Source organism: Gouania willdenowi, chromosome 16 (assembly GCF_900634775.1).
Source record: "Gouania willdenowi chromosome 16, fGouWil2.1, whole genome shotgun sequence".
Taxonomy (NCBI): Eukaryota; Metazoa; Chordata; class Actinopteri; order Blenniiformes; family Gobiesocidae; genus Gouania; species Gouania willdenowi.
Genome location: NC_041059.1, coordinates 26,003,357 through 26,056,448, shown reverse-complemented (window position 1 = coordinate 26,056,448; position 53,092 = coordinate 26,003,357). Strand labels below are relative to the sequence as shown.

General features: G+C 38.7%; 1 protein-coding gene and 2 long non-coding RNA genes across 5 annotated transcripts; 1 reads left to right on the top strand and 2 right to left on the bottom strand.

Moving 5' to 3' along the window:
• Positions 1-1,402: 1,402 nt before the first annotated feature.
• LOC114477510 (activating transcription factor 7-interacting protein 1-like) lies at positions 1,403-21,843 on the bottom strand. Of its 3 annotated transcripts, XM_028469845.1 has the most exons (6): positions 21,598-21,843; positions 19,516-21,094; positions 19,273-19,429; positions 1,871-2,027; positions 1,628-1,784; positions 1,403-1,464 (listed from the first exon to the last, which is right to left on the bottom strand). In XM_028469845.1, the coding sequence occupies exons 1-2, from the start codon at positions 21,617-21,619 to the stop codon at positions 20,508-20,510; spliced, it is 609 nt and encodes a 202-aa protein (XP_028325646.1). In that variant the 5' UTR covers positions 21,620-21,843; the 3' UTR covers positions 1,403-1,464; positions 1,628-1,784; positions 1,871-2,027; positions 19,273-19,429; positions 19,516-20,507. The 3 variants fall into 3 exon arrangements, with proteins under 3 accessions (XP_028325646.1, XP_028325648.1, XP_028325647.1); XM_028469847.1 differs by lacking the exons at positions 1,403-1,464; positions 1,628-1,784; positions 1,871-2,027 and adding an exon at positions 18,600-18,713; XM_028469846.1 differs by lacking the exons at positions 1,403-1,464; positions 1,628-1,784; positions 1,871-2,027 and adding an exon at positions 19,075-19,136.
• LOC114477512 (uncharacterized) lies at positions 7,071-11,779 on the top strand. Its single transcript, XR_003675719.1, has 4 exons — positions 7,071-7,212; positions 7,589-7,681; positions 10,946-11,116; positions 11,508-11,779. It is a non-coding gene; the product is annotated as an uncharacterized LOC114477512 (long non-coding RNA).
• Positions 21,844-38,369: 16,526 nt separating the features above from the next.
• Positions 38,370-40,831, bottom strand: LOC114477511 (uncharacterized). The gene is made up of 5 exons (XR_003675718.1): positions 40,604-40,831; positions 39,213-39,694; positions 38,838-38,922; positions 38,593-38,749; positions 38,370-38,431 (listed from the first exon to the last, which is right to left on the bottom strand). It is a non-coding gene; the product is annotated as an uncharacterized LOC114477511 (long non-coding RNA).
• Between the last annotated feature and the right edge of the window lie 12,261 nt (positions 40,832-53,092).

The window sequence follows — 53,092 nt, the reverse complement described above, 5'->3', positions numbered from 1 at the left end:
CCCTCTACTGGGGACAACTGAACATTCAACATAGAATACAGCATGAAATACTAAAGTTCCTAAAAAATAAAAACTGCCATCATTTCAGTGGTTTTTACAATGTGTTCAGGATACCTGCTCTCTCTCTCTCTCTCTCATTTCAATTAAAAACAGCTTTATTTGTATGACAAACATGTTTACATCGCCAACAATGTGTTATAGAACAATGTGTACATTTGTTTTTGGAGTCAGTTTGTGTATTTGTGTTTTTGTTTCATATATAGTATAATCTTCTCTCATTTTGTGTGTTTTTCTGTTTGTGTATTTTTGTAGTCATCTGTCATTTTAGCTGTTTTTGGAGCCTTTTTGTGTGTTTACTTTGATGGAACCTGGTTTAGTCACGTTGTCCTTTTCCATTTCATCAAATATTATGCGCAGAAACTTATTTTCATGATCTATGTCAATATTTACACCATCTATCAATAACTGTGCAGGAGCATTGTTTTTGCAAATACCAAACAAAATTAATTTAGTTTTTAGTAAGACCTACTTAAATTCAGTGATAATTTGTTCCTATTAAACCACTTGGTGTAAAAAAAAAAAAAAAAAAAAAAAATTGGCTCAATTTAAGCAAAACATAAATGAATTAATATTTTTATTTTTTTTTTTTAATCTGCATTCAGACATCAACACTCTCCAAAAAAACAGATTTGGAATGTATGCATTATAATGTTAGATCACTCTGTTTTCATTATTAAAACCTTAGATTAAGCTAATCTTTCTGTGTCAAAAAAATTATTCTAAATGTCATATTACATAAATAATGTCTATGTGTGAGCTAACTCAGTCTGTAAGAAGAACTGATGAAGAAACATCCTGTGATGAAGATGAGCTCAGGTTCTAATGGAAAGTTAGTTTATTAACCACACAAAGCATTTCACCAAGTTCAAGTTTTTATGATTTTATTTAATATAGTTTAAATCAAAGCAGTCCATGTAGACTAGACTACTGCTGTCTCATTCTCTGCTGTGGTGACAAACATCTGGGACCGTCTGATCTCTGCAATCACACAAGACATTTTACACATGTGTACAAAATAACCTCTATTTTTATATTTGGCATTTTGATATTAAACATTCAACTTCAATTCAATTCAACTTTATTTATACAGAGCAAAATATAACAAAGTCATCTCAAAACGCTAAACAAAATATAAAAGCGATAGTAAAAAAAGAAGAAAGAACCCAACAAGATCCACATGAACAAGCATTTAGCGACAGTGGGAAGAAAAAACTCCCTCTTTTTTATAGGAAGAAATCTCCAGCGGAACCAGGTTCAGAGGTGGCAGCCATCCGCTTCAACTGGTTGGGGTTAGTGAACAGAGGGACAAACAGAATAGGATAGAAGAATAGTCCATCCATGTGTCCTAGACTAGTTGAGCTGTGAGCCATCGATCAGGAACCGCCATCTCCAGCATCAAGACACCTGAAACAGAAAAGAGAGTGGAGGGTGAGGAGAAGGCACAGACTGCAGGAAAAAAAATAATTTATATATATATATATATATATATATATATGCTAACAAGAGGATTTTTAAAAAAAATCCATGTGTTTATTGTCTTTCTGTGTAAATGGGAGGTTTTGCTTACATTGTTTTAGTGAATAGAAGTCTTTCTGTCCTCTGATGTCTCCTCCTGAGGCTGAGTGTGGGACACTTCAGTGGGCTGTTGTGGATGCTGGTGCTCCCATCCTCCATCGTTCTTCTTCTACACCTCCATCAGTAGATGCTGGCACTCCTGTCTGACACTTTACAGGCATTATTTTAAAATAACGTCCATTTTTACAATAAACGTGTTCAGTGTCTTTCTGTGTAAATGGGAGGTTTTGCTTACATTGTTTTAGTGAATAGAAGTCTTTCTGTCCTCTGATGTCTCCTCCTGAGGCTGAGTGTGGGACACTTCAGTGGGCTGTTGTGGATGCTGGTGCTCCCATCCTCCATCGTTCTTCTTCTACACCTCCATCAGTAGATGCTGGCACTCCTGTCTGACACTTTACAGGCATTAATTTACAGTAACGTCCATTTTTACAATAAACATGTTCAGTGTCTTTCTGTGTAAATGGGAGGCTTTGCTTACATTGAAGTCTTTCTTCATCTCCGTCTTCTGTTGATGTCTCCTCCTGTCCTCCATCTTTTCTTCCCTCGTTCATCTCACATGCTGGGAATAAAAAGTTTATCTCTAACTCTTAACAACCTAACTTAACCTAACATACTCATAACCTTAACCCAACTCCTCAGCGTTCCACGTCCAAGTGCAGATCCACACCTTCACTGTCAGGGTCACTGTAAACAAAGAACTCAGAAATATTACAAGCAAACATGTCAAACTCAGCTGCCTCTATTAGGACAGGAAGTTAGGCCCACTCTGGGTCCGAACCAGGGGGTTCGGTCCACACTGGGTCCCAAGTCAGGGGGTCGGCCCAGTCTGGGTTGGCCTACTCTGAGTCTAAACCCAGAAGGTCGGCCAACTCTGAGTCTAAACCCAGAAGGTCGGCCAACTCTGAGTCTAAACCCAGAAGGTCGGCCAACTCTGAGTCTAAACCCAGAAGGTCGGCCCACTCTGAGTCTAAACCCAGAAGGTCGGCCCACTCTGAGTCTAAACCCAGAAGGTCGGCCTACTCTGAGTCAGAACCCGAGGGGTCGGTCCACACTGGGTCCAAACTCAGGGGGTCGGCCCACTCTGGGTCTAAACCCAGAGGGTCGGCCCACTCTGGGTCCAAACCCAGGGGGTCGGCCCACTCTGGGTCCGAACCCGGGGGGTCGGTCCACACTGGGTCCAAACTCAGGGGGTCGGCCAACTCTGAGTCTAAACCCAGAAGGTCGGCCAACTCTGAGTCTGAACCCAGGGGGTCGGCCCACTCTGGGTCCGAACCCGGGGGGTCGGTCCACACTGGGTCCAAACTCAGGGGGTCGGCCAACTCTGAGTCTAAACCCAGAAGGTCGGCCAACTCTGAGTCTAAACCAAGAAGGTCGGCCCACTCTGAGTCTAAACCCAGAAGGTCGGCCAACTCTGAGTCTAAACCCAGAAGGTCGGCCTACTCTGAGTCAGAACCCGAGGGGTCGGTCCACACTGGGTCCAAACTCAGGGGGTCGGCCCACTCTGGGTCTAAACCCAGAGGGTCAGCCCACTCTGGGTCCAAACCCAGGGGATCGGCCCACTCTGGGTCCGAACCCGGGGGGTCGGTCCACACTGGGTTCAAACTCAGGGGGTCGGCCAACTCTGAGTCTAAACCCAGGGGGTCGGCCCACTCTGGGTCCGAACCCGGGGGGTCGGTCCACACTGGGTCCAAACTCAGGGGGTCGGCCAACTCTGAGTCTAAACCCAGAAGGTCGGCCAACTCTGAGTCTAAACCCAGGGGGTCGGCCCACTCTGGGTCCGAACCCGGGGGGTCGGTCCACACTGGGTCCAAACTCAGGGGGTCGGCCAACTCTGAGTCTAAACCCAGAAGGTCGGCCCACTCTGGGTCCGAACCCGGGGGGTCGGTCCACACTGGGTCCAAACTCAGGGGGTCGACCAACTCTGAGTCTAAACCCAGAAGGTCGGCCCACTCTGGGTCCGAACCCGGGGGGTCGGTCCACACTGGGTCCAAACTCAGGGGGTCGACCAACTCTGAGTCTAAACCCAGAAGGTCGGCCCACTCTGGGTCCGAACCCGGGGGGTCGGTCCACACTGGGTCCAAACTCAGGGGTTCGGCCCAGTCCAGGGCCGAAGCCGAAGCCTCGACCCAGGCTGGAACCGAACCCCCAGGTGAGGACCACTCATGGACTAAATCTGAAATAAAGAAAAGAGAAAAAATTGGTTAATAAACAGTGATATTTCAAGATTTGTGATTGGGGGCCACCTGCCTGGCTGGTCTCACGGGTACGGGGCTGCACTATGGTTCACAATAGTAAGAAAAATAATTATTGGATGTTTTGATTTTTGCTAGAAAATGTTAAAAATGGACCGAAAATAATGCAGGAAATAAAATACACATTTCCATCAAAACTACCTCAGAACAGGACTTAAGTAAATAGTAAATAAAACTCTGTAAAACAGTCTCAGCAGCCCAAACGCTCACTACAAGTATCACATCAGAGTCAAATTATCACAAAAACAAACGTTAAACACATGAAAAATGAAAACTATCAACCATTTTCTGTAGGTCTTTAATATAAATATAAACGCCTTAAACCTGATTCAGACCTAGAATAATGACTATTTTAAATCATAACACGTTTGATGCTTAAATAATTAAAGTATGAATATCAGATAATAATAAAAACATGTCTTACCTTGGGCCATGCGCGGGGCCATGGTCACCTACTGGTCTAACGTCTTCTTCTGGTCCTGGTATAAAGTCTTCTTCTGGTCCTGGTATAAAGTCTTCTTCTGGTCCTGGTCTCAAGTCTTCCTCTGGTCTGGTACAAGTCTCGTAAAGACTTTCTGTGTGTTTTGTAAATGTTTCTCAGCTCAAAGTTGCTCACAGCTCTCCTCTCTCGTCTCGCTGCTCACAGTGAACGTTGGACGTTAACAGGTGACTTTAAAAGTCGCAACCTCCTCGTTGCCATGGCTCTGACGTCAGTTCACGGACACGCGTACAAAACTGAACATGTTACACGGCCTATTTTTTTATTTTTATTTGTGAGCATTATTGTGGGATATTTAAACATTTTATGACCTCTAAAAATAAAATATTTACACGGGGTGAGTATACGTTTGTTTTACCAGCTCATTACCACTTATAAAGTCCTGTCCGGTGCGTAATATTCTAGGTATGTCCTGGTGTCCCACGGACCCTGAACGTAGCACCGAAATCACATTAGGCTGCTTTAAACTGTCATAACTCCGCCAATAATTGATCTATTGAATAAATTCTAACATTGTCTGAAAGCTAATAAATTGATCTTTACAGCCAATGTGTCATGACTTGACACCTGATTTTTAATGACACGTGTGACGAAGTCTATTAAAGAGGCCAATGATCAGAGGGGCAGATAGAGAGAGAGCAAGTAGGATGAAAAGCACCAAATAACTCCTGATTTTAATTAAATAATGTCAGCAAAAAGACCCTGTTGTACAATAAATTCTCCATTGATGTTCATTGTTTACTGAGGGATTTGAGAATAAAGGAGCCATGTAGTGCAATCTCTTATTGACAACAATGCATGTTTTGTTATTGCAATTAAATAAATGATATTATTTTATTGCATAATTGTGACCATCACCAGCCCTCCCTAAGGAAGGGTAAGAAACACTTTATTAAAGGGAGAATATAAAAAGAGAGGGCAGTGTTACACCTATCTGAGGGGGAAGGGAACAGGGAAGAGGGAGTCAGGGTAGGAACATGGAAGGGGTGGTGAAGAGTCGATTGTTTTAAGGTGAGAGTGAAATGTGATGTTATAGTTGTGCATATTGTGCTTATGTTGTGTAATCAGTTAAGCCAGTCTGGTGACAAGTGTGGAGAAATTGAAGCAGGTGATTTATAGGAAGTTAATGTAAGATGAGTTCAATGTCTGATGAATAAATGTCTTTCAGCAGCTCATTTTTACTTTGTGTACATTATTAATGTGTACTGTAAAGTATGCTTGTAGTGTGTGGTCAGAGTTTTAGAACAGTGTGTAAAGTTTGTTAGTTTAAAGTGTGTGTGTGTGTGTGTGTGTGTGTGTGTGTGTGTGTGTGTGTGTGTGTGTGTGTGTGTGTGTGTGTGTGTGTGTGTGTGTGTGTGTGTGTGTGTGTGTGTGTGTGTGTATGGCTAAGTGCATTAAGGCTATTGAGGCATGGTACATCAGAGTGATAAGCGTTAAAGCGTAAGTAGGAATTTTTCAAAACCAACCACGGAAATAAAATACAAATCTTTTTACGCTGTCATTATCTGTCATTAACATAAATAAAGTGTCATGAAGGCTGTTATTGAGTATGTTTGCTAAATTATGACAATTTGCTAAATGATGACATCTTTGGAGCTATGTTGTCATTTTTTGGGTTAAGTGGAGGATCTAATGTGGTTTAGTAGAGTTATGGGTAACAAACAAAACCTAATGACAGCCTTCATAACACCTCATTCATAATGACAGGTCTCATGTTATAATAATTACAGCATAAAATGTCAGCGTTATGTTTAAAACTTCAAGTAAAGTGTTAACCATTATTATTTATTTGTTGCACAGGCCGGTGGCTGCACTGTAAAAAAAAGTCCGTAAAATATACAGCAAAAGACTGTCAAATTCCAACAGTAAAGTAGCGTAAAACCCAAAACGTCCTTTTACTGTAATAAATACATCGAATAACAGTTAATTGTGAAACTGGACAAAACTTCAACTTTTACTGTAATAAATTGAAATGATAAAGACTTTCTGTAGAAACAAATAAATATACATACATTTTAAAAGTAAATATCGTAATGAAAAAAAATGTTTGAAAACCTTAGATTTTACGGCATTATTCGGCCAAAACTACATCTTATGGGGTTGTGCACATTAGAATTTACAATATAAATCTGTTGATTGCTAAGCAAACAAAAACCTTCATTTTTACAGAAGCAAAATGTTAAAAATAGGGTCCACTGTAAAAATACAACCAGTAAATACTATTAAAAAAGGCAAATATCAGCAGCAAAAGACAATAAAATTTTATCTTTTTTTATTTATTTATTTTTTAATTCAGATACTGATATGCACATTAATAGTTTGGTCTGCAGTATAACATTGTTAACCTTTTCATAAAAAAAAAATCAACAGCAAAAACATATGTATAAAATAAAGTTTAAGGTTGCTGAATAAAATTGATTTAAATAATCTTTTTTAATTATATATTTAAAAACAACTTTATGTTCTGTTATGTCTCACGCCATATTATCAGACCACCTTAAGTGTTTTAATTTATTTAATTTAAAGTTAAAAGGGTCCTCTCAGTTAAAGGTACTCTCCAATACAGTAGGTGGCGGTAGTGCACCTGCAACACCAGGTGTCAGTCGCCAAAAAACAAAACGAAGAAGAAGAAGAACACGTCATCTGAGAAAGACCAATAGCGTGGCTCGCTGCTGAGACGTGTACAGACCGCTCTTTTTACCTGGACACCTGGTGACCTCGTTAATGGACGCAGTTTTGAATTCGTACCAGCGCCATTTTAGGTGCTTGGACCACAGCATCTTTGGACTTTTTAGACATCCTGGCAGCTTTAAATGAACTCGTGAGGTGAGTACATGTGACTTCAAGTTATATCTGTCATAAAAACCCACCAGCACAGCTATGATAGATGTGTTTATTAAGTTAGCATTACTGTGGTGAGGAAAGCATTGCCCGTGATTAATTTCTGTGTTTGATATGCTTAATTTGTTAGGGATGAATTACCAAAGTACCTGAAGACATGTTAACCTGTAATTTATGTGGTAAAGTAGTTTAGTCATCATTGTAATTGTTCATTGTAAACTGCATCGGAATGAACCACATTTATTTAGGTGTAATGAAGCCGACTGCTAGCAGACATGTACCAAGTATGGCACGTTTAAGGCAAATTTTCTAATTATTTTTTCCTTTCTTTTTACAATATTACTGTTTTGTTTTTGTGAAGAGCATCAGAAGAGAGTGACAGGTGAAACAGTGTCAAGACAACAGCGAGAAAAACATGCTGAAGATATAATAAAACCTTGGTTGGAAATATTTGGTATGTACAGTATTTTACCATTTTGACTACTTGGATGGTCTAACTCTTAATGTTACTGACTGTGTATTTAGTCATTTGATTGTAATATGTAGTCTGTGCATTTTAGGCTCTGTGGTTATGTCTTAAAGGGGACATATCATGCTAAATCCACTTTTTTAGCCCTTAAATGCATTTTGATGTATATTTAGATTGTTTAGAAGTACAGAAAAGTTCAAATTAGTCTCTTCAGGTGCTCCGTTGATATCTTTTTATTCTGTTTTGGTCATATTTTTCAATCTGTTTCGATTTTTTCGATTAGCTATTACGTTTTTTGAACAATAATGTCAGCGGAACTGCCAAATTAGGACATCGACTCCAGGCCCAACACTTCGAGCAATCCGCCATTTTTATTTCTCGCTTTTATTTTGTAGTCCAAGCTCCAGGATGCGGAAGTTATGAGAGGAAAAATCAAAATGTTTGGTTGTTGGATGTAGTAACCCACACGCTTCATTACACTGTCTCCCAGCATCAGAACCTTTTCAAAGTGCCTGGTTGAGTTTTATTTTTCACGGAAATGTACCCACATCTGTGGGTAAGGTCATTTTTGTGCGCGCGCAGCACTTCAAGGATGACTGCTTCTGCAACCTCCGCCAGTATAAAGAAGGATTTGCCGAAAGACTTTGTCTGATTGAGGGTTCAATTCCTTCTATCTTTGGAGACGACGAACAGAGCACTTCGGTAAGCTGTAAATAACGCTAAAAAGTGTTATAAGACGTCCCTGTCATTGTTTTGTTAGCGCTGTGTGCTCGTTTTAGATCCTTGATGATATGGCCTACGTGGTTTAATTTAAGTCTGAAGTTTTCATTAGTCATTTCATTTTGCCGTTTTTCTCTCCGAAAAGACTATTAAAATGCATTTTGTGACGTTAGCTTGGCGCTAGCGTTAGCTCGGTGCTTGTGTTAGCTCACTTGTTAGGGTTCTGCAGGTTCCTTATCTTCATTTTCATCTCGCTCCGCCGGGTCAGACTCTGGCTCAAACATGTAAGGCTGGATGGACAAGTATTCCGTTGTTGACATTGTGTAAATAACGTGTGAATAAACTTTTTCTGAGCCGCTACATGGCCATATCTCTTCTATCAAACTACAAAAATGGTCGAGCAGGGTGGAGTTAAACCTGGAGAGGGGGCGGGGTATGAAGTGTCTCATTTGCATTTAAAGAGACCGCACCAAAATGAGTTGCTCTTAGAAGCACATCAGAAAAGGGGTCTGGGGAGCTATAATAATGAGGAATTCAGACCCAAGCAGTGCAGTTCCGCTTTATATCGACCACAACTGTATGATTTATATCTAAAAAGGAAGGATTTAAAACCATGATATGTCCCCTTTAAACTGCTGTATTTTTCAATAGATTCACAGGCTGCAAGGATTTTTGCTCATTTATCTAAAATCCAAATTAAGTATACATTAGAAATCTTCACCATTTTCTAGCTTGGTTGTGTGCCCCCAAAAATCTAGAATTGGGTCACTGCCAAAGTAAAGTTGAGAAAAAAAATTCAACTATTCATTTCATACATACAAGGTTCGAGGTTACTTTATTTGTAGCATTAGGTAGATTTTTAGTTTTACCCTTTTGACACTTGCCTAACTGTTACACCGTAGTTTAAATCAAATTGTTGAAAAACATTCAGCTAAAATTACCACAACCAACTAATGTATCTTTGGTTCAATGTTTTATTATAATACATTTAAGCACATTTTTTAAATTAACTTATACCAGGAAGTAAAAAAAACAAAAACATTTAAGTAGTTTGGATAAACCTCAGCCCAAAGCAAACAACTACTTATGTCATTGTATAAAACTTAACGTCTAAATAATGATACTTGAGAAGTAATTTAGCCTATTACTGAACCGATACATCGGCCGATTTTTGCGTTTTTTACGTGTATCGACATTGGCCGATGTTGGCTGCTGCGTTCGCCGATCCGTATTATTTACAGAGAGCAGAAATTATTTTTACTTCTTGTTCTACATCGTCTGTTTTTATTATTTGTTAAATATTTTTTACTTGGTGTCGTTCTAACTCACCTTTGTTAATGTTATGGCAATTTTTATATTCATCATCATATCGTCAAATGTATGTTCATGTGTACAATTTGTCAGGTTTTAATACATGATGACTCCATTACTCTTTGCACTTTTGAACAGCTGAATCATGTTAGATTAAACAGTACAGATCGTATTGTACTCAGTGCAACACAGAGTCTCTGCTGAAGGCCAAAACTCAAACTCACATGCAGATATACACGAACACACACACTATCAGGGATAGAGAAGAGTGGCGCCCAATCTTCCTCATAATATACACATCTTCATCATCCTCAAATGTTTCCACTGTTGGGAATCTGACTCCCCCTTCTCCTTACCTCAGGGTGGAACTTCTTATGTTATCTGTATAAAAGCTTAAGCTGTGAAACTGTTTGACAGAGCGGGTCTCTGTCTTCGGATCGCCTGGCCGGGCGGTCACCAATTTTTGTCCATCTTTGTACTCTTTTTTACTTAGTTTTATAATAAACCTTTTTTATAAAATCATCAATGCCTCGCCTGGACTCCATCACTCAACCAGAGCAATAAATCATGTCTCCAAATGAGGTCAACCGTAAATTTGCCGTGACATTAATTTCAATAAATTTTCTTTTTTTTAATTGAGACTCATACCATTTGTTATCATCGTTGTGTAGTTTTTATGATGTAAATTGAGGGAGCAAAAGTAGTATCGGCTTCAAATATCGGCTCAAGAAAATCAGCCGTCTGTATCGGTCATCGGCTAAGGCTGATGGAAAAAAAATCTGTATCGGCCCTAAAAACCGATATCGGTCTATCCCTAGTATGGAATAGGGATTTACATCATGAAAATTACACAATGATGATCACAAATGGTACGAGTCTCAATTTTAAAAGAACAAACGTTTATTGAAATTAATAAAGGTCAGGTAGAACGACAAGTAAAAAATATTTAACAAATATTAAAAACAGGTGACGTAGAACAAGATGAAGTAAAAAATATTTCTGCTCTTTGTATATAATGCGGATCGGCGAACGCACCAGCCCACATCGGCCAATAATATCAGCTGGCCGATGTATTGGTCATCACTCATATGGAAAGCAGCACAAACTTGCACAGTGTCAATATTGGGAAACTTGTTTTGCACTTATTTTATTTTAATTTCTTGTCATTGTTATTATTTATGGTGTATGCCCTTTTTGTTGTTTTCTTTCTGAATGCAGAAGGGATCTAACCAGTCCACAATCAAAGCTTCATTGCCAACGTTGCTGTGAGTCTTCTGGCAGAAATGATGACACCTGTATGAATTCTTTGGTTTCCCTAAACATCACAGCCTGTCTGTACGAGGCTCTCACCATCTTCAATTAAGTCTGCACCTAAAGATTCAATAAGAGGTACGCAAGGGTATTGATCAATTTAACTAAAGAAAGATGGACAGAAAACACAAATCTTAATCAGTCTAGGTCAGGTTCATTGTCCAGGTGAGTAGTTTCATACAATGAAGGAAACTGACACTATAAAATAAGTCACCGTCACATTGAGTCATTAACTTCAAGTTCTATAATAAATCAATGGGAAACTTAAATACACTGTAACACAAATAATGATTATAATTAGGGCTGTGCTGTGTATCACTTTTACATAAATAGATTTAAGAACTGCAAACTTACTACTTAAATAATTTATCATTGGACCTGTTTTTGACAACAGGTTTTGTTCATTACTGTACATTTTGCTCAAGCACTGATCAAACTTTTGAAACTTTGTGTCCATGTTTTTCTACAGAGGAGATCCTGCCAGTCCATAGTGAACTCCTGATGGACATCTCAGTACTCCAGCAGAGCTTCTATCTTCAACATCATGTGCATTAGAAACTCCACTACACGTTTGAGTGTTTTCCTTAACCAAGGCAGGACCCAGTGACTCATTACTCTTGATCGGTCAGGGGCAAGTGACTTTTTGTTTTATGCTTATTCATTCCTTCATGGATTACCAGCCATATAAATATGGACACATGCTGTATACTCAAGATCTATGCTGCTTTGCGAGTATAGAAACACAACACATGACCTGTTCAGTCTGTTTTATAGATGAAATGTCAATTTTCTTATTGTTTATTAGTAATATTCACTACCTTGGTTATATATGAGAATCTTTAGATTGTTCTAGATTTAGTGGTTGCTATTGTAAAATGTACGCTAAATCCATTTATGTTCCTCATGTATTATACTGTATTTTTTAACGGTAAAATACTGGCAACCACAGCTGCCAGTATTTTACCGTAAATTTGACAATTTTTTTCTCTCAGTGTGGGGATCACTGATCTAAGAACTTGTAAACACCAAGGACCTTTTGTTTTATGAAATGACATGTTTTCTTCAAGTACATGGACAATGTACAAGTCCATCCACAAGACTGGAACACATTCAGTTCATTAGAAAACTATGAAATGACTGAATAACTTGTATATTATATTCATTCATTACATACAGACTAATATATTTCAAATGTTTATTTCTTTTAATTTTGATGATTATAATTGACAACTAACAAAAATCCCAAATTCAGATTCTCAGAAAATTAGAATATCACTTAAGACCGATACTGAAAAGTATGAACATGAATAGTAGTGGCCTTCAGCTCTTCTGCATTGTTGGTCTGACGTCTCACATCTTCCTCTTCACAATCCCCCATAGATTTTCTATTGGGTAAAATTCAGGTGAGTTTGCTGACCAATCAAAAACAGGAATACCATGGTCCTTAAACCAGGTACTGGTAGCTTTGGCACTGTGTGCAGGTGCCAAGTCCAGTTGGAAAATGAAATCTGCATCTCCATAAAGTTGGTCAGCAGCAGGAAGCATGAAGTGCTCTAAATCTTCCTGGTAAACAGCTGCGTTGACCTTGGACCTAAGGAAACACAGTGGAACAACACCAGCACATGGCATGTCACCCCAAACCATCACTGACTGTGGAAACCTTACACTCGACCTCCAGCAACATGGATTCTGTGCCTCTCCTCTCTTCCTCCAGACTCTGGGACCTTGATTTCCAAAGGACATGCAAAATGCAGTCCAGACCTTTTTGTCTTTAGCCCAGGTGAGACGCTTCTGACGCTGTCTCTTGTTCAAGAGTGGTTTGACACATGGAATGTAACAGCTGAAACTCATGTCTTGCATACGTCTGTGTGTGGTGGTTCTTGAAGCACTGACTCCAGCTGCAGTCCACTCTTAGTGAATCTCCCCCACATTTGTGATGGGTTTTGTTTCACAATCCTCTCCAGGGCCTGGTTATCTCTATTGTTTGTACACTTTTTTCTACCACATCTTTTCCTTCCCTTGGCCTCTCTATTAATGTGCTTGGACACAGAGCTCTGTGAACAGACAGCCTCTTTAGCCATGACCTTTTGTGTCTTGCCCTCCTTGAACAAGGTGTCAATGGTGGTCTTTTGGACAAACTGTCAGGTCAGCAGTCTTCTCCATGATTGTGTAGCCCAGAGTCGTATAGAGAGAGAGTTGCGACAACAAAGTCCAAAATGCTTGACTGTCACGTGATTCATGTAAGACTGAATTTGTTCCCGGAAGTTAGTGGTGGGCCATTCAAATCCATTGATTCCTTGTGACATAACTTGGATTTTTGGTAATTTGTCATCAATAACTGCATTGATTGACGATCATTATACAGTACGTAGTCATATGTATGTGTATATACAATATGTTTAGGTAGTTTCACAATTTTTTTTTCCAAACATAAATTTGTATTAATAATAGTGTAAACAGCTTATCTGCTTTTTTTGACGGAGTTAAGGCCAACATTAATTTGGTTAAAAAATGTGTTAATATGTTTTGTATACAGGATGTATTGCTATCACATCCAGACAGGACACATTGAAAACATATTTATTGTGTTCATACATATATAAAAATAGACATTTGATTTTTACTATGCGCTTATGTACCAAGATAAATTCATTAAATAAATGCCTGACAAAGTCAGAAACATTAATAACTCATACAGTTTGCTGTGCTGTATGATGATGCTCCACTTGTTCCGAAAAAGGAGTGAAAATGTTTGGCTTCCCAACCGAACCAGAGAGGAGAAAAATAGTTATGCAGAGTCAGCAAGAGCAAATTAAAAGAAAAAAAGTATTATAATAAAAAATCTGTAAGCGATCATATTTAAACACTTAGCTTATTAAGCTTATTTGATAAAAAGATATGTAGCCTATGTGGGTATAAAACTGTGCTAAGTAAATGCTGTGTATCTGCTAATGATCTCTTAATTTTCTAATCTCTTGATTTTTTTTTTTTAACATGAAAACAACAGCAGTGTATCTCACAATTTAAAAAAGTGATAATAATAGTAATAAAAAATGAAAATACAAAAAAAATAAAAATGTAGTAGTTTAGCAGGAGATAATCCACTAACATGCTTTAATGCAGGGGTTCTCAACTGGTCTCATCCTGGGACCCACATATTACCACGCTCATTAAATTGTGACCCAGTTTTTTTTAGAATTCAACCAAAAATTAATTTTTTTTCAACTAGGCTGTTGAAAACACACGTATATAATCTTTTTTAAAACATAAATCTCTGTATTTTCCTGTGTAACATGCATTTCACAGCATGCCTGTCAAAAGTAAAGTTTATTTCAAAATAAAAGACAAGTCCAACATGTGAGATATTAAGTATGAATTTATTTTTGACCAGCTGTCTGTGACCCAACCAGTACAGGTCTGTGACCCACTTTTGGGTCCCGACCCACCAGTTGAGAATCACTGCTTTAATTCACACATTAATGTGTTTAGAAATGCTGATAATATAACATCTTCCTGTTCAAAAGTGCATCACAAACCGTCTAATCAGCTCTATCTCCATTGGCTACAATAATAAACTGATCACTTCCAGGAACTATTGTGAGGCTCCATGAGCCTCCATTGCTGGAAAAAACCGAACCATTGGCGTGAACGGAGTTGTCACAACTCTCTCTCTATACGGCTCTGGTGTAGCTTACAGAACTAGACTGGAGACCATTTAAAGGCCTTTGCAGGTGTTTTTAGTTCATTAGCTGATTAGAGTGGGGCACCAGGTGTCTTCAGCTCAGGTCTTAACCAGAACAAAGAGGTCAGAACACATTACTCCAGTTTTAAAGTCTTTCCACTGGCTCCCAGTCAGCCTCAGAATAGACTTTAAAGTTCTGCTGCTGGTGTATAAATCTGTGAATGGGTTTGGTCCAGAATACATCAGTGACATGTTAGTCAGGTATGAACCCAGCAGGTCTCTCAGATCTATGGACACAGGTCAGATAGTGGAGCCCAGAGCTCACAGTAAACATGGTGATGCTGCTTTTAGTTGTTATGCTGCAAAGAAGTGGAACAAACTGCCTGCAGAGCTGAAGTCAGTATCTAATGTGAACATTTTTAAATCAAAGTTAAAGTTTTTTCTCTACTGTGTATGATTGAGAGAAAGATTTTGGTCATGTTGTTGATGTAATGTGTTTGTTGATGATTTTAATTGATTTTACTGATGATTTTAATTGATTTTACTGATGATTTTAATTGATTTTTACTGATGATTTTAATTGATTTTACTGATGATTTTAAATGTTCTTATTGATTTTAAACAATTGAATGTTTTATCATGTAAAGCACATTGAGTTGTCTTGTGTATGAAATGCATTATACAATTAAATTTGCCTTGCCTTCAATATTAAACCTCTCCACAATATTCTAATTGTCTGAGATACTCAATTTTGGGTTTTCATTTGTTGTCAGTTATAATCATCAACATTAAAAAAAAATAAATACTTGAAATGTGTCAGTCTGTGTGAAATGAAAGTATACATTATACAAGGTTCACTTTTTGAATGGAATTACTGAAATAAATCAACTTTTTCATGATATTCTAATTCTATGACCAGCAACTCTATGTATCTATTTATTTTTTTAGTTATGAAGAGAATGTAATTTGGTTTTTTTTTCTTTATTTAATTTGAAAAAAAAAAAAAAAAAAATTTACAGAAGATCACTACTTACCTACTGTAATACATATTTGTATTACAAAGCATATTGAAGAAAACCTTGAGTACCAAGTGTTCTCTGGAAATCAAAATATGATCAGCCTAACATCAGGGAAACACTGCATTGACTTTAGTTTGTGGAAAATAGTGAATTCTTTGTCCTGCTGCTGTGGTGTTTGAATATTGAAATGAAAATTGGAAATTCCACAGCATTTTAGAGCATTTTTAACATTTTATGATAGAGTGGTTATGGCTTGTGCCTCACAACAAGAAGCTCTATGTGCTGGGTTAAAAAGAGTCAGAGTTTTCAACACCTGCACCTCTACTGGTGCACGTTCTACTGGAATTAATATACAGTAAGCAGAGGTGAAAGTAATGGATTACAATTACTCATGTTACTGTAATTGAGTTGCTTTTATGGGTATTTATACTTTTGTGATTATGTTTCTAAATCTGTTTATAAGTACATTTTCAAAGAAGTAAAGCTATTCATTACATTTCTACACCCAACTGTTACGACCAGCCACTTTCTTCAGTGCAAGTTAAAGTTTCTACCTATTGTTGTTTTATGTTGTTACCCACATGGCACATTTGGTATGACACTGTTTTACAGTTCATAATTGTAGCTATACTTAGAGCCTGATACATTTTTATTCTTTAAACTTGTATTCATTGGTTTTATTTTATTTCATTTTGACTCTTATTTTATGCAGATGTCTTTGTAGAAAGATAAATCAAGTTGTAATTGTGCAAGATTTAGTTCCCTTTTTTTTTAAAGTTTATTCATGAGATGTTTATTGAATACATACCTCTGACGTTCTAGAAATAATAATAATTGCTTCAAGTTAGGCAAAAAAACAGATTTGGAATGTATGCATAATAATGTTAGATCACTTTGTTTTCATTATTAAAACCTTAGATTAAGCTAATCTTTCTGTGTCAGAAAAATGATTCTAAATGTCATATTACATAAATAATGTCTATGTGTGAGCTAACTCAGTCTGTAAGAAGAACTGATGAAGAAACATCCTGTGATGAAGATGAGCTCAGGTTCTAATGGAAAGTTAGTTTATTAAGCACACAAAGCATTTCACCAAGTTCAAGTTTTTATGATTTTATTTAATATAGTTTAAATCAAAGCAGTCCATGTAGACTAGACTACTGCTGTCTCATTCTCTGCTGTGGTGACAAACATCTGGGACCATCTGATCTCTGCAATCACACAAGACATTTTACACATGTGTACAAAATAACCTCTATTTTTATATTTGGCATTTTGATATTAAACATTCAACTTCAATTCAATTCAACTTTATTCATATAGAGCAAAATACAACAAAGTCATCTCAAAATGCTGAACAAAATATAAAGTCCATAGTAAAAAAGAAGAAAGAACCCAACAAGATCCACATGAACATCCACATGATTTCAAGGAGGATCTAACAAACATATTTGCTTCAACTGAAAACATTTATAAAACTCTAAAAAATACTAACAATGTAGTAAGAAAATAATATTGAGAAGAACTGTTCCATGTTGTATTGACACAAGCATGTTTTAAAGATGGTGTTTCATTCCTGAATGGATGCCAGGGATTATTAAAAAGCATATTGAAGCACTAATACTGTGATCATCATTAGACTGGAATGGGATCATCATTACACAGCAGCTGCTATAATAGGACAATAGGGGATGATGTTGCAACATTTACATACAAGAGGATAATGATTGATTTTGTCAGGAGACAATGGTCAAAATATTAACAGATTATCTATTGTTTTCTTTTTTTATGAACATATAGAGTGCAGACAACATTGCATTAAACGTAAAATAGATGTCAGAAACAGTCAGAGACATGCTAAAGAAGTGTATGCCTCTCCACTCAGTCTGAAGTTACAGATGTGGAGACAGATGTTGCATTTCATACAAAAGGAAATGGTTCCCTCTACTGGGGACAACTGAACATTCAACATAGAATACAGCATGAAATACTAAAGTTCCTAAAAAATAAAAACTGCCATCATTTCAGTGGTTTTTACAATGTGTTCAGGATACCTGCTCTCTCTCTCTCTCTCTCATTTCAATTAAAAACAGCTTTATTTGTATGACAAACATGTTTACATCGCCAACAATGTGTTATAGAACAATGTGTACATTTGTTTTTGGAGTCAGTTTGTGTATTTGTGTTTTTGTTTCATATATAGTATAATCTTCTCTCATTTTGTGTGTTTTTCTGTTAGTGTATTTTGTAGTCATCTGTCATTTTAGCTGTTTTTGGAGCCTTTTTGTGTGTTTACTTTGATGGAACCTGGTTAGTCACGTTGTCCTTTTCCATTTCATCAAATATTATGCGCAGAAACTTATTTTCATGATCTATGTCAATATTTACACCATCTATCAATAACTGTGCAGGAGCATTGTTTTTGCAAATACCAAACAAAATTAATTTAGTTTTTAGTAAGACCTACTTAAATTCAGTGATAATTTGTTCCTATTAAACCACTTGGTGTAAAAAAAAAAAAAAAAAAAAAATTGGCTCAATTTAAGCAAAACATAAATGAATTAATATTTTTATTTTTTTTTTTTAATCTGCATTCAGACATCAACACTCTCCAAAAAAACAGATTTGGAATGTATGCATTATAATGTTAGATCACTCTGTTTTCATGATTAAAACCTTAGATTAAGCTAATCTTTCTGTGTCAAAAAAATTATTCTAAATGTCATATTACATAAATAATGTCTATGTGTGAGCTAACTCAGTCTGTTAGAAGAACTGATGAAGAAACATCCTGTGATGAAGATGAGCTCAGGTTCTAATGGAAAGTTAGTTTATTAAGCACACAAAGCATTTCACCAAGTTCAAGTTTTTATGATTTTATTTAATATAGTTTAAATCAAAGCAGTCCATGTAGACTAGACTACTGCTGTCTCATTCTCTGCTGTGGTGACAAACATCTGGGACCATCTGATCTCTGCAATCACACAAGACATTTTACACGTGTACAAAATAACCTCTATTTTTATATTTGGCATTTTGATATTAAACATTCAACTTCAATTCAATTCAACTTTATTTATACAGAGCAAAATATAACAAAGTCATCTCAAAGCGCTAAACAAAATATAAAAGCGATAGTAAAAAAGAAGAAAGAACCCAACAAGATCCACATGAACAAGCATTTAGCGACAGTGGGAAGAAAAAACTCCCTCTTTTTTATAGGAAGAAATCTCCAGCGGAACCAGGTTCAGAGGTGGCAGCCATCCGCTTCAACTGGTTGGGGTTAGTGAACAGAGGGACAAACAGAATAGGATAGAAGAATAGTCCATCCATGTGTCCTAGACTAGTTGAGCCGTGAGCCATCGATCAGGAACCGCCATCTCCAGCATCAAGACACCTGAAACAGAAAAGAGAGTGGAGGGTGAGGAGAAGGCACAGACTGCAGGAAAAAAAATAAAAAATAATATATATATATATTAAAAAAAAATCCATGTGTTTATTGTCTTTCTGTGTAAATGGGAGGTTTTGCTTACATTGTTTTAGTGAATAGAAGTCTTTCTGTCCTCTGATGTCTCCTCCTGAGGCTGAGTGTGGGACACTTCAGTGGGCTGTTGTGGATGCTGGTGCTCTCATCCTCCATCGTTCTTCTTCTACACCTCCATCAGTAGATGCTGGCACTCCTGTCTGACACTTTACAGTCATTATTTTACAGTAACGTCCATTTTTACAATAAACGTGTTCAGTGTCTTTCTGTGTAAATGGGAGGCTTTGCTTACATTGATAGAAGTCTTTCTTCATCTCCGTCTTCTGTTGATGTCTCCTCCTGTCCTCCATCTTTTCTTCCCTCGTTCATCCCACATGCTGGGAATAAAAAGTTTATCTCTAACTCTTAACAACCTAACTTAACCTAACATACTCATAACCTTAACCCAACTCCTCAGCGTTCCACGTCCAAGTGCAGATCCACACCTTCACTGTCAGGGTCACTGTAAACAAAGAACTCAGAAATATTACAAGCAAACATGTCAAACTCAGCTGCCTCTATTAGGACAGGAAGTTAGGCCCACTCTGGGTCCGAACCAGGGGGTTCGGTCCACACTGGGTCCCAAGTCAGGGGGTCGGCCCAGTCTGGGTCGGCCTACTCTGAGTCAGAACCCGGGGGGTCGGTCAACACTGGGTCCAAACTCAGGGGGTCGGCCCACTCTGGGTCCGAACCCGGGGGGTCGGTCCACACTGGGTCCAAACTCAGGGGGTCGGCCAACTCTGAGTCTAAACCCAGAAGGTCGGCCCACTATGGGTCCGAACCCGGGGGTTCGGTCCACACTGGGTCCAAACTCAGGGGGTCGGCCAACTCTGAGTCTAAACCCAGAAGGTCGGCCAACTCTGAGTCTAAACCCAGGGGGTCGGCCCACTCTGGGTCCGAACCCGGGGGGTCGGTCCACACTGGGTCCAAACTCAGGGGGTCAGCCAACTCTGAGTCTAAACCCAGAAGGTCGGCCCACTCTGGGTCTAAACCCAGAAGGTCGGCCCACTCTGAGTCCAAACCCAGAAGGTCGGCCAACTCTGAGTCTAAACCAAGAAGGTCGGCCAACTCTGAGTCTAAACCCAGAAGGTCGGCCAACTCTGAGTCTAAACCCAGAAGGTCGGCCCACTCTGAGTCTAAACCCAGAAGGTCGGCCAACTCTGAGTCTAAACCCAGAAGGTCGGCCTACTCTGAGTCTAAACCCAGAAGGTCGGCCAACTCTGAGTCTAAACCCAGAAGGTCGGCCTACTCTGAGTCAGAACCCGAGGGGTCGGTCCACACTGGGTCCAAACTCAGGGGGTCGGCCCACTCTGGGTCTAAACCCAGGGGGTCGGCCCACTCTGGGTCTAAACCCAGAGGGTCAGCCCACTCTGGGTCCGAACCCGGGGGGTCGGCCCACTCTGGGTCCGAACCCGGGGGGTCGGTCCACACTGGGTCCAAACTCAGGGGGTCGGCCAACTCTGAGTCTAAACCCAGAAGGTCGGCCAACTCTGAGTCTAAACCCAGGGGGTCGGCCCACTCTGGGTCCGAACCCGGGGGGTCGGTCCACACTGGGTCCAAACTCAGGGGGTCGGCCAACTCTGAGTCTAAACCCAGAAGGTCGGCCCACTCTGGGTCCGAACCCGGGGGGTCGGTCCACACTGGGTCCAAACTCAGGGGGTCGACCAACTCTGAGTCTAAACCCAGAAGGTCGGCCCACTCTGGGTCCGAACCCGGGGGGTCGGTCCACACTGGGTCCAAACTCAGGGGGTCGGCCCAGTCCAGGGCCAAAGCCGAAGCCTCGACCCAGGCTGGAACCGAACCCCCAGGTGAGGACCACTCATGGACTAAATCTGAAATAAAGAAAAGAGAAAAAATTGGTTAATAAACAGTGATATTTCAAGATTTGTGATTGGGGGCCACCTGCCTGGTTGGTCTCACGGGTACGGGGCTGCACTATGGTTCACAATAGTAAGAAAAATAATTATTGGATGTTTTGATTTTTGCTAGAAAATGTTAAAAATGGACCGAAAATAATGCAGGAAATAAAATACACATTTCCATCAAAGCTACCTCAGAACAGGACTTAAGTAAATAGTAAATAAAACTCTGTAAAACAGTCTCAGCAGCCCAAACGCTCACTACAAGTATCACATCAGAGTCAAATTATCACAAAAACAAACGTTAAACACATGAAAAATGAAAACTATCAACCATTTTCTGTAGGTCTTTAATATAAATATAAACGCCTTAAACCTGATTCAGACCTAGAATAATGACTATTTTAAATCATAACACGTTTGATGCTTAAATAATTAAAGTATGAATATCAGATAATAATAAAAACATGTCTTACCTTGGGCCATGCGCGGGGCCATGGTCACCTACTGCTCTAACGTCTTCTTCTCCTCCTGGTATAAAGTCTTCTTCTGGTCCTGGTATAAAGTCTTCCTCTGGTCCTGGTATAAAGTCTTCTTCTGGTCCTGGTCTCAAGTCTTCCTCTGGTCTGGTACAAGTCTCGTAAAGACTTTCTGTGTGTTTTGTAAATGTTTCTCAGCTCAAAGTTGTTCACAGCTCTCCTCTCTCCTCTCTCTGCTCACAGTGAACGTTGGACGTTAACAGGTGACTTTAAAAGTCGCAACCTCCTCGTTGCCATGGCTCTGACGTCAGTTCACGGACACGCGTACAAAACTGAACATGTTACACGGCCTATTTTTTATTTTTATTTGTGAGCATTATTGTGGGATATTTAAACATTTTATGACCTATAAAAATAAAATATTTACACGGGGTGACTATACGTTTGTTTTACCAGCTCATTACCACTTATAAAGTCCTGTCCGGTGCGTAATATTCTAGGTATGTCCTGGTGTCCCACGGACCCTGAATGTAGCACCGAAATCACATTAGGCTGCTTTAAACTGTCATAACTCCGCCAATAATTGATCTATTGAATAAATTCTAACATTGTCTGAAAGCTAATAAATTGATCTTTACAGCCAATGTGTCATGACTTGACACCTGATTTTTAATGACACGTGTGACGAAGTCTATTAAAGAGGCCAATGATCAGAGGGGCAGATAGAGAGAGAGCAAGTAGGATGAAAAGCACCAAATAACTCCTGATTTTAATTAAATAATGTCAGCAAAAAGACCCTGTTGTACAATAAATTCTCATTGATGTTCATTGTTTACTGAGGGATTTGAGAATAAAGGAGCCATGTAGTGCAATCTCTTATTGACAACAATGCATATTTTGTTATTGCAATTAAATAAATGATATTATTTTATTGCATAATTGTGACCATCACCAGCCCTCCCTAAGGAAGGGTAAGAAACACTTTATTAAAGGGAGAATATAAAAAGAGAGGGCAGTGTTACACCTATCTGAGGGGGAAGGGAACAGGGAAGAGGGAGTCAGGGTAGCAACATGGAAGGGGTGGTGAAGAGTCGATTGTTTTAAGGTGAGAGTGAAATGTGATGTTATAGTTGTGCATATTGTGCTTATGTTGAGTAATCAGTTAAGCCAGTCTGGTGACAAGTGTGGAGAAATTGAAGCAGGTGATTTATAGGAAGTTAATGTAAGATGAGTTCAATGTCTGGATGAATAAATGTCTTTCAGCAGCTCATTTTTACTTTGTGTACATTATTAATGTGTACTGTAAAGTATGCTTGTAGTGTGTGGTCAGAGTTTTAGAACAGTGTATAAAGTTTGTTAGTTTAAAATGTGTGTGTGTGTGTGTGTGTGTGTGTGTGTGTGTGTGTGTGTGTGTGTGTGTGTGTGTGTGTGTGTGTGTGTGTGTGTGTGTGTGTGTGTGTGTATGTGTGATACTCACAAAATGACTGTTTTGTTGAAATGTTTTTATTTTGGTTTCCTGCCCATGCAAAGTCAATTTAAGTTTATTATAGTTGCAAGGTTTCATTTTACTTTACCATGTCATGCTGTGAAACGGACACTAGATGGCGACACTAGCCTGAAACGTCACTGGGTCTCTAAGTGGTGCGCACCGGACGTGCCTCATAATCCAACTGAATGGAGAAAGAGTCACATGTGTCCGGCTTTGCTGTGTCTTTCCTACACTTACAGGTTAGTTTTTCACCTTTTATGTGAGTACAGGTGTGTATAACATAATGGGGAGCTCCAGTGATAAGTTGCCTGTTAGCTAAAATGTGTGAATGTGTGTAGAAATGTAAGTTTCACGCGACGTGACGAGGAGAGTAAGCAAAATGGCGGTCGACACCGTAGTAATTGTGTACTTGATAAACCTATCTGTATTGGCTCCTGGTCATTTGTGGGTTGTTTTGTGGGGCAATAATGTGTTTGTGGTTCTATCTTTGTGTGTGAAATGTGATGTGTGAGTCCAATACATTGTTGGGTTGTTAAAGCTAATGCTATTGTAGGGATACAAATGTGCTACATGTGAAGCTTGGTTTAGGGCCTGTACGCAAACTGAGACTGTTGGTGGGGTTAGAGTTCATGAGTTAGGAGTTAGTCATGTTTGATTGTTAATAAGTTTGTTAGTTAATGGTGTCTGTGTAAATCTATAACTGCATGTAAGGTTATTCTGTGACATTAAGTAGATACTTAAAATATATAGATAAATAGATACTACAAAATGTACACTCTTAATTAAGAGGTTAAAAACAAGGTGTTTAAACAATAATATATACATGATTGGTGATACAAAGTTAGATGACATGATTGTGAAGAAATATGTTTATTTTGGTTTCATACTGAATTTCATATTTTTGTGAAGAAATATGTTTATTTTGGTTTCATACTGAATTTCATATTTTTGTGAAGAAATGTTTATTTTTGGTTTTATACTGAATTTCGTATTTTTGTGAAAATATATAAAAAGGACATTTTGTGTAAATGATAACATCTGTGGTTATAACAGTGCTTCAGTAAACAGAATAATTCATAAATGCAGAAAAGGGTTAATTCGAATATGTAAATAAATATAATCCAACTGAATGGAGAAAGAGTCACATGTGTCCGGCTTTGCTGTGTCTTTCCTACACTTACAGCGCTCCTCTCGGGAGGATTATCTATACATCTGCTAGCGGTGACCAGTCCGGGACCTGCTACAGATTCTTGGGGGCTCGTCCGGGATAGTTCGGCGCCACCTACTGGATCGGAAGCCGAATGACGTTGATGACAACACAGATCAGCAACTAGGAGGAAAGGCCGCATCATCCAGCCACCAACCAACCGTCCTATCCAATTGGAAATCTGCCATCCGTATCCGACTGCACCATCGTTAAACTGTGTTGCCAGCCGTGAGGGAGAAGAGGAGCCATCATGTCGAATGGTGGGAGGAAGAGCCTGGTGTGGGACATCAGGAAGAGCCTACTAACCTTCTCAGCTGAAGAGCTTCTTCGGTTAGCCAAAGCGGTGGACCCAGCATTGGACGTGGACCAGTCAGAGTTTTCGGAGGGGGATCAGGAGGTATACTATGACTACCTCAACTCATTCATGTATAGTAAAGAGTTACTCGACAGAGAGGACGAAGGAATGGTCCAGTTGCTGATGTTAAAAGATGCTATTGATGATTTAGTGAAATCTCATGATGGTACGTCACAGGAAAAAGTAAAAGGTGATTATGGATTAAATACTGCACATGATGGTGAAAAGTTGGTTGACTTTATTAGCTTGTCTGATGGTTCAGTCGTTAGCCAAACACCACCTGAAATCACTACTTATACGCAGGTTCAGAGTCAGCTCACACCTATTTCAGCCAGTAATGCATCACCTAGTGATATTGCTGCACAAGGTTTTGGCTCAGCTAGGGCTACAGTGTTAAACACATCTGACACAGCGAATGCTGAGCTGCTGAAAGCACTCTCTAACTACGAAGAGCTGAGCAAGAAACTCATACAGTCTCTACCAATAAATGCTACATCACCGTCTGTCCCACCTAGTCAGCCGTGCAGAAATATGCTGGGTGAGCCTGTCCCCCAGTCAGCTCGTGAGGGTATGGTATCCTTTAGGGACCTCAGTTACCTTCCGAGGCGAGAATTCAAAGTGCAAGGTGGTCAAGTTGGTGATCAATCTTCTGACATCAGCTACAGCAATGTTTGCAAACAAATTGATGATGGGATTAAAGAAGGATTTTCTGAATCAGAAATTGTTCGTGGCGTGCTCAAAATCATCAAGCCAGGCATATTCAAAGAGATGCTGATAAACAAAGATGACATTACAGTTACTGAACTCAGGGGGTTTCTCCAAACTCACCTAAGAGAAAAAAATAGTACAGAACTATTCCAAGAGTTGATGTGTACAAGACAAGACGATAATGAGACGCCACAGCAATTTCTGTATCGTGTGATAGGTTTAAAACAACGCATCCTATTCACATCAAAACTGACTGATACGGACATTAAATACTCAGCAGCTACAGTACAAGATGTCTTCCTGCATACAGTGTACCAAGGCTTTGGACACAAACACACTGATTTACGTAGAGAACTGAAACATTTATTATCCAGCAGTGGGGTCACTGATGAGATGATCCTTCGACAGGTGATGAAAACCACCAGTGAAGAAAATGAGCGAATGAAAAGACTTGGTTCATCCCGCCGACAGAATGTAACAAATGCACACAGCGCGCAGCTTGAGCCTGAAGGGGTCAGAAGACCTAACACAAAGTCGGCGAGTGAAGAGTTAAAGCCAACCCAAATAAAACAAGATCCGCTGAGGGACCTCACTACCAAAGTAGAGGCACTCACCAAGCTGGTTATGACAATGCAAACCCACCAGCAACAAGCTTACAATGGCCGCCAGTACAGTCAAAATAGGACACAATCAAAACGTGGGAAACGCTATGGGTGTCCAAGCTGCGTGGAACAAGACAGACAAGACTGTAAACACTGTTTCATATGTGGGGAGGAAGGACACCGTGCTGCAGGCTGTTTAGAACGATCAAAGAGACAGGGAAACTTCAACCGGTCATTGGAGGGGGACATCTAGTGGCCGAGTCTGTAAATAAGTCCCAGCCATTGGGTGAGGTCAAAATTGACAAAACACCATTCTCATCTCCAATATGCACCCCCCAACCAGTAATAATAAACACCAGAAGTCACAACATGCAAGTAGCTCAACCTCCCTTCCAACTACCTCGTGTAGCTAAAGCTAGAGTGGTTGCTGGTCTGATTGGGAAAAAGGCCCTAGTTCAGAGTTATTTAAATGGATTAGCAGTTGCCTCATTGCTCGATTCGGGGTCACAAGTTAGTATAATCAGCCGTGCCTGGAAAGACGAATATCTACCTGACCTCAGTATTCACCCAGTTTCTGAGATCTTAGGTGAGGAGGAACTGAAGGTCATTGCAGCAAATGGTGGCCTCATTCCATATGATGGGTGGGTAGCTATTACAGTGAACTTGCCAGGGAATTTGGATCCTAATATGTCAATTAGTGTTCCATTTCTGATCAGCAGCTATCCCACAGATAAACCACTGATTGGCTTTAATGTTTTGGAAGTGTTAATCAGTGGCCAACCAGAGAGGCTAATGCCGGTACTTACTAACCTTCTCAGTAATGCCATATCTGTCCCCAACGAAACAGCTAAAACTCTTGTCAGCTTTGTTCAGACAGCAAAATCAGTCATGCAGCAGGGACGATTAAGAACAGGGGCCAAAAACATTGTACTCCCAGCTAGGCAAGTGTCATGGGTGAAATGTCGGGTTCCATCAAATATGGATGCCTCCACTCGGCTGGTGTTTTTTGAAACAGATGAGGACACCCTGTCAGCTGAACAATGGAATACAGGTCCAGGTTTGTTAGAGATCCAGAATCCAACAAAGCCCTATGTCACCATTCCAGTATGTAACAATACTAACCATGACATCACAATATCAGGCAAAACCACTCTAGGAATCCTGCAGCATATTGAAAATGTGGTGGAGGCAGATACCTTGGACAAATCACAGCCTGCTGCGATTGTAAGGGAAGTCACCACGACTCGAATCAGCAGCTCAGACTCATCCCTGTGGCACCCACCGGTGAAGCTTGACCACCTGGAGGAGGAACAGCAGGAGGCTGCAAAAAAGATGCTGCACGAGGAGTCAAACGCCTTTGCGAGGGACGGAAATGACATTGGCTGTATTCCAAATCTGCAAATGGTCATCAACCTCAAAGACAATATTCCTGTACAGAGAGCGTACACATCCATCCCTAAACCACTGTTCAAAGAGGTAAAAGAATACATCCAAGATCTTCTTGTAAAGGGATGGATAGTAAAATCGAAGTCTTCCTATTCTGCCCCAGTAGTGTGTGTACGGAAGAAAGATGGCACTTTGCGCCTCTGTATAGACTACCGCCTCTTAAACCAAAAAACTGTACCGGACCGACATCCACTGCCAAGGATACAGGATTTGACAGACACGCTCGGTGGATATTCAATGTTCAGCATACTCGACCAAGGTAAAGCTTATCACCAAGGGTTTGTAGCAGAAGATTCACGCCATCTCACTGCCTTCATTACCCCCTGGGGGCTTTATGAATGGACAAGAATCCCATTTGGACTTTCAAATGCACCTGCAGCATTCCAGAGGAGCATGGAGGAAATGCTAGGCCCCCTTAGAGATGAGTGTTGCATTCCGTACCTGGATGACCTACTGTGCTACTCCAGATCTTTCAGTGACCATGTTGAGGTGACCCGCAAGGTTCTCCAAGCACTACAGCACCATGGGGTGAAGTTAAGAGCAGAGAAGTGTGAGATGTTCCAAAAGGAAGTTCGCTATGTTGGACGTTTGGTGTCAGCTGAGGGAGTTCGAGTTGACCCCAAAGACCTTGACGCGGTGATGGCTTTAAAAACCAAAACACCCCAAACAGTTGGTGACCTCCGCCAGGTCCTTGGCTTCCTAAGTTACTACCGTTCATACATACAAGATTTTGCAAAAATAGCAAAACCATTGTATGAGCTGCTCCAAGTCAAGTCCTCCATGCCCCAACTACTTCCACGTAACTGCAAGTCTAGAGGTCCTCAACTCCCTTCCAAAACACCCATTGAGTGGAATGCTAATCATCAAAGCACCTTGGAAAGACTAGTCACCATGCTGACCAATCCTCCAGTCCTAGCATACCCCAACTTCGAAGAGCCATTCGTCCTACACACTGATGCATCGGAGAAAGGGCTTGGCGCAATCCTCTATCAGCAACAGGGTGGGAAAATGCGAGTGATTGGGTATGGGTCACGAACTCTGACACCTGCAGAACGAAATTACAGACTTCACAGTGGAAAGCTCGAGTTCCTGGCTTTGAAGTGGGCAGTGTGCGAGAAATTCAGAGACTATCTTTTCTACGCCCCACATTTTACCATCTACACTGATAATAACCCACTCACATATGTCATGAGTACGGCAAAACTCAATGCAGTTGGGCACCGTTGGGTTGGGGAATTGTCAGAGTTTCGTTTCAATATTAAGTACAGACCTGGGAAAAACAATATTGACGCTGATACCCTCTCACGCATCCCGCTTGATTTTGACACCTATGTAGCAACGTGCACTGAGGAACTGTCTGATGAAGTGCTGCATGCGACGTGGGAAGGTGGTAGAGCAGCTCAGAAGAAAGATGTTGCATGGATAGCTGCACTCTGTGCCTCCTCTGTTGATATAATTCCACAGCCTCATTCACTTTTGCCTGAAATAAGCCAAGATGAGCTGGCAAAAGCCCAACGAGAGGACCCTGAAATAGGGGAAGTAATAAAACTGAAAGAGACAAACAGTGTTCTTACTAGTGAGGTCAGAAACTCAGTGGGTGGGCTCTCCCGCAAGCTTCTTCATGAGTGGTGTCAACTCTACTTGGAGAATGGAGTCCTGTACCGCAGAACACCAGAGAGAAAACAGTTAGTGCTACCTGTCAAGTATCGGTCAGTTGCCCTTAAACACCTCCACGATCACATGGGACACGTTGGCACAGAGCGTGTGCTTCACCTTGCCAGAGAACGCTTCTATTGGCCACATATGAAGCGATGTATAGAGCATTATATCACGAGAAGATGCAGTTGCATAAAACAAAAGAAACCCTCCACACATGTTCGTGCACCGATGGGTGGCCTAACCTCGGCTTCCCCGCTTGATTTGGTTTGCATAGACTACTTGCACCTGGAGAAGAGCAACGGAGGCTTCGAGTACATTCTGGTAGTGATCAATCATTTCACCAGGTTTGCTCAAGCTTACCCGACCAAAAACAAATCTGGTCAAACTGCAGCTGAACGCATTTACAATGACTACATACCTCGTCTTGGTTATCCAAATCGTCTTCACCACGATCAAGGACGCGAGTTTGAAAATAACCTTTTCCGCACCCTCGGACAATTATCAGGGGTAGGACACTCGAGAACTTCTCCGTACCACCCACAATGTAACCCTGCTGAGCGATTCAACCGCACGCTGTTACAAATGTTGCGCACACTGACAGACAAGGAGAAAGAGAGATGGAAGGAACATTTGCCGCAAATGATCCATGCCTATAACTGCACTCGCCACGAGTCCACAGGTTACTCACCTCATTATCTGCTGTATGGTCAACATCCCCGTCTTCCCGTAGATCTTTTGTTTGGTCTATTGGAAAACACTGAATCAGTGACACACAAAGGATATGCGGAGAAATGGTCAAAAAGGATGACAGAAGCGTACAAGATTGCAAACAAAAACAGCTTGTCATCAAGTGCAAAGAACAAGTCCTATTATGATCAAAAGGCAAAAGGAGTGGTCCTAAAACCCGGTGACCGAGTACTCGTTCGGAACATGGGTGAGCGAGGCGGACCAGGTAAACTACGCTAATACTGGGAGAAGAAAATATATGTGGTGAAAGAGCAAATTTCTGACAACCCTGTGTATGTCATTCACCCTGAAGGTGACCCATATGTGAGGAACAGGACCATGCACAGAAACTTGCTACTGCTATCCAATGACTTGCCTGTTGAAAACCCAGCACAGCCAACTGACACTATCTTGAAACGCTCCCAGAGACAAAAACTACCTCAACAGAAAGTGAGCCCTGCCGACGATGCTGAGACCACAGACACTGATGATGAGACTGAGTCTACGGGAGGTTATTGGTTGAGAACACCTGCAGTCAAGATGGGAAGTGATCAGGTTGGACAAGGCAGACCAACAGCCTCGGGTTGGGAGCATATGACAGTGCCAAAGCAATTACCTCCAAAGGTTCCCTCCCAAAATCTGAAGGGACCAGTCATGACCGACGAGAGTCGTTCAAATACGGTACCGTTGAGAGAAAGCAGACCCATTGGTACGCACACGGATGAGATTGTCTTACCTGAAGGAGAAGAAAAACAAAGCTCAAACGGAAGTGAAATGGAATTAGCGAGTGATGGATCACAGACGACTGAACAAAGTGCAATCGTACATTCACCTCAGCCTGAAGAAGATGAACAGATTGACCATGCTGATCAACTACAGGTGGACGGGACAAATACCCCCTCTGTAATGACTGTACCGAGAGACGATGCACACAGAGAGATTAGGAGGTCAGCCAGAGAGAGGAGGCCAAGACCAGTGTTCACGTATGAGTCACATGGCCAACCTTCAATGCAAACTCATGTAGATTCCATCTCCTCTCAGATTACCTCAGTGTCCTTACCTTTCATGCCACATTCAACCAGACAGTACATTCTACCTACTTGTTTCATACCACAAATGTACATGGATTACGCATACTGTGTGCCCGTCATTCCTCAAGTTTATTAGAGTGAATATTAGGTGTTTTTCTTTTGGTTGTAACAAATGTCAGGAGCCATTTTTGTTTGTCGGGGTGGATGTGATACTCACAAAATGACTGTTTTGTTGAAATGTTTTTATTTTGGTTTCCTGCCCATGCAAAGTCAATTTAAGTTTATTATAGTTGCAAGGTTTCATTTTACTTTACCATGTCATGCTGTGAAACGGACACTAGATGGCGACACTAGCCTGAAACGTCACTGGGTCTCTAAGTGGTGCGCACCGGACGTGCCTCATAATCCAACTGAATGGAGAAAGAGTCACATGTGTCCGGCTTTGCTGTGTCTTTCCTACACTTACAGGTTAGTTTTTCACCTTTTATGTGAGTACAGGTGTGTATAACATAATGAGGAGCTCCAGTGATAAGTTGCCTGTTAGCTAAAATGTGTGAATGTGTGTAGAAATGTAAGTTTCACGCGACGTGACGAGGAGAGTAAGCAAAATGGCGGTCGACACCGTAGTAATTGTGTACTTGATAAACCTATCTGTATTGGCTCCTGGTCATTTGTGGGTTGTTTTGTGGGGCAATAATGTGTTTGTGGTTCTATCTTTGTGTGTGAAATGTGATGTGTGAGTCCAATACATTGTTGGGTTGTTAAAGCTAATGCTATTGTAGGGATACAAATGTGCTACATGTGAAGCTTGGTTTAGGGCCTGTACGCAAACTGAGACTGTTGGTGGGGTTAGAGTTCATGAGTTAGGAGTTAGTCATGTTTGATTGTTAATAAGTTTGTTAGTTAATGGTGTCTGTGTAAATCTATAACTGCATGTAAGGTTATTCTGTGACATTAAGTAGATACTTAAAATATATAGATAAATAGATACTACAAAATGTACACTCTTAATTAAGAGGTTAAAAACAAGGTGTTTAAACAATAATATATACATGATTGGTGATACAAAGTTAGATGACATGATTGTGAAGAAATATGTTTATTTTGGTTTCATACTGAATTTCATATTTTTGTGAAGAAATATGTTTATTTTGGTTTCATACTGAATTTCATATTTTTGTGAAGAAATGTTTATTTTTGGTTTTATACTGAATTTCGTATTTTTGTGAAAATATATAAAAAGGACATTTTGTGTAAATGATAACATCTGTGGTTATAACAGTGCTTCAGTAAACAGAATAATTCATAAATGCAGAAAAGGGTTAATTCGAATATGTAAATAAATATAATCCAACTGAATGGAGAAAGAGTCACATGTGTCCGGCTTTGCTGTGTCTTTCCTACACTTACAGCGCTCCTCTCGGGAGGATTATCTATACATCTGCTAGCGGTGACCAGACCGGGACCTGCTACATATGGCTAAGTGCATTAAGGCTATTGAGGCATGCTACATCAGAGTGATAAGCGTTAAAGCGTAAGTAGGAATTTTTCAAAACCAACCACGGAAATAAAATACAAATCTTTTTACGCTGTCATTATCTGTCATTAACATAAATAAAGTGTCATGAAGGCTGTTATTAAGTATGTTTGCTAAATTATGACAATTTGCTAAATGATGACATCTTTGGAGCTATGTTGTCATTTTTTGGGTTAAGTGGAGGATCTAATGTGGTTTAGTAGAGTTATGGGTAACAAACAAAACCTAATGACAGCCTTCATAACACCTCATTCATAATGACAGGTCTCATGTTATAATAATTACAGCATAAAATGTCAGCGTTATGTTTAAAACTTCAAGTAAAGTGTTAACCATTATTATTTATTTGTTGCACAGGCCGGTGGCTGGGGATCACTGATCTAAGAGCTTGTAAACTCCAAGGACCTTTTGTTTTATGAAATGACATGTTTTCTTCAAGTACATGGACAATGGACAAGTCCATCCACAAGACTGGAACACATTCACTTCATTAGAAAACTATGAAATGACTGAATAGTTTCCATCACCTCTGTGTCTCCACAGGCAAAGAACAGAATAAAGTTCAGAAAGCCAACATTGGTCGACAGAGACACAAACTATCAGTTTTTAGGGTTTTTTTTTAAATTTATATTCAAGGACAAAGATTTTAGGCATAGTTAAAGTGGTTAACTTGATCCACCTCTGAGTTCAGATCTACAGGTGCTGGTCATAAAATGAGAAATTCATGAAAAAGTGTATTTATTACAGTAATTCCATTTAAAAAGTGGAACTTGTATATTATATCCATTCATTACATACAGACTAATATATTTCAAATGTTTATTTCTTTTAATTTTGATGATTATAATTGACAACTAATAAAAATCCCAAATTCAGTATCTCAGAAAATTAGAATATTACTTAAGACAGATACTGAAAAGTATGAGCTTGTACAACACTCAATACTTAGTTTGGGCTCCTTTTGCCTGAATTACTGCAGCAAAGAGGCGTGGCATGGAGTCAATCAGTCTGTGGCACTGTTCAGGTGTTATGAAAGCCCAGGTTGCTCTGATAGTGGCCTTCAGCTCTTCTGCATTGTTGGTCTGACGTCTCACATCTTCCTCTTCACAATCCCCCATAGATTTTCTATTGGGTAAAGTTCAGGTGAGTTTGCTGACCAATCAAAAACAGGAATACCATGGTCCTTAAACCAGGTACTGGTAGCTTTGGCACTGTGTGCAGGTGCCAAGTCCAGTTGGAAAATGAAATGTGCATCTCCATAAAGTTGGTCAGCAGCAGGAAGCATAAAGTGCTCTAAAACTTCCTGGTAAACAGCTGTGTTGACCTTGGACCTAAGGAAACACAGTGGAACAACACCAGCACATGACATGTCACCCCAAACCATCACTGACTGTGGAAACCTTACACTCGACCTCCAGCAACATGGATTCTGTGCCTCTCCTCTCTTTCTTCCAGACTCTGGGACCTTGATTTCCAAAGGACATGCAAAATGCAGTCCAGTCCTTTTTGTCTTTAGCCCAGGTGAGACGCTTCTGACGCTGTCTCTTGTTCAAGAGTGGTTTGACACATGGAATGTAACAGCTGAAACTCATGTCTTGCATACGTCTGTGTGTGGTGGTTCTTGAAGCACTGACTCCAGCTGCAGTCCACTCTTAGTGAATCTCCCCCACATTTGTGATGGGTTTTGTTTCACAATCCTCTCCAGGGCCTGGTTATCTCTATTGTTGGTACACTTTTTTCTACCACATCTTTTCCTTCCCTTCGCCTCTCTATTAATGTGCTTGGACACAGAGCTCTGTGAACAGACAGCCTCTTTAGCCATGACCTTTTGTGTCTTGCCCTCCTTGAACAAGGTGTCAATGGTGGTCTTTTGGACAAACTGTCAGGTCAGCAGTCTTCTCCATGATTGTGTAGCCCAGAGTCGTATAGAGAGAGAGTTGCGACAACAAAGTCCAAAATGCTTCACTGTCACGTGATTCATGTAAGACTGAATTTGTTCCCGGAAGTTAGTGGCGGGCCATTCAAATCCATTGATTCCTCGTGACATAACTTGGATTTTTGGTAATTTGTCATCAATAACTGCATTGATTGACGATCATTATACAGTACGTAGTCATATGTATGTGTATATACAATATGTTTAGGTAGTTCCACAATTTTTATTTTCCTAACATAAATTTGTATTAATAATAGTGTAAACAGCTTACCTGCTTTTTTTGACGGAGTTAAGGCCAACATTAATTTGGTTAAAAAATGTGTTAATATGTTTTGTATACAGGATGTATTGCTTTGAGTTTTCTTTAAAAGGGGTCATTAAAAAAACACCACATCCAGACAGGACACATTGAAAACATATTTATTGTGTTCATACATATATAAAAATAGACATTTGATTTTTTACTATGCGCTTATGTACCAAGATAAATACATTAAATAAATGCCTGACAAAGTCAGAAACATTAATAACTCATACAGTTTGCTGTGCTGTATGATGATGCTCCACTTGTTCCCAAAAAGGAGTGAAAATGTTTGGCTTCCCAACCGAACCAGAGAGGAGAAAAATAGTTATGCAGAGTCAGCAAGAGCAAATTAAAAGAAAAAAAAGTATTATAATAAAAAATCTGTCAGCGATCATATTTAAACACTTAGCTTATTAAGCTTATTTGATAAAAAGATATGTAGCCTATGTGGGTATAAAACTGTGCTAAGTAAACGCTGTGTATCTGCTAATGATCTCTTAATTTTCTAATCTCTTGATTTTTTTTTTTTAACATGAAAACAACAGCAGTGTATCTCACAATTTAAAAAAGTGATAATAATAGTAATAAAAAATGAAAATACAAAAAAAATAAAAATGTAGTAGTTTAGCAGGAGATAATCCACTAACATGCTTTAATGCAGGGATTCTCAACTGGTCTCACGCTGGGACCCACATATTACCACGCTCATTAAATTGTGACCCAGTTTTTTTTAGAATTCAACCAAAAATTAATTTTTTCTCAACTAGGCTGTTGAAAACACACGTATATAATCTTTTTTAAAACATAAATCTCTGTATTTTCCTGTGTAACATGCATTTCACAGCATGCCTGTCAAAAGTAAAGTTTATTTCAAAATAAAAGACAAGTCCAACATGTGAGATATTAAGTATGAATTTATTTTTGACCAGCTGTCTGTGACCCAACCAGTACAGGTCTGTGACCCACTTTTGGGTCCCGACCCACCAGTTGAGAATCACTGCTTTAATGCACACATTAATGTGTTTAGAAATGCTGATAATATAACATCTTCCTGTTCAAAAGTGCATCACAAACCGTCTAATCAGCTCTATCTCCATTGGCTACAATAATAAACTGATCACTTCCAGGAACTATTGTGAGGCTCCATGAGCCTCCATTGCTGGAAAAACCGAACCATTGGCGTGAACGGAGTTGTCACAACTCTCTCTCTATACGGCTCTGGTGTAGCTTACAGAACTAGACTGGAGACCATTTAAAGGCCTTTGCAGGTGTTTTTAGTTCATTAGCTGATTAGAGTGGGGCACCAGGTGTCTTCAGCTCAGGTCTTAACCAGAACAAAGAGGTCAGAACACATTACTACTCCAGTTTTAAAGTCTTTCCACTGGCTCCCAGTCAGCCTCAGAATAGACTTTAAAGTTCTGCTGCTGGTGTATAAATCTGTGAATGGGTTTGGTCCAGAATACATCAGTGACATGTTAGTCAGGTATGAACCCAGCAGGTCTCTCAGATCTATGGACACAGGTCAGATAGTGGAGCCCAGAGCTCACAGTAAACATGGTGATGCTGCTTTTAGTTGTTATGCTGCAAAGAAGTGGAACAAACTCCCTGCAGAGCTGAAGTCAGTATCTAATGTGAACATTTTTAAATCAAAGTTAAAGTTTTTTCTCTACTGTGTATGATTGAGAGAAAGATTTTGGTCATGTTGTTGATGTAATGTGTTTGTTGATGATTTTAATTGATTTTACTTATGATTTTAATTGATTTTACTGATGATTTTAAATGTTCTTATTGATTTTAAACAATTGAATGTTTTATCATGTAAAGCACATTGAGTTGTCTTGTGTATGAAATGCACTATACAATTAAATTTGCCTTGCCTTGAATATTGAACCACTCCACAATATTCTAATAGTCTGAGATACTGAATTTTGGGTTTTCATTTGTTGTCAGTTATAATCATCAACATTAAAAAAAATAAATACTTGAAATATGTCAGTCTGTGTGAAATGAATGTATACATTATACAAGTTTCACTTTTTAAATGGAATTACTGAAATAAATCAACTTTTTCATGATATTCTAATTCTATGACCAGCAACTCTATGTATTTATTTATTTTTTTAGTTATGAAGAGAATGTAATTTGGTTTTTTTTCTTTATTTAATTTGAGAAAAAAAAAAAAAAAAAAAAAAACTTTACAGAAGATCACTACTTACCTACTGTAATACATATTTGTATTACAAAGCATATTGAAGAAAACCTTGAGTACCAAGTGTTCTCTGGAAATCAAAATATGATCAGCCTAACATCAGGGAAACACTGCATTGACTTTAGTTTGTGGAAAATAGTGAATTCTTTGTCCTGCTGCTGTGGTGTTTGAATATTGAATTGAAAATTGGAAATTCCACAGCATTTTAGAGCATTTTTAACATTTTATGATAGAGTGGTTATGGCTTGTGCCTCACAACAAGAAGCTCTATGTGCTGGGTTAAAAAGTCAGAGTTTTCAACACCTGCACCTCTACTGGTGCACGTTCTACTGGAATTAATATACAGTAAGCAGAGGTGAAAGTAATGGATTACAATTACTCATGTTACTGTAATTGAGTTGCTTTTATGGGTATTTATACTTTTGTGATTATGTTTCTAAATCTGTTTATAAGTACATTTTCAAAGAAGTAAAGCTATTCATTACATTTCTACACCCAACTGTTACGACCAGCCACTTTCTTCAGTGCAAGTTAAAGTTTCTACCTATTGTTGTTTTATGTTGTTACCCACATGGCACATTTGGTATGACACTGTTTTACAGTTCATAATTGTAGCTATACTTAGAGCCTGATACATTTTTATTCTTTAAACTTGTATTCATTGGTTTTATTTTATTTCATTTTGACTCTTATTTTATGCAGATGTCTTTGTAGAAAGATAAATCAAGTTGTAATTGTGCAAGATTTAGTTCCTTTTTTTTTAAAGTTTATTCATGAGATGTTTATTGAATACATACCTCTGACGTTCTAGAAATAATAATAATTGCTTCAAGTTAGGCAAAAAAACAGATTTGGAATGTATGCATAATAATGTTAGATCACTTTGTTTTCATTATTAAAACCTTAGATTAAGCTAATCTTTCTGTGTCAGAAAAATGATTCTAAATGTCATATTACATAAATAATGTCTATGTGTGAGCTAACTCAGTCTGTTAGAAGAACTGATGAAGAAACATCCTGTGATGAAGATGAGCTCAGGTTCTAATGGAAAGTTAGTTTATTAAGCACACAAAGCATTTCACCAAGTTCAAGTTTTTATGATTTTATTTAATATAGTTTATATCAAAGCAGTCCATGTAGACTAGACTACTGCTGTCTCATTCTCTGCTGTGGTGACAAACATCTGGGACCATCTGATCTCTGCAATCACACAAGACATTTTACACGTGTACAAAATAACCTCTATTTTTATATTTGGCATTTTGATATTAAACATTCAACTTCAATTCAATTCAACTTTATTTATATAGAGCAAAATACAACAAAGTCATCTCAAAACGCTGAACAAAATATAAAAGCGATAGTAAAAAAGAAGAAAGAACCCAACAAGATCCACATGAACAAGCATTTAGCGACAGTGGGAAGAAAAAACTCCCTCTTTTTATAGGAAGAAATCTCCAGCGGAACCAGGTTCAGAGGTGGCAGCCATCCGCTTCAACTGGTTGGGGTTAGTGAACAGAGGGACAAACAGAATAGGATAGAAGAATAGTCCATCCATGTGTCCTAGACTAGTTGAGCTGTGAGCCATCGATCAGGAACCGCCATCTCCAGCATCAAGACACCTGAAACAGAAAAGAGAGTGGAGGGTGAGGAGAAGGCACAGACTGCAGGAAAAAACAAATAAATAAATATATATATATATATATATGCTAACAGGAGGATTTAAAAAAAAAAAAATCCATGTGTTTATTGTCTTTCTGTGTAAATGGGAGGTTTTGCTTACATTGTTTTAGTGAATAGAAGTCTTTCTGTCCTCTGATGTCTCCTCCTGAGGCTGAGTGTGGGACACTTCAGTGGGCTGTTGTGGATGCTGGTGCTCTCATCCTCCATCGTTCTTCTTCTACACCTCCATCAGTAGATGCTGGCACTCCTGTCTGACACTTTACAGGCATTATTTTAAAGTAACGTCCATTTTTACAATAAACATGTGTTCAGTGTCTTTCTGTGTAAATGGGAGGCTTTGCTTACATTGATAGAAGTCTTTCTTCATCTCCGTCCTCTGTTGATGTCTCCTCCTGTCCTCCATCTTTTCTTCCCTCGTTCATCCCACATGCTGGGAATAAAAAGTTTATCTTTAACTCTTAACAACCTAACTTAACATAATATACATGCATGTTTTATTAAAGTGACAGGAGAACCACGCCGACTGTGGCCCATCATAAAGAAACTAAAAATAAAATGCTTACTATCTAAAAAGGTCCTGGTGCCAGACGCTGCCTGGGACATGAACTGTCCCGCAAGACGCAAAGGCCAGCTATGACTTACCACCTACAACAACTATTTACATAACGGTCAAGACACTACAGAGGTCAAAAACACAGAAAGTTGATGATATACACAAACCTTGGTGCAAATACAACTATGGATAGAGCTGGAGACTCCTCAGCGTTCCACGTCCAAGTGCAGATCCACACCTTCACTGTCAGGGTCACTGTAAACAAAGAACTCAGAAATATTACAAGCAAACATGTCAAACTCAGCTGCCTCTATTAGGACAGGAAGTTGGGCCCACTCTGGGTCCGAACCAGGGGGTTCGGTCCACACTGGGTCCCAAGTCAGGGGGTCGGCCCACTCTGGGTCCGAACCCAGGGGGTCGGCACAGTCTGGCTCGACCAACTCTGGGTCCGAACCCAGGGGGTCGGCCCACTCTGGGTCTAAACCCAGGTGGTCGACCCACACTGGGTCTAAACCCAGGTGGTCGACCCAGTCTGGGTCGACCACCTCTGGGTCCGAACCCAGGGGGTCGTACAAGTCCAGGGCCAAAGCCGGAGCCTCGACCCAGGGTGGAACCAAACCCTCAGGTGAGGCCCACTCATGGACTAAATCTGAAAAAAAGAAAAAAGAAAAACATGGTTAATAAAGAGTGATATTTCAATTCAATTTACTATGGTTCACAATAGTAAGAAATATAATTATTAGATGTATTGTATTTCCTCAGACCTACACACAGTAATGTATATATGGAACAACAACCAAACAGAGGGGTATTGCAGTAATGTGTGATCTAAAACATGCTACGTTTTATTAATTGTTGCAATGCTTTTTTAAACTTTAGATTGTACATGCTTAAACTGTGAATAAAAAATATATAATTAAATAAGAGGAAAAAAAATAAGCCATTTAAACTTAAATAAGGAGAATATTTCTACATCAAGAAAATAATCAATGTAGGAAATAAAGTATGTAGTAACAGATTAAACATCACTAACATGAGTAGAATAAACCAAGAAATATTAAATTACAAACAATGCAAACAGCATCCATGGTAAATACATTTTACCCAGTCAGCAACATTCTTTAAGTCTAAAAAACAAACCAAAACTAAATCATAACAGCTAATTCAGGTGCTCATGGGAAGTGTAGTGAAGTCAAAGTATCCATTTTTTCTATAAAATGTGACAAATGGACTGAAAATAATGCAGGAAATAAAATACACATTTCCATCAAAACTACCTCAGAACAGGACTTAAGTAAATAGTAAATAAAACTCTGTAAAACAGTCTCAGCAGCTCAAACGCTCACTACAAGTATCACATCAGAGTCAAATTATCACAGAAACAAACGTTAAACACATGAAAAATGAAAACTATCACCATTTTCTGTAGGTCTTTAATATAATATAAACGCCTTAAACCTGATTCAGACCTAGAATAATGACTATTTTAAATCATAACACGTTTGATGCTTAAATAATTAAAGTATGAATATCAGATAATAATAAAAACATGTCTTACCTTGGGCCATGCGCGGGGCCATGGTCACCTACTGCTCTAACGTCTTCTTCTCCTCCTGGTATAAAGTCTTCTTCTGGTCCTGGTATAAAGTCTTCCTCTGGTCCTGGTCTCAAGTCTTCCTCTGGTCTGGTACAAGTCTCGTAAAGACTTTCTGTGTGTTTTGTAAATGTTTCTCAGCTCAAAGTTGTTCACAGCTCTCCTCTCTCGTCTCTCTGCTCACAGTGAACGTTGGACGTTAACAGGTGACTTTAAAAGTCGCATCCTCCTCGTTGCCATGGCTCTGACGTCAGTTCACGGACACGCGTACAAAACTGAACATGTTACACGGCCTATTTTTTATTTTTATTTGTGAGCATTATTGTGGGATATTTAAACATTTTATGACCTATAAAAATAAAATATTTACACGGGGTGACTATACGTTTGTTTTACCAGCTCATTACCACTTATAAAGTCCTGTCCGGTGCGTAATATTCTAGGTATGTCCTGGTGTCCCACGGACCCTGAATGTAGCACCGAAATCACATTAGGCTGCTTTAAACTGTCATAACTCCGCCAATAATTGATTTATTGAATAAATTCTAACAGTGTCTGAAAGCTAATAAATTGATGGTTATGCTGCAAAGAAGTGGAACAAACTCCCTGCAGAGCTGAAGTCAGTATCTAATGTGAACATTTTTAAATCAAAGTTAAAGTTTTTTCTCTACTGTGTATGATTGAGAGAAAGATTTTGGTCATGTTGTTGATGTAATGTGTTTGTTGATGATTTTAATTGATTTTACTTATGATTTTAATTGATTTTACTGATGATTTTAAATGTTCTTATTGATTTTAAACAATTGAATGTTTTATCATGTAAAGCACATTGAGTTGTCTTGTGTATGAAATGCACTATACAATTAAATTTGCCTTGCCTTGAATATTGAACCACTCCACAATATTCTAATTGTCTGAGATACTCAATTTTGGGTTTTCATTTGTTGTCAGTTATAATCATCAACATTAAAAAAAATAAATACTTGAAATATGTCAGTCTGTGTGAAATGAATGTATACATTATACAAGTTTCACTTTTTAAATGGAATTACTGAAATAAATCAACTTTTCATGATATTCTAATTCTATGACCAGCACTCTATGTATTATTTATTTTTTTAGTTATGAAGAGAATGTAATTTGGTTTTTTTTCTTTATTTAATTTGAGAAAAAAAAAAAAAAAAAAAAAAAACTTTACAGAAGATCACTACTTACCTACTGTAATACATATTTGTATTACAAAGCATATTGAAGAAAACCTTGAGTACCAAGTGTTCTCTGGAAATCAAAATATGATCAGCCTAACATCAGGGAAACACTGCATTGACTTTAGTTTGTGGAAAATAGTGAATTCTTTGTCCTGCTGCTGTGGTGGTTTGAATATTGAATTGAAAATTGGAAATTCCACAGCATTTTAGAGCATTTTTAACATTTTATGATAGAGTGGTTATGGCTTGTGCCTCACAACAAGAAGCTCTATGTGCTGGGTTAAAAAGTCAGAGTTTTCAACACCTGCACCTCTACTGGTGCACGTTCTACTGGAATTAATATACAGTAAGCAGAGGTGAAAGTAATGGATTACAATTACTCATGTTACTGTAATTGAGTTGCTTTTATGGGTATTTATACTTTGTGATTATGTTTCTAAATCTGTTTATAAGTACAATTTTCAAAGAAGTAAAGCTATTCATTACATTTCTACACCCAACTGTTACGACCAGCCACTTTCTTCAGTGCAAGTTAAAGTTTCTACCTATTGTTGTTTTATGTTGTTACCCACATGGCACATTTGGTATGACACTGTTTTACAGTTAATAATTGTAGCTATACTTAGAGCCTGATACATTTTTATTCTTTAAACTTGTATTCATTGGTTTTATTTTATTTCATTTGACTCTTATTTTATGCAGATGTCTTTGTAGAAAGATAAATCAAGTTGTAATTGTGCAAGATTTAGTTCCTTTTTTTTAAAGTTTATTCATGAGATGTTTATTGAATACATACCTCTGACGTTCTAGAAATAATAATAATTGCTTCAAGTTAGGCAAAAAAACAGATTTGGAATGTATGCATAATAATGTTAGATCACTTGTTTTCATTATTAAAACCTTAGATTAAGCTAATCTTTCTGTGTCAGAAAAATGATTCTAAATGTCATATTACATAAATAATGTCTATGTGTGAGCTAACTCAGTCTGTAAGAAGAACTGATGAAGAAACATCCTGTGATGAAGATGAGCTCAGGTTCTAATGGAAAGTTAGTTTATTAGCACACAAAGCATTTCACCAAGTTCAAGTTTTTATGATTTATTTAATATAGTTTAAATCAAAGCAGTCCATGTAGACTAGACTACTGCTGTCTCATTCTCTGCTGTGGTGACAAACATCTGGACCATCTGAGTCTCTGCAATCACACAAGACATTTTAACACGTGTACAAAATAACCTCTATTTTTATATTGGCATTTTGATATTAAACATTCAACTTCAATTCAATTCAACTTTATTTATATAGAGCAAAATACAACAAAGTCATCTCAAAACGCTGAACAAAATATAAAAGCGATAGTAAAAAAGAAGAAAGAACCCAACAAGATCCACATGAACAAGCATTTAGCGACAGTGGGAAGAAAAAACTCCCTCTTTTTTATAGGAAGAAATCTCCAGCGGAACCAGGTTCAGAGGTGGCAGCCATCCGCTTCAACTGGTGGGGTTAGTGAACAGAGGGACAAACAGAATAGGATAGAAGAATAGTCCATCCATGTGTCCTAGACTAGTTGAGCTGTGAGCCATCGATCAGGAACCGCCATCTCCAGCATCAAGACACCTGAAACAGAAAAGAGAGTGGAGGGTGAGGAGAAGGCACAGACTGCAGGAAAAACAAATAAATAAATATATATATATATATATATGCTAACAGGAGGATTTAAAAAAAAAAAAATCCATGTGTTTATTGTCTTTCTGTGTAAATGGGAGGTTTTGCTTACATTGTTTTAGTGAATAAATCTTTCTGTCCTCTGATGTCTCCTCCTGAGGCTGAGTGGTGGGACACTTCAGTGGGCTGGTTGTGGATGCTGGTGCTCTCATCCTCCATCGTTCTTCTCTACAACCTCCATTAGTAGATGCTGGCACTCCTGTCTGACACTTTACAGGCATTATTTTACAGTAACGTCCATTTTTACAATAAACGTGTTCAGTGTCTTTCTGTGTAAATGGGAGGCTTTGCTTACATTGATAGAAGTCTTTCTTCATCTCCGTCCTCTGTTGTCTCCTCCTGTCCTCCATCTTTTCTTCCCTCGTTCATCCACATGCTGGGAATAAAAAGTTTATCTTTAACTCTTAACACCTAACTTAACATAATATACATGCATGTTTTATTAAAGTGACAGGAGAACCACGCCGACTGTGGCCCATCATAAAGAAACTAAAATAAAATGCTTACTATCTAAAAGGTCCTGGTGCCAGACGCTGCCTGGGACATGAACTGTCCCGCAAGACGCAAAGGCCAGCTATGACTTACCACCTACAACAACTATTTACATAACGGTCAAGGACACTACAGAGGTCAAAAACACAGAAAGTTGATGATATACACAAACCTTGGTGCAAATACAACTATGGATAGAGCTGGAGACTCCTCAGCGTTCCACGTCCAAGTGCAGATCCACACCTTCACTGTCAGGGTCACTGTAAACAAAGAACTCAGAAATATTACAAGCAAACATGTCAAACTCAGCTGCCTCTATTAGGACAGGAAGTTGGGCCCACTCTGGGTCCGAACCAGGGGGTTCGGTCCACACTGGGTCCCAAGTCAGGGGGTCGGCCCACTCTGGGTCCGAACCCAGGGGGTCGGCACAGTCTGGCTCGACCAACTCTGGGTCCGAACCCAGGGGGTCGGCCCACTCTGGGTCTAAACCCAGGGGGTCGGCCCACTCTGGGTCTAAACCCAGGTGGTCGACCCACACTGGGTCTAAACCCAGGTGGTCGACCCAGTCTGGGTCGACCACCTCTGGGTCCGAACCCAGGGGGTCGTACAAGTCCAGGGCCAAAGCCGGAGCCTCGACCCAGGGTGGAACCAAACCCTCAGGTGAGGCCCACTCATGGACTAAATCTGAAAAAAAGAAAAAAAGAAAAACATGGTTAATAAAGAGTGATATTTCAATTCAATTTACTATGGTTCACAATAGTAAGAAATATAATTATTAGATGTATTGTATTTCCTCAGACCTACACACAGTAATGTATATATGGAACAACAACCAAACAGAGGGGTATTGCAGTAATGTGTGATCTAAAACATGCTACGTTTTATTAATTGTTGCAATGCTTTTTTAAACTTTAGATTGTACATGCTTAAACTGTGAATAAAAAATATATAATTAAATAAGAGGAAAAAAAATAAGCCATTTAAACTTAAATAAGGAGAAATATTTCTACATCAAGAAAATAATCAATGTAGGAAATAAAGTATGTAGTAACAGATTAAACATCACTAACATGAGTAGAATAAACCAAGAAATATTAAATTACAAACAATGCAAACAGCATCCATGGTAAATACATTTTACCCAGTCAGCAACATTCTTTAAGTCTAAAAAACAAACCAAAACTAAATCATAACAGCTAATTCAGGTGCTCATGGGAAGTGTAGTGAAGTCAAAGTATCCATTTTTCTATAAAATGTGACCAAATGGACTGAAATAATGCAGGAAATAAAATACACATTTCCATCAAAGCTACCTCAGAACTACGACTTAAGTAAATAGTAACTAAAACTCTGTAAAACAGTCTCAGCCGCTCAAACGCTCACTACAAGTATCACATCAGAGTCAAATTATCACAGAAACAAACGTTAAACACATGAAAAATGAAAACTATCAACCATTTTCTGTAGGTCTTTAATATAAATATAAACGCCTTAAACCTGATTCAGACCTAGAATAATGACTATTTTAAATCATAACACGTTTGATGCTTAAATAATTAAAGTATGAATATCAGATAATAATAAAAACATGTCTTACCTTGGGCCATGCGCGGGGCCATGGTCACCTACTGCTCTAACGTCTTCTTCTCCTCCTGGTATAAGTCTTCTTCTGGTCCTGGTATAAAGTCTTCTTCTGGTCCTGGTATAAAGTCTTCCTCTGGTCCTGGTCTCAAGTCTTCCTCTGGTCCTGGTATAAAGTCTTCCTCTGGTCCTGGTCTCAAGTCTTCCTCTGGTCTGGTACAAGTCTCGTAAAGACTTTCTGTGTGTTTTGTAAACGTTCTCAGCTCAAAGTTGCTCACAGCTCTCCTCTCTCGTCTCGCTGCTCACAGTGAACGTTGGACGTTAACAGGTGACTTTAAAAGTCGCAACCTCCTCGTTGCCATGGCTCTGACGTCAGTTCACGGACACGCGTACAAAACTGAACATGTTACACGGCCTATTTTTTATTTTTATTTGTGAGCATTATTGTGGGATATTTAAACATTTTATGACCTATAAAAATACAAATATTTACACGGGGTGACTATTACGTTTGTTTTACCAGCTCATTACCACTTATAAAGTCCTGTCCGGTGCGTAATATTCTAGGTATGTCCTGGTGTCCCACGGACCCTGAATGTAGCACCGAAATCACATTAGGCTGCTTTAAACTGTCATAACTCCGCCAATATTTGATTTATTGAATAAATTCTAACAGTGTCTGAAAGCTAATAAATTGATCTTTACAGCCAATGTGTCCATGACTTGACACCTGATTTTTAATGACACGTGTGACGAAGTTCTATTAAAGAGGCCAATGATCAGAGGGGCATATAGAGAGAGAGTAAGTAGGATGAAAAGCACCAAATAACTCCTGATTTTAATTAAATAACGTCAGCAAAAAGACCCTGTTGTACAATAAATTCTCCATTGATGTTCATTGTTTACTGAGGGATTTGAGAATAAAGGACGCCATGTAGTGCAATCTCTTATTGACAACAATGCATATTTTGTTATTGCAATTAAATAAATGATATTATTTTATTGCATAATTGTGACCATCACCAGCCCTCCCTAAGGAGGGTAAGAAACACTTTATTAAAGGGAGAATATAAAAGAGAGGGCAGTGTTACACCTATCTGAGGGGGAAGGGAACAGGGAAGAGGGAGTCAGGGTAGCAACATGGAAGGGGTGGTGAAGAGTCGATTGTTTTAAGGTGAGAGTGAAATGTGATGTTATAGTTGTGCATATTGTGCTTATGTTGAGTAATCAGTTAAGCCAGTCTGGTGACAAGTGTGGAGAAATTGAAGCAGGTGATTTATAGGAAGTTAATGTAAGATGAGTTCAATGTCTGGATGAATAAATGTCTTTCAGCAGCTCATTTTTACTTTGTGTACATTATTAATGTGTACTGTAAAGTATGCTTGTAGTGTGTGGTCAGAGTTTTAGAACAGTGTGTAAAGTTTGTTAGTTTAAAATGTGTGTGTGTGTGTGTGTGTGTGTGTGTGTGTGTGTGTGTGTGTGTGTGTGTGTGTGTGTGTGTGTGTGTGTGTGTGTGTGTGTGTGTGTGTGTGTATGGCTAAGTGCATTAAGGCTATTGAGGCATGCTACATCAGAGTGATAAGCGTTAAAGCGTAAGTAGGAATTTTTCAAAACCAACCACGGAAATAAATACAAATCTTTTTACGCTGTCATTATCTGTCATTAACATAAATAAAGTGTCATGAAGGCTGTTATTAAGTATGTTTGCTAAATTATGACAATTTGCTAAATGATGACATCTTTGGAGCTATGTTGTCATTTTTTGGGTTAAGTGGAGGATCTAATGTGGTTTGGTAGAGTTATGGGTAACAAACAAAACCTAATGACAGCCTTCATAACACCTCATTCATAATGACAGGTCTCATGTTATAATAATTACAGCATAAAATGTCAGCGTTATGTTTAAAACTTCAAGTAAAGTGTTAACCATTATTATTTATTTGTTGCACAGGCCGGTGGCTGGGGATCACTGATCTAAGAGCTTGTAAACTCCAAGGACCTTTTGTTTTATGAAATGACATGTTTTCTTCAAGTACATGGACAATGGACAAGTCCATCCACAAGACTGGAACACATTCACTTCATTAGAAAACTATGAAATGACTGAATAGTTTCCATCACCTCTGTGTCTCCACAGGCAAAGAACAGAATAAAGTTCAGAAAGCCAACATTGGTCGACAGAGACACAAACTATCAGTTTTTAGGGTTTTTTTTAAAATTTATATTCAAGGACAAAGATTTTAGGCATAGTTAAAGTGGTTAACTTGATCCACCTCTGAGTTCAGATCTACAGGTGCTGGTCATAAAATGAGAAATTCATGAAAAAGTGTATTTATTACAGTAATTCCATTTAAAAAGTGGAACTTGTATATTATATCCATTCATTACATACAGACTAATATATTTCAAATGTTTATTTCTTTTAATTTTGATGATTATAATTGACAACTAATAAAAATCCCAAATTCAGTATCTCAGAAAATTAGAATATTACTTAAGACAGATACTGAAAAGTATGAGCTTGTACAACACTCAATACTTAGTTTGGGCTCCTTTTGCCTGAATTACTGCAGCAAAGAGGCGTGGCATGGAGTCAATCAGTCTGTGGCACTGTTCAGGTGTTATGAAAGCCCAGGTTGCTCTGATAGTGGCCTTCAGCTCTTCTGCATTGTTGGTCTGACGTCTCACATCTTCCTCTTCACAATCCCCCATAGATTTTCTATTGGGTAAAGTTCAGGTGAGTTTGCTGACCAATCAAAAACAGGAATACCATGGTCCTTAAACCAGGTACTGGTAGCTTTGGCACTGTGTGCAGGTGCCAAGTCCAGTTGGAAAATGAAATGTGCATCTCCATAAAGTTGGTCAGCAGCAGGAAGCATAAAGTGCTCTAAAACTTCCTGGTAAACAGCTGTGTTGACCTTGGACCTAAGGAAACACAGTGGAACAACACCAGCACATGACATGTCACCCCAAACCATCACTGACTGTGGAAACCTTACACTCGACCTCCAGCAACATGGATTCTGTCTCTCTCTCTCTCTCTCTCTCCAGACTCTGGGACCTTGATTTCCAAAGGACATGCAAAATGCAGTCCAGTCCTTTTTGTCTTTAGCCCAGGTGAGACGCTTCTGACGCTGTCTCTTGTTCAAGAGTGGTTTGACACATGGAATGTAACAGCTGAAACTCATGTCTTGCATACGTCTGTGTGTGGTGGTTGTCTTGAAGCACTGACTCCAGCTGCAGTCCACTCTTAGTGAATCTCCCCCACATTTGTGATGGGTTTTGTTTCACAATCCTCTCCAGGGCCTGGTTATCTCTATTGTTGGTACACTTTTTTCTACCACATCTTTTCCTTCCCTTCGCCTCTCTATTAATGTGCTTGGACACAGAGCTCTGTGAACAGACAGCCTCTTTAGCCATGACCTTTTGTGTCTTGCCCTCCTTGAACAAGGTGTCAATGGTGGTCTTTTGGACAAACTGTCAGGTCAGCAGTCTTCTCCATGATTGTGTAGCCCAGAGTCGTACAGAGAGAGAGTTGCAACAACAAAGTCCAAAATGCTTGACTGTCACGTGATTCATGTAAGACTGAATTTGTTCCCGAAGTTAGTGGCGGGCCATTCAAATCCATTGATTCCTCGTGACATAACTTGGATTTTTGGTAATTTGTCATCAATAACTGCATTGATTGACGATAAGTAACAGTACGTAGTCATATGTATGTGTATATACAATGTTTAGGTAGTTTCACAATTTTTATTTTCCTAACAATAATAGTGTAAACAGCTTACCTGCTTTTTTTGACGGAGTTAAGGCCAACATTAATTGGTTAAAAAATGTGTTAATATGTTTTGTATACAGGATGTATTGCTATCACATCCAGACAGGACACATTGAAAACATATTTATTGTGTTCATACATATATAAAAATAGACATTAGATTTTTTACTATGCGCTTATGTACCAAGATAAATTCATTAAATAAATGCCTGACAAAGTCAGAAACATTAATAACTCATACAGTTTGTGTGCTGTATGATGATGCTCCACGTTCCCAAAAAGGAGTGAAAATGTTTGGCTTCCCAACCGAACCAGAGAGGAGAAAAATAGTTATGCAGAGTCAGCAAGAGCAAATTAAAAGAAAAAAAAAGTATTATAATAAAAAAATCTGTCAGCGATCATATTTAAACACTTAGCTTATTAAGCTTATTTGATAAAAAGATATGTAGCCTATGTGGGTATAAAACTGTGCTAAGTAAACGCTGTGTATCTGCTAATGATCTCTTAATTTTCTAATCTCTTGATTTTTTTTTTTTTTTTTTTTTACATGAAAACAACAGCAGTGTATCTCAAAATTTAAAAAAGTGATTATAATAGTAATAAAAAATGAAAAAATGAAAACAAAAATAAAAATGTAGTAGTTTAGCAGGAGAGAATCCACTAACATGCTTAAATAATGCAGGGGTTCTCACAACTGGTCTCTCGTCACCCTGGGACCCCACATATTACCACAGCGCTCATTAAATTGTGACCCAGTTTTTTTTAGGAGATTCAACCACAAATTATTTTTTAATCAACAGGCTGTTGAAAACACACGTATATAAATCTTTTTTAAAAATAAATCTCTGTATTTTCCTGTGTAACATGCATTTCACAGCATGCCTGTCAAAGAAAAGTTTTTTTCAAATAAAGACAAGTCCCAACATGTGAGATGTTAAGTATGAATTTAGTTTTGGACCAGCTGTCTGTGACCCAACCAGTACAGGTCTGTGACCCACTTTTGGTCCCGACCACCAGTTGAGAATCCCTGCTTTAAGCACACATTAATGTGTTTAGAAATGCTGATAATATAAATCTTCCTGTTCAAAAGTGCATCACAAACCGTCTAATCAGCTCTATCGATCCATTGGCTACAATAATAAACTGATCACTTCCAGAACTATTGTGAGGCTCCATGAGCCTCCATTGCTGGAAAAAAAGCGAACCATTGGCGTGTAACGGAGTTGTCACAAACTCGTCGTCTCCTATAATAACAACTATGCTCTCTATACGGCTCTGGTGGAGCTTACAGAACTGAGACTGGAGACCATTTAAAGGCCTTTGCAGGTGTTTTTAGAGTTCATTAGCTGATTAGAGTGGGGCACCAGGTGTCTTCAAGCTCAGGTCTTAACCAGAACAAGAGGTCAGAACACATTACTCCAGTTTTAAGTCTTTCCACTGGCTCCCCATCAGCCTCAGAAATAGACTTTAAAGAGGAATTCTGCTGCTGGTGTATAAATCTGTGAATGGGTTTTGGTCCAGAATACATCAGTGACATAGTCGAGGTATGAACCCAGCAGGTCTCTCAGATCTATGGACAGCAGGTCAGATAGTGGAGCCCAGAGCTCACAGTAAACATGGTGATGCTGCTTTTAGTTAGTTGTGGCTGCAAAGAAGTGGAATCAAACTGCCTGCAGAGCTGAAGTCGTATCTAATGTGAACATTTTTAATCAAAGTTAAAGTTTTTTCTCTACTGTGTATGATTGAGAGAAAGATTTTGGTCATGTTGTTGATGTATGGATGTGTTGTATGATTTTAATTGATTTTACTGATGATTTTAATGATTTTACTGATGATTTTAATTGATTTTACTGATGATTTAAATGTTCTTATGATTTTAAACAATGAAGTGTTTTATCATGTAAAGCACATGAGTTGTCTTGTGTATGAAATGCATTATACAATTAAATTTGCCTTGCCTTGAATATTGAACCTCGCTCCACAATATTCTAATAGTCTGAGATACTCATTTTGGGTTTTCATTTGTTGTCAGTTATAATCAGCAACATTAAAAAAAATAAATACTTGAAATATGTCAGTCTGTGTGAAATGAATGTATACATTATACAAGGTTCACTTTTGAATGGAATTACTGAAAATAAATCAACTTTTTCATGATATTCTAATTCTAATTCTATGACCAGCAACTCTATGTATTTATTTATTTTTAGTTCATGAAGAGAATGTAATTTGGTTTTTTTTTCTTTATTGATTTGAAAAAAAAAAAAAAAAAAAACTTTACAGAAGATCACTACTTACCTACTGTAATACATATTTGTATTACCAAAGCATATTGAAGAAAACCTTGAGTACCAAGTGTTCTGGAAATCAAAATATGATCAAGCCTAACATCAGGGAAACACTGCATTGACTTAGTTTGTGGACAGAATAGTGAATTCTCTTGTCCTGCTGGCTTGTGGTGTTTGAATATTGAATTGAAAAATTGGAAAATTCCACAGCATTTTAGAGCATTTTTAACATTTTATGTGATAGAGTGGTTAGGGCTTGTGCCTCACAAACAAAAGCTCTATGTGCGGGGTTAAAGAGTCAGGAGTTTTCAACACCACTGCACCTCTACTGGTGCACGTTCTACTGGAATTAAAGACAGGTACGCAGAGGTGAATTAATGATTACAATTACTCATGTTACTGTAATTGAGTTGCTTTTATGGGTCATTTATCTTTTGTGATTATGTTTCTAAATCTGTTTTTTAAGAAGTAGAAAAAGCTATTTCATGATCATTTCTACACCAGACCCTAACTGTTACGACCAGCCCTTTCTTCAGTGCAGTTAAAGTTTTCTACCTATTTGTTTTTTATGTTGTTACCCACATGGCACATTTGGTATGACACTGTTTTAACGTCATATTGTAGCTATACTTAGAGCCTGATACATTTTTATTTTTTAAAACTTGTATTCATTGGTTTTATTTTATTTCATTTGACTATTGACTTTATTTATGGGCATGTCTTTTGAGAAGATAAATCAAGTTGTAATTGTGCAAGATTTAGTTCCTTTTTTTTTTAAGTTTATTCATGAGATGTTATTGAATACATACCTCGGACGTTTAGAAATATAATAATAATTGCTCAATAGGCAAAAAAACAGATTTGGAATGTATGCATAATAATGTTAGATCACTTGTTTCATTATTAAAAACCTTAGATTAAGCTTAATCTTTCTGTGTCAGAAAAATGATTCTAAATGTCCATATTACATAAATAATGTCTATGTGTGAGCTAACTCATCTGTAAGAAGAACTGATGAAGAAAGCATCCTGTGATGAAGATGAGCTCAGGTTCTAATGGAAAGTTAGTTTATTAAGCACACAAAGCATTTCCACCAAGTTCAAGTTTTTATGATTTTATTTAATAGTTTAAATCAAAGCAGTCCATGTAACTAGACTACTGTGTCTCATTCTCTGCTTGGTGACAAACTCTGGACCATCTGAAGATCTCTCGTGCAATCACACAAGACATTTTACACATGTGTACAAAATAACCTCTATTTTATATTTGGCATTTTGATATTAAAACATTCAAAACTTCATTCAATTCACTTTATTTATATAGAGCAAAATACAACAAGAGTCTCTCAAAATGCTGAACAAAATGTAAAAGCGATAGTAA

What these genes read in the sequence shown, in the direction of transcription:
- LOC114477510 (XM_028469845.1), bottom strand. Translation starts at nt 21,619, where the DNA reads ATGGCCCCGCGCATGGCCCAAG. An exon ending in GGCCCCGCGCATGGCCCAAG is followed by an intron (nt 21,095 to 21,597) that starts GTAAGACATGTT and finishes TCTTTATTTCAG; the next exon opens with ATTTAGTCCATGAGTGGTCC.